The sequence below is a fragment of the Acomys russatus genome, chromosome 31 (genome assembly GCF_903995435.1).
Source record: "Acomys russatus chromosome 31, mAcoRus1.1, whole genome shotgun sequence".
In the NCBI taxonomy this organism is placed as follows: domain Eukaryota; kingdom Metazoa; phylum Chordata; class Mammalia; order Rodentia; family Muridae; genus Acomys; species Acomys russatus.
The window spans coordinates 24,533,198-24,605,286 of NC_067167.1; the positions used below are offsets into that span (position 1 = coordinate 24,533,198).

Below are 72,089 nucleotides of genomic sequence, written 5' to 3' on the forward strand. Positions count from 1 at the left end.
TCATAGAAAATGCCAAATGTGGAGGCTATTCATACGACCCATACCATATCTTACAACACTACAAAACACTCTACATGTGATATGATTTTATTCATTCCAATTACACTGAGCACATCATGCTCAAGACCTACATTTATTTGAAAACATTTAGGCAAATACTCATGAATGCAGGGAAATCACATCCAGCAAACCGTGACTGTGGAAGAGATGAAATAATCAGGTTCCTTCACATTCACACACATAATTATATATCTAGATAAACAGATGATTATATATGTAGATAAAGGGCGATCAATCACAATCACATATCAAGAATTAGCTTCTCAGTAGTAGTAGGAGCCCCGCTTGAGGATGTAGGGCCTTCTAGGTTTACTCTCATACAGCTGCCTTTTCAGAATGTAAGGGATTTTTCTCTTGATCACTTCTTCCTTCTCATTTTTGTCACTGCCATTATCAAGAATACCTTCCTGAATGACCTAAAACAAGGAAAACACAAAGGGAAGTTATATGCAGTCTACATTTCACTTTACGTATTTTGAGCACAATGTGCTTGTTGGATCCGAGAAGCTATTTTATCAGATGACAGAGAATTATCAACGACTGAGATGGAGTCATTATGATTATGTCCTTTCTCTGTTCTTCAGCCTACCTCTTTTCAAAAATCGATTTTACATACTCTAACTAAAGAACTGCACAAGAGATATATTCAAGTTAGTTTTGAGGCTTTGTATATATAATGGCAGCCTAGAAGGATGTGAAATGTATCACAATAAATGCACTTCTGAATCTGACATGCCATTTGAATAAGAGGGTATAACAGACTTTTACTTTGACTCAAGTCAGTTAGTAACATATCTTGAAAGCCATTGCAATGACCAGTTTCCTAAACAAAGAAAGAGTTGCCTACTCCAAGTATCTTAGATGTAGAATTCAACAAATTTGGAAACTTTGTTTAAATAGCTAAAATTTCCTAAGGTTACTGCTGTCTCCTAAACCTTGGGGTCACAATAACAAATACTGATGTTTCAACTCTAACACACATGCATGGCATCCTATCACCATGCACTTCTGTCAGGCAATGCAGGTTTTTAATCTTTGGTTTGTATAAAGTATGTAGTCTGTAATTACTTGCACTATGCTCAGAATGATATTATCATTTGATTTTTAAATGACTCAACAGTTAAAATAACAAGAGTTCCAGTGTTATGTTCAGTTGACTTATATGCTAATTAGTTTATTGAGAGTCTTTCTTGTCTGGATAAATAAGGTGTAATTGGCATTTCCCTCAGCTAAGATATGAATTTCAAGTTTTATTTGGCTAACTAGGGTTTTAAAGACTGTACCATTTAGCTGGAATTAAAATTAAAGGATAAAGAGCACAACAAGTAAATTTGAACTAGCCTTTTTGTTTTTTTCATCTGGAAAGCATTGTTTTTGTTTACCAGTCTGCATAAACCAGCAGTTCTGGTGGCATTTTCTCCTGCCACAAGTTATCCCTCTGGCAGCCACTCACAGGCTTGTTACACTAACAGGGAGGGCAGCCTCAGACCTGCAACACTAGTATAATCCCACAATGTTAAACATCGTCAAAGCTCTCACAGCTTGATCTGAAAAATAACAGTTTAACAACTGGAAAAGTATAATATAACTCCATGTTCCTTTTCAGGAACATTCTGTTATCTTCTTTTCATTCAATTTTTGATACTTCTTCCCAAACTCTAATTTATTGTCTAGTGAAATGTATGTCAGGGAAATACAAACTCATATGTTTGTTGAGAATGCTATTTTGATAATTAGTAGATTACTAAAAATTTCAGCTCCCCCTCCCCTTTAAAGATAGGTCAACCAGACATGGCAGGGCACACATGTGATACTAGCTCTTGTGAGGCAGGCACAGGAGGATTGCTACGAGTCTGAGACCACTCTGAGTATATAGTATGTCTTAGGCAGCCAGGGATACATATCAACAAGCCCTTGTCTCAAAGCCAGGAAACAAGCAAAAAGCATAAATAAATACTCTAAGTCTACATCCACATGCATCTATAAAGCCATTCTTTCTTTAATGACATCTTTCTTGCTTGTTCTAAGAGTAGATAAGTGGTTTTTGTTTTTTGTTTTTTTTTTGTTTTGTTTTGTTTTTTTTTTTGAGACAGGATCTCTCTGTGTAGCCTGGCTTTCCTAGACTCACTTTGTAGACCAGGTTGGCCTCGAACTCACATCAATCCTTTGTGTCCCTGACTGCTGGGATTAAAGGCGTGTACCACCATGCCTGGCTGAAAAGTGATTTTTGAAGTTAGACTGATTGCTATTACACATGCACATGCTCCTATTACTCATTTTAAAAATTAAGAAATAGTTTACTTGCCTAGTAATCAATTTAAAAAGCTGAAAAACAATTCCTATGCATATGCTACTCTGTGAGTTGCAACTAGAACCCCTTTGTTCTTTGTCCTATTTTTCTTTGAAACTTTTGTATTGTTTGTTTATTGCTAAGTACACCTTATTTTTTTTATTTTAGCAAAATAATTGGAGTTACTTAAATTTCTTAATGCATGTCACTATTACCAATGTAGGGAAAAACTGCCTCAGCATTGCCACCCATTTACATATACGGTTTAAATGCACCTTAAGACATGTAACCATCCTTTTAAGAGTGAGGAGAACAGAGTTTGGAGTTAAGAAGTGTTGTTGACTTGACAATATGGCTTATCACTTTCTGTTATTTTTAAGTCTCCCTGCTATGATGTCATCAGGGTTTAGGATTGAGGACAAAAGGGAGCTCACTGGTACAATGACTCTTGGGCCCATCTGTGGGATCTGCTGTACCTCCCAGTGTTGAAAGGCCCTGCTGTGGCAGATTTTCTGGAGCTGCAATATTGTCAGCATCGCTTCCAAGCTAAAACCATCTAGGACAAGGGGAAGTTTCCTTTTTCCAACAAGATCGTCATCAGGCATTTCTCCTGCTTCCTCAGCTGGGCTGTTCAGGTTATTTATAAGGCTGCAAACATTTAGCAAGGTCATTTTCCAAGAGGGAGCAGTGGCTTTACTGATCTGAAACAATGAAAAAACATATTGAAATTAAAGTCTGTTAGAAGAGGATGGAGTCTGCTTTGATTGTGTTAAACCATCATAAGTTCTACTTGCAATAAATCTATGGCTGCATCAGCCTGTTTTATTGTTCTCTTAACACACAGTCGTTCAAGTCTATGAGCACAAGAACACTCACTCTGTTTTCAAAAAACCTGTAATCTTTTCTACTGCATGCCTTGAGCAACGCTACCCAGCCATTGCATGCAATGTTCTGAGTTTGTATATTATTTTAGAAAAAAAAATTCCCTTTTATTTCAGGACTATCTTGTTCGTTACCAGTCAATATGCAATTTAAAATTTACATTTGGAAGATTCTTTAGACATCACTTTTCCCCTTCCATTTCTCCCTCTGCCCTACCCAAGTATTCTCCTTCAAACCCCTCCCCTCTCTCCCCACACCGAATATAGCCTCTTTGTTTTGGTATTGTTCTTGTTAGTACACACATATGATTGTGTATATGTATGCACAAATGCATATAAATGCAGCCTGCTGAGTCTGGTTTTCTCGGTAGTGTGTATAGTGAAAACTATACACACACCTCAACTATTTTAAAAGAACATTCTATACTGTCAAGTATAGGATGGAAATGGTAAGACTTTTAAATGAAATATCCTGAGAACTTGCATGCTAATATCCAGTGGCATGTGTATGTGGGTTAGTAGAACATAGAATAGACTGGAATGGAATATTACAATGTGTTTCCTCGGCACATTTGAACACAGAAGGTATGTGGAAAAAAAAAGTTGAGGCAACAGACTGCATCGTATACTTTTTTTTTTTTTTTTCTGTCTAACAAACTGCCACTGTAGCTCCTGTCCTGCACAGAAATAAAGCTGGAGCAAAAGATAACTAAGGACACACACACACCTGATAATATATTTGAAGGAAATTTAATGTCTAAATAATAAACTCATGTATAGTCCTGGTCAAGTGTGTTCCATTATTAAATGTGACATAAGAGCTATGGTTAACAGTTAACGACCCATGATTCACTGATATAAGATCAGCTTAGCAGTTGATGAATTCAAGGATTTCAACAAGTTGAAAGTAACTGAATTCATCAGGTGTCATCTAGTTCTATAGCTTAATATCTGAATACAGAAAACGTGAGCATTTGCAACAGATCTTGAATTCCAGTGGCTTGTTCAAAAGTATGCACGGGCGCTCCCAGCATATATAAGAGTTTGAGTCTGATTACAAAATTTATTTAGCTTCCAATGAAAGCATGCTATACGAGTACCGTTTCCTAATGAAACTGTCCTCCAATGCCTGTAGTGATAAATGTTTAAAAAATATCGTGAGAATAACAAACAAATCCTTCTGACCGTGACTCTCTTTTCCATTTGAATTCAATGGAATTTCTCCCGCCTAGATATTTTAGCAATAGTGCTTCAATGTCTAAATAACTTTATCCTAAAGTAGTGATTGTTTGCATACTTAATTTAAACAGTGGAAAGAGGGAAGATGATCTCTAGAGTTTTTAATAATGGAACTGAAATAACAGAATCAAGTACTATTCTCATTAAAATTTTGAATGAAGTCATTTGGTTAGAGTGGTCTCTAGAGTTCTCACTTACATATTACTCCCAACAAACAAAAATTGCTGAATGACAAAAGTGAATGACAAATAATGTCATAGAAAGACATGAGATGTGTGTTTTATTTTTATCCTGCAGCAAATTGGAGTGGTTTTACATCTGGATAAATTCTCATCAAAGTTTGCATCGTACTGATCTCAGTTGAAGTGAAACAACATAATTTAAATATTTTCTCTTGAACTGTTTAGGCTGCTCAAGCAAACCTTTGCACGATCTTTTCTTCAGAGGAGAAAATGACACCATTTCAGATAGTGAATTTATTTTTCTTGTATTTGCTTGGTCAGAGAGCAGAACCCAAACTCTCACATGTGCTCAGAATGGTAGCACTTACAAACAGTTGTTACATTTTGGAGATTATTTAGAACATATATGTGTAAACAATGTATACATAGAATTTCAAAAATATAATCTATTCTAAGACACCAAGGACTTCATATGTAACCTAAGGGAGTATTAATTGACTCCATATATCCTCCTACCTTCGAAACAAAAAGAATGTAGCCATCTGTATCTGACTGAGCACTAAAAAAGCATTTATTAAAGTTATGTGAATAAATTTCTTATTGATATTAACTAAGTTTATAAAGCAGACTTGTAAAGAGGATGTTTCTGATATGCAATTAACAAAATAATGATTGGATTCTATTCAATAAATAAATACAATTTTGGTACATTTTGGTAAATCTTGGCCATCATTGAATTCTATATGGTCTTAGATTTTACCACATTGTCTCTTCAGGACCATAGCAGTGTTTAAGTGTTAAGTCCTAGCTTTGCCACAAACGTGTTTAATTCTGCATGTCCCAAGAGGTGTGTTCACCTAAAGAATGCCTCTGTCTTTTAATTGGTAACTGTATTCTAACCATCAATATTGATACACAATAATTTACTAAGTCTGAATCAATTAATTTCATATGATAGTATGTTAATGCAATATATTGTAACAGTTTTGTTCCCACACAAGGTTGGTAATCAGAAAAGGTGCTCTCAAGGTTGCAAAATTTTGCTCAGAATACAGAAATGTACTGGACTCATTCAATAAATATTAAATATATGTGACTATGACTTTTGAAAGAGTGAGAATGTAAACTCATAGTTAATGGAGTGTGTAATAACCTATCAGAAAATCTTAGTCTTGTTGACTGACTCAGTTACACAATATTGAATAACCAGAAGTCAAGGTTTTAGGATTTAAAGGTTGATGTTTGTCTCTCCATAGCTTTCTTTTGTACCATAGTTCCCTCCATGTTGCAATGAAGCCATGTTTTAGAAAAATCTATTTTATTTTCCACAACCAATAAAAATGTCAAACCTTCAACTAGGTTTAGTTTTTATTTAGCCTCCCACCAATATGCCTGTCATTGTGCCAATATAATAATGATAAAAACAAATAAATATTAAGTATGTTTGTATATCTCCATAACATCATCTATGGCTGCTTAATATATTGAAATATATCAGTTGTCAGTCCTATAGATATTTTCTCTTTCATATCAACACCTGTGACTCCTGAGAAGAAGAAAACATATTTCAAATACGAAATGTCTCCCAAAGACCTTTATAGCTTTGAGGTAGTTAACTATACATATATTGATTTGCAAACAAAATAATATGATGTTTAGAGTGGGTATTCATATGTTTTTGAACTGTTTGTTAAAGAAAAGAAAAAAGTTACCTTTGATGCATGTACATTTGTCAGTAAATCTGCCTCTACAGCTCTCATATCCTCTTCTGAATCTGAATAAAATCAAAACCACATGTTTATTATGTAATCACCTATCATGTAAGTGTATTGTAACAAACATATTCTAAATTAATAAGAATTAGGCTTTGAAGCTTACAGTCTTCTGCAGGTAATTCTTTCTATTCAGTATTCAGGAAGAAACATACCGCGTGTTAGTTTTATGCTGACAGCTACAAAAGTGCAATCACTTCTGAGAAAATAAGCACCTGGTAATTTGCTAAGCAAAGTATTCATGACTTAGAATTGTTTCATCATCGGATCTCAGTAAAACATTTAATTATACTGTATAATGTAGACATCATCAGTTATGCTGCACTAGGTCAGTCTTAGGAGCAACAGTTCACACATTCAGAAAATATGTATGTAATAAAGAGCACAAGATATGAATACAATTGCTTTTTATTTTATTTTATGGAAAGCAACGTGGAATTACTAGTGATTTTGAAATAAGAATGATACTGAGATTCATTTCATTACAAATGTCATTTTATAAAATACTCTTTGAAAGAATTGGTTTCTGCTTTACACAAGAAGTTTGAACTGTGTGCTTTCAATTTTACCATAAGCACATGAGGAAATGGCTTAAGCAAAAGCGGAGCTCTCCATCAACACATGCTAAGTAGGACTGAGAATGGATCCTTGATTCACTTTGGAACACATTTCCTGAGGTTCCATTTATGAGTATCAGATAGAGCAATATTTAGAAGCAAAATTTAGAAATACTAAACAGTAGTAGAGTGCTTTAATATCTGCTGGTCTCGTGTGATTAAAAAAAAAAAAAAAAAAAAAAAAAAAAAAAAGGCAGAGCTTAAAACTGCCCCGTCTTTTACTCTAGTTATTGAAACATGAGACCCACCTGGTGCAAACAACTGATAAAATGCATATAAGAACGAAGTTATTCCAGAGACACTTTTGGTGTTTTGCTACAGATATATGCTTGGTTGTTTGTTTTTCAAAACGAATGATAAAAGTAATTCTATTAATCACTGATGAAAATGTGCACTTGTCACAGAAAATGGTTTGAAATGCTAGTATTCGGAATTTAAACAAAAACCATTTTAGAACTTCTATGACTTAATAAAATCATAGTTATAGAAAACTCTAATGTCTGATAAAATATTTACAATGTCTTATGCTAACAAAATAACTAAATCATTCTAAACAAATCACATTCTATTCTGATAGCTATCTTTGTACTTAGAAATCTCAGCAGGAGTTCTAATCACACTTAAGAGTCCAGCTTATTCAGTACAACATCTACAAGTATCAGGTAAGTGATTTTGCTTCATTTATCTATAAGGTTTTCCACACTGATGTCTTTGTTCAAGTATTTTTCAAATTATAATCAAAACACATTGCAATCATCAAAATATTTCATATTACTCTTTTCAATCTATTTTATTTCCAAGGCAAGTTGATACATATCTGCTAACAATACATTCCTTCTCCTTAGCTACTATATACAAAATCCTCTAAAGCTAAATTTATCACAGATATAAGTATACCAATTTTATGGTTATAGTTTGTGCCAACTTAAATTACAGTCAGAGAAGCAACAGCTATATTCATATCGTGATTCTGTTATGATGAAAGACTATAAAATGTGCTTTCAGAAAAGACTTGGGCATTTTATGTAGCATTAGAAACAATATTCTGTAAATAATGTTTAATCATTTATTTATTGATATTTTTTCACATGTTCTAACACCCATATAGAGTTAATAATAATTTGAGACAATAACAACCTAAGAGAGTGAGTAAACATGAGAATAAAAGATTGTGAATGGGATCTTTTAATGTCTGCATGCTGACAAGCACTGCTTCTGTTCCCTTAATAATGGCCAGCCCAATTCAGCTTTTCATCCCTCTTTTAGTACTTTTATTTATTTTCTCTTTAGTGGTTACAAGCCAAAGGAGAATATGTTGCATTTCCTTGAAACCCCTATACTGCTTTGTAGATTTTTAAAAAGGAAAATGAACGTTTCAGTTCTTATAATCAGAATGTGAAAGATAAAAACAGAGGCAGAGAGACAGAGACAGAGAGAGACAGAGATAGAGACAGACAGAGACAGACAGATAAACAGACAGACAGACAGACAGACAGACAGACACACACACACACACACACACACACACACACAGAGAGAGAGAGAGAGAGAGAGAGAGAGAGAGAGAGAGAGAGAGAGAGAGAGAGAGAGAGAGAGAGAGAGAGTCTTCCTGAAATCATTAACCTGAGTAGCATCAGTCTGTAAAAGAAATCACTTCAGGGAGTTTGAGATGCAGTTGAGCTTACCTGAGCACAGACTCCAGGAGCTGAAAGCCAGGAGCGCCAGGCACACCAGCTGGAGGTTCATTCCTACCATCATCTCTCAGACTTCTGACAGGCAGGTCCACACAGCCAGAAAGACACTGAAGGAGCTTTCTCTCTCTTTCTCTCTCTCTCTCTCTCGGTGCTTTCTCTTGCCTTCAGCTGGCTTTGAATGTGAGTGAACTATGAAAGATGCTCTGGCCATTCCCTATATATATATGAGCTGCAGGGTGATGTCATGACTGCACAGGATGTACACTGCATCATCTTTATCCCTCCCCTTATCTCCCCACTCCCCCTCCTATTCCTTTGTCCCTCATCTCATGTAATACCCATGAACCTTGATTGAAAGTGACGATCTTCCCTAATTGCAGCTGTTGCTCAGGATCTCTGACTCACAGCAAGAGTTGTTCAAAAGCAGTGCCATATACAGCATAGTAAGGAGCAAGCCTGGTGCCATTCTTTCCTAATTTTCCCTCATGCCCCCACTCCAAGAATTTGTCATTTTGTTTTCTGGTAAAGTGATTTTTAAAAAATACTCCTAATATTTAAGTAAAAGCTCTAGGGGAAGTTACTGGCTCCTTATACTTGGAAGAGTGAATGGCTTGGGGTATATTTTCTGGTAACACAAAGTTCTGAGCACATGTTTTATTGTTTCAAAACTCATAAAGAGTTTTCATAGTGTGTACTAAAACAGGAAAAGAAATAGGCAAAAGCTGGAATTAATAGTGGGATCACAAAGCAATCTAAAGAAAAATTTAAAAATCAGTACAAAAGGAAGAAAATTAGTTCTAATGAATAGTATTATTTTCTACTCACTTGAAAGTTTATTATATATAACTGAGGAGAGACTAAATTACATATACTGTCTTCCAATTGGATGTCTTAAAGAGTGGTTATAGAATAAAGACCTAAATAGGTTGTTGTTAGAAGATAAACTATAAATTGTTGTGTTAACGATGCCTTTCAGATTCACTATATTTTTACTAAATTTTTTAAATCTTTCTTGATTTCTTACTGATGTTGTATCTCCCCCTCATCTTTATTCATAATCCCTTTTCACTGTTCTTTTGCATTATATCAACTGTCCCCCTCAGTTTATCCTCTTTTTGTAGTAAACAAATAAACAAACAAAAATGAGACTGCTTTCAGACAGAAAAAAAAAATCTATACACCTACCATCCACCAGAGTCACATTTCTAAGAGGGAAATATCAGGTAATTTGTTAGTTACACTGCTATTCTTTCCTTCTGTCAGCTCTTCAAAGTAAATTGCTCAGATGCCTTTTGGGGTGTCACTTTATTCCTCTATTAGGTATTTGATAACAAAAGAAATGGTCTGAACTGGTGTTAGGGATGAGAATAGTTGAAATCAAGGATTTCTGTGATTTGTTTAACTAAAAAAAGCACTAATCCTATAACAACAACTAAGAGAAAATCCACATTATATTGAATTATTAATTACAAATAGTTTATATAATAAAGATACAGTCATATAACTCAATGTCCAAAAGTTAAATAGAAGTTTTCTTTTATTATTAGTTTATTTATTTATTTATTTATTTATTTTTTGTTTCCGTGAAACAAATGTACCAAATCTGTTCACCTCAAATAGTTTTCTCTAAAAGATGATTAACTGGCAAACCTGAAGTATGCAGAAATGTTTTATTCCGCTAGGGGGAGCAGTGGAAGTTTAAAAGGCCTTTTCTCTGTGAGAAGGCTTGCTTTTCTATCATTAACCCAGCATCTGTGTGACAGAATCATTTTAGGTCTATTTTAATGAGAAAGTCCATAAATTATATATTTTGTATAATATTTAAATGAATTACTTTCTTTGCATTTTAAATTGTAAAACACAAAGAATAATCTTTGAAAAGGTGTTAAAATGTGTGCAAGCTGACTGATAGTAAAAGGCAAATGTGATGCTTATCACCCCGAAGTGATTTCCTAGCAAGTGAAACTTAAGGAACTGCTTATAAGTGTATTCCTAATTAATCATCTCATTTTTAGCATATCATATGAATATTCATTATTAACATGAGAATTATTGTAGGGATATAATAAATACTAAGGATAAATACAAGAACACATTATCAACCAATGTCAAATGACTGAAAGCCAAAAAGGTTCTCTTTGGTAATATTCCTTATTATCAAAAGAAATAGATATTTTTTCTGATGAGATTACAATGCTTATAAATGTGGCCTTTAATTGGTATTTCCCTTTTACCTTAGTTTATTTCAGCTATAGAAATAGTATTAAAGGATCTGTTTCAGCTAGAAGTCACAGGTGCCCAGTGGTCACTGCTCAGTGCCTGTGAATCTTCCCAAGAGAACAGCCGAAAGTGGCCTCACAGAGTCTCAGCTATTTTTATGCAAAATAACAGAGTCCTGGCAGAGAAACAAATAGCTCACCAAGTGCCTCGAGAAATATAACAAGGCCCATACTGTAAATGGCGCAGAGACCTTTCAGAATAAATGATTTCAGTATTTTAACATAATGAAAAGAACTAAAAGCCTATCAACTCAGACACCTAAAGCTCAAGGATCATCGCAGAAGATGAGGCAGAAGGTTTATAAGAGCTTTAGGAACTGGAAGTTTGCTGTAAGATTTTGTCTCTAAATGTCTAAAGCTGTCAGAAGATACATGCCAATGTTTCATCAACATGACTGCCTAAACATGACCTGAACCCACAGGCATCAGTGGACAAGCTCACATGAACAGGGGAGCAGGCAGGAAGAAGCTCAAGAGAGCTCAACTCTACACAAAAACTACAGGCAACTGAAGAGTGCTAAGAGTGGGAGAAATGATCTTCTCCAAGGGAAGAATATATCAAATGATTTAGCAATAACAAATGGTCAGTTTTGAAAGCATACATACAAGTCTCATTGAATAGACTTGTATGTCTATTCACACACTTACACACACTTACACACACACACACACACACAAACACACAATCACCAAGAATTAAAGAGAAAAAAAAAAAAACCAGACTTCATGTATTTGAAAGACAGAAATGGGAGGTGAGTTCATTGTAGCTTTTGGAAGAATGCAATGGAAGGAGAAAATGACGTAATTGTAATTTCAAAAAATATTTAGAAATAAGAATAAAACATGTAAATAAAACATCATCAGAAGCGATGTCTCTTTTCGTAAAGGGCTCGTAGTGCAAGCGTGAACCTTGAGTTTGGATATCTAGAAGCAATGTAAAATATTAGAAGTGCCACGTGCTCCTGTTAACTCTACACTGCAGGTGGACAGAGTGGGAGCAGAAGAAAACTTGAGTGCTTGTGTCCAGCAAACCTAAGCAAATCAATGAGTTTCAAGTTCAATGATAGACTCTGTCTGAAAGAACTATTAAATACCCACTTTCAAATCTCTGATCTCCATACACATTCATAGGTGCAGATCCATTCACCTGCATGCATATGTATACGTACAATGTCACACACAGACGCTGAAACCCGAATGATGCCTTTCACACGGTGTTTTAGGCATCTTTTGGGAGAGACACGTGAACAATTTTTATTCTTCAGACGTTTTGCCTGGGACAACTGCTTTATGGAGTAATAAGTGCTTGTGCTCATCTGTGACACTTCCTGCGTTAGCCATCTAGTCTCAGGTCACAGTCTCCATGACAGGGTCGCCAGTGATGGCACAGACTCCACAGTAGGTGGACCTCAACATTTGGAAAGTCTTCTGTTGCACACATTCATTAGGCAGTTTCTCTAATCAACAGAGACAGCGAAGTAATGGACAATTATAAAACAGCGATGTTTTAATTTGCTTATCTTGGAGACCGGAGAGCGAGAAACCACCTGATGGACAGTGGTCATGCAGGTCCACACCAGCTCCTCCTGAGCCTTGAGAGATTTCATCACATCACTGAACCCACCCTCGGCTTGCTGAGGCTTCTGAACTGACCTACGTCCTCACTTTATGACTAGTCTCCTTTTCCTAACAGCCACAGCCTGCTGCCTTCTTTTGACGGTCCTGGATATCCCTTGTGATAGTATTGCTTATTTAAAAAAAATACTTTCTTTTGTGATGTGAACCAATGAAACCTTCCCAAGTTATAAATCTAAAATATTCCCACTTCCTTTTGTTTTCCATAGATTTTTTTCAAATACTTGTGTTTTTCATGACAAACTGCAGATGGAAAGGACTCAGTATGTCTTCAGAAAGTTTACAACCTACAATTGCTTAAAATTTACATACCCAGGCCTAATGAAAATACTAATTTTTAGATGCTTTTCATGTAGTTTTCATGTCAAGCTTGTCACTCTTTTGAGACACAGTCTCTGAAATCTCCATAATTCTTTTTCAGTCTGATGTGAACATTTCAAGTCACGTAGCTTTCTCAGTTTTTGCAGGTCATCCTTTCCCTCCATGGCTAAGGAAATCAACCTCGAAAAATGGCATTGAGGGAGATCACCCTGGAGCCATGGGCCTTTATCAGCTCAATGCTCAGATAAATTGTGGCTTTAGTTTTATTCTCTAAATGCATCTCGGTCTTGAGCTGTGGCTGTGAGTCATCTGAACAAACAATATGTCAGACTCCTATAAGCCCAATTGATTTTTTTTCTGTTCAATTAAAGACCATTTTCAGGACATAATGATAGATATGTGTGTACACACACCCACACATATACACTATCTTATACACTAAATGTGTATTGCACAGGCATTAGAGATTTCGGTAAATGGAAACCAAATGGCCAATTTCCCACTGTAAGCCTAAGCATGCTTCACCCATAATCTCTACAAATTCCCAGCTCAATTTTGATGGTTCTTCCAGTTTCTGTTGCTATATCCTTATAGGTGATTAACTTGGAATAGTTCGTGATGGGTTTCTATAGTCAAGGCTAAATTTACATCTAAAACTCAAATTATAACCCCTGGCTTGTTTGTGATGTGCATGTTAATGGGTTAGCACATTTAATGAAGACTCTTCTACAGTGTCACACTGCTGACTTCAGTTACTATCTTCTGTCTCATGTTTAAGAAAACAGACACCTGTAGAGTCACTACCCCTGATAGTGATGAGTATGTAATGTAACAAAGGACAACAAAATGTCCTTGTATGGTGTCCTTCTAAGTAAAGACAAAAATAAAAATCTTTTGCCAGTCATCTTCACGGGTTTTCTTCTTTTTCCAAATTAGTGTAATTATCTGGCAACCTTCCTACTACTGCATCCCTTTCATACAGGTCCTCCGATTGTGGTGACCCCACCCCTACCAGTTATTTTACTGCAACTTTGTAGCTGAAGTTTTGCTACTGTTGTTAATCATAATGTAAATATCTGTGTGTTCTGATGGTCTTAGGTGACCATTGTGAAAGGATTCTTCCACCTACTGCCTGTGAGCCACTAATCCAGAGTAAGACAATTTTCGTCAAGGTAATAATGGTATCTTATGAAATTTGTGGGTGTTTCCACAACATCGGCAACATGTCAAGTTGAGATTCATTTTAGTTACTGTTTATCAATAGCAGATTTGCTTTTTTAAAAGTGTAACTTCTTTTTTCATTTCTTTTCATGTTTCTGTGGATCAAAGACAGTGAGTGACCTATGTACGGTGGAAAAACAATCTGGCTGTGAACTACAACACTATGGCTCAATAAAATACCTGTTTTTTTTCTTGGCCTTAAGACATTAATAGTGTATTTGACAAAGTGATAGTTTATATTACTTCATTCTTGTTCCTGTTATTTGTTTTCAACTTACATTACTTGCATATGCATATGAGCATAAAGCTCATGGTATGAGCTTGAAATCCGCTCTTGGCCCTTATAGCCTTAATACTAGAATCTCTGAGTGCTGTAATTGAATATATAATTATGCACATAGTGATTTTCCTGACTCTTTCATTGGAGGAACATCCTGTCCACAGTTTTAGCATTTTCTGAGCTACTTACTCACCATAGCCCCTTCCTCTTGTGTTTTGTTTCACTTTTTAGAATTATGATTTGCTGAGTTGCATATAATCAAATGTCTGGATGGCTTCATCTGTTTGTTCCTCTCTTCTATCTCCAAACAGTTTTGAGCTAGCAAAAGCCCATGGGAGTCCAGGTCTGCTACTAAATTGTGTCCCATACCCATGTGCTTTGTCTTCTTTTATTATCCCCACCCAGCTTCAGGTCAAAGCCCCTGTCCAGTCATGGCCCCTCATCTCTAAATCATTCTTGATCTCTCCCATTGCAGACATTGCCCAGCATGCAGAATTGGTTCCTGTAATTCGCTACTTAAACACTATGGAAGTTTCTGTTTGTACTTAGAACGTCTTGACCTCAACCTAGAGCGGCAGAGTGGGGCCCCATCTCTTTGTCACCATATTTTATCATTCTCCACTTTTTATTCTCCCTAAATTTCAGAACCTTTTTAATATTTTTTACAAACATGTCCACCTTTTTTCATAAAAAACTAAAATGAATATTATGATTAGATTAGTATTTAAGCAAAGACTCCCTGATGACTCTTACAGTAGAGGAAATCTATCCTTCACTGTTAGAAAATGGCCCCAGTTATGGGACTTACTTTGACTAAAGAGAAGTTAGAAAACAGAAAGGAAGTTGACTTGATATGCATTTGAAGCATAATGCTTGATTTCTTCTTTCCCTGCCATGCCTAAAGCATAACTTTCATTCAATAAGCCCAACACCAAAAGAAATATATGTCAAAAGCAATCCCACTCGACATAAACCTTGTCATATAAATCAGAGTTTTCTGCAATTAAGCTAGGTTTGCCTGAATTAGTAGTAGTGTGAGCAGGTTTAACTCACCAGTTTTAAATAATTTAGCTTTGGAGTGATTTGTCATGGAGTATCTTTATTATAATAGCTGATTGTTATTGCTCTGCTCATTGGTAACCGGTTCAGTCATTTTTCAGTTTTGTCTATTTATTTTTGCCATTTGTATATAAAAGACCTTCTTTGTCTTGTTCTCCTAAGCTACCAGAACACAAAATAGTGTTTCTGGGTAGTAAGCATTCTGTAAATATTGATAATAAAATGAGTAAATGAAATTTCAAACATCCTTACCAGTTACATAACCGGCATCTTTTCCTTACATCTCAAAAAGGACATTTTATGCTCTTGTCTATAAAGGGTAGCTATTATGAAAGAAATATTTTGAGATGAATCTTAGCCACGTGAAAAGGTAGGAGAGAACTTCCTTTCAGTGAATCTTGAGTATTTTTTTAAATTGCAGGTGACATTTTGCAAGTTGCCGTTGAGAGGTAAGTGGGTGTAAGTTGTACTAACATCACTTGTAAGGCTCCCCAGTTTAGTGAATCACTTTGAACAAAGTCACTATGCAGTTGTCAGAGATGAAGTCAAGAATGAACAGTGTCACCTAGAAACAGCCATTGCAAGGAATATCATAGAACTACAAGTAATCTAAATCTGAATCTCAAATCGGTTTATAGAAATTGTCTATGAGAGATATGTTGCCAGGTTAATTTGTTTTCACACAAAACAAAAGCATAAAAAATAACAAGATTATACTATACACAATGTGAAGACTTCTAAAAATAAAAGGATAATAGATGGTTTAAGTGTAGGTACGTACTCTTGTTGGGGTATTGGTAAAAGAAAAATTATTCCATTGCCAATGCAGTTGATTTTTTGTTTGTTTGTTTTTTTAAATTTTATTTTATTAATTTATTCATATTACATCTCAATGTTTATCCCATCCCTTGTATCCCCCCATTCCTCCCTCCCTCCCATTTTCCCCTTACTCCCCTCCCCTATGACTGTGACTAAGGGAACCTCCTCCCCCTGTATATGCTCATAGGGTATCAAGTCTTTTCTTGGTAGCCTGCTATCCTTCCTCTGAGTGCCACCAGGTCTCCCCCTCCAGGGGATGTGGTCATCTTTGTTAAACTGATAGTACAATATTCAATTCAGACAGGCCAGAAAGATTTTGTTTGAATATGCTGCAGAAAATGTTATTTCAATAAAGGATAAGCTAATGCTTTTAACTTGAGAGTACACCAAGTAAAATAATAACATGCTTAGGCTTTAGATTCCTTGTCATTATATTAGCCTGGCTTTCTTCCCTTTGTACATGGCACAGATCTTAAACACATCGACCCTTTACCTCAGAATTTTTTTTTTTTTTTTACTGTGAAAACTTAAGTGGACTCTGAAGGCACTGGATTGCTTTAAGTGGGCACAACGAGGAATTAAAGTGAGCTTCCAGTCTGACCAGAGGGCTAGCAGTAGGAAAAGAGAACATTTCCCACTCTGCACTCTAGGTGGAGGCACTTGTATGTAAGAGTAGCCGCGACAGCTGGCATCTCTCGTTGATACTAGACAATATTTTGAGTATCATCATGAGTCACTGACTCAGTGTACACTAGACCTGGAAAAAGTTATGTAGAACTAGTCCTGGACTTTTACTTTTCACAGAGGGAAATGAAGGTTAGATATTGTTAAGCAGATTAAAAATTGCCATTGCTACTTTTACAATGTTTGTTCTCATGGCCCAAATCTAGCCTCACACCATGCCCTGAGGGTAGGTATTCATGGAATATCAGTCTAACTATTTGGAGCAACCGACTTACTCTGAGAGTTTCTCTTCTTGTTAGTCCTGCATCCCCCTAAGGTGGACAACTGTGATGTTAGACATTGTTGTTATTAGTCTCTTGCCTTTGGTGTATTCGATTCTGCTGCTATATTTTCATGTATATCTAGATCACAGACTGTCTACTCAAATTATCTCTTCATACATTATTTAATGTCATTATCTTTTTTTGGTTGTTGTTGTTCTTTGTCATGGCTAGATTTGACGTCAGGTGGAAATGTTCATGAGGTTTGATACATATTCAAGTGCTTAAGAGACTCAAGCAAGTAGCCTGTGTCATTTAAGACTTATGAGAAGTGTCTGTGCTTGCTTGGATATTTTTCTGCTTGAATGGGAAAAACATATCTGAGGGACTATTGATGTTAAACTTCATAGATCTTAATAATCATCTTTCATTGTCATCAAGGAAGTTCCCTGCTATTCTGATAATAATAGCATTTCAGAATACTGCTTCAATAAGGAAGCTCTCGCTTTTAGATTCATTACTATGCATGGAGTATTCTTTGGTTATTTGTATTGTTTTCAATAATCTCCCTCTCGTATAGTTTATTAAACTTAATTTAAATGTGATTTCATAAAGAATTGAGGGATATAGCACTTTATAATTTATCTTGTCATATCTACACTAATAATCCTTTCAATGGCTGGTATTATTGAATTTCCTCTTTTTATTGTCTGCTTAAATTTGTTAAATATTTATTGGTTTTATTCACCCTTTCACAAGATGACCTAAGCATTTGTACATTTTCCCACTACTTATTTTCTGTTGCACTAGCTGTCATTCTTAACACTTTTATTTATTTACTTTTTTGTTATTTTGTATTAAACTGATGTAGCTTCTCTATTTTCTGTGGATAAGCTTTAGAACATTAGTTTCAATAGTGTTCTTTTCCTAAAATATACATTAAATCAATGAGTTTTATCAGACCATGATTATAATAACTTCAACTATTTTTTATTGTCTTTATCATTCATCAATACCAAATCACATCAAAGATCTTTTCCACTTACTGTAATATTAAATTAAAATTTTTATTAGAATTAATTTTATAAAGTTAAAAATATATGTGTAGATTAAGCAAGCATGTCGTTAAAATCAATGGACAAAAAAAAAAAAAAAAAAAAAAAAAGAAATTGAAAGAAAGACATGGAAAGGCATGAAGTTAAAAATTTTTTAAATAGTACAGAGAAACTTAGGCATAGAGTACAATCTTAAGAAGAAAAAAATAATATACTAACTTGGAGGTGTACTAGATTCCTGAAAGGATCTAAAATGATCGACTTGACATATCAAAAAGTTATAAAAACAAAAGAGAGCAAAGTAAATTAATAGAATGAAGAAAAACCAGAACAGAAACAAATAGAGACTAGAAAAAACAACTAAGATAGAAGAAAATAATTCCACAGATAATAAGAAAATAGTCTGTAGAATTATGTATTGGCAAATTGGATGACCTAGAAGAATTAAGCAAATTCTTACATATATAGAACCTATGAGGTAGAAGATGTGCTCAGACCCATAATAAATAGGAAGAATGAATCAATCATAAAAAGGTCTCACATTAAAGAAAATCTCAGAGCTTGGTGTCTTCATGGATAAATTCTAAAATACTTAGGAAGAAATACAGGTTAAAGAAAGAGAAACCTGAGTGAAAATGGATGGGTCATATGAGTAAGTCCCTTAAAAAGGACACTTAGTGTCTCCTTATGTTCTCAACCCCGTCCCCGGAAATGACATACTGTGTCTAAAGCAACCATGGGTTAAATATTTTGAAGCCAGAAACCAAAATAAAGCTTTCTGCTTTATTAAACTAAGTTTCTTGGGCATTTTGTGACATAGTAATAAGGTAAAAAGTTATTATGAGCTCCTCAAGTAGACATTGTGACAAGCTTAATTTTTATAGCATCTTCACTTCTACAAGAGGTCATTTACAATATGACTTCTAGAGAAAAATAGAAGCCTCAGTCATTTACTAGCCTAATATTGAAAATTTATATATATTTATAAATTTATTTATATAAATTTAAATTTTATAAATTTATTTATTTATATACAAATAAATACATATATATTTTATTTGTCTATACTCATGAACAAGAACACACCAAAATTAACCTATTTTGATTGATTAGAATGTCTTTGGGAACTATTCTGCACTCAAGAACATAACACTCAACTTCACCTATTGGACGAACGAACATGAAAGAATCAATATTTTCTCTTAATAACTAAACATTAATCACCTTTATTCCTTACAGTAATCTTGTTTTCACATGTGTGACCATTATTTTAGATTCTAATTTTTTTTATTCTGATGTTTCTATACTAATGTCTAGACCACTGGTTTCTTTGGGCAATATAGTCTCCTTGCTTTAAATAGAAACCTATCAATTACCTGATTAAATAATTCTAATATTGAGAAGCCTAGTATGTCCCCTTTACTCTCCTCATCATCTACAGAGGATAAAGCAGTCCAGCTTACAAGCAGCACTTAGGATAAATGACATAAGAAATGTGAATCATTGCCTTTAGTTCTTTGTTTGGGAGTAGGATCCTTTAAATTTTTCCTCCTTCCACATGAACATGTTTATTGATATTGCTAATTTTCTGGTCTTGCTTATGCAGCCATTTCTAAGGTAGTCTGTTTCATGGTGGACTTCTTGGTATTCTGGCTTACACAAGCTTTCCATGCCTTCTTTCCCAAAGCCATCAATTTAAAGACTATGATGTAGATGTATCCACTGAGGATGAGGTGACCATGACGGCTCTTGACCTCTACATTGTATCCACATGTGGTTTTCTGTGGTGATCGCCATTTACTGTAAAGAGAGGCTTCTTTGATGAGAATTGATAGCTACACTTTTCTGTACGTAGGAGGGGAATATTAAGAACGTAATAAGGATTATTCTGGTCTAGTCAAATGACAGTAGTACATTATTTTCTAAGGTCCATGACCTCACTAGCGCCAGGAAGCTGGCTAGTATTCAATATCAGGCATAATTTCCCGCCTGCTGAGTGGGCCCTGAATCCAATTAGATAGCTGGTGCCTGTCAAGAACATGTGAGTGCCCCATTTTGCACCTTTAATGTATATCTTGACAAGCTGGTGCCTGTCAAGAACATGTGAGTGCCCCATTTTGCACCTTTAATGTATATCTTGACAAGCTGGTGACTGTCATGGATCACAGACATCACAGCTGTTTAATTGCTTCCCTCCCTTAGCAGCTTGCATAGGATTTTCTGAAGCTCTGGAAACTAGACCCACATGGGAGAGGCTTTCAGCTAAGATCCAATTCAAATCACCTGAGTTGTGTGTCTTAAATGCGTGGTGTCTTCTTCAAAATGGGCCCACCCTCCACCTCTGAGCTGTAATCCTGTGTGACACTGGACATCTAGATTGTTTGGGGAATCATTTGGATTACTCTGTCCAGTTCTTTCAAAGGATGTTCCTTTTTTTCTGGTACAGTGCTTTTAATAGTCTATAGATCTTATGGGCGGACACTATCAGCTCATGTGACTCAACTTAACTTCCTTTATGACATATAGAGAAAAAGATAGAGATAGAGATAGAGATTGATGTGTGTGTGTGTGTGTGTGTGTGTGTGTGTGTGTGCACGCACATACAAAACTTTTTAAAAGAGGGGGAAAATGGTAATGGTAGACCCGTAGTTAGTTATAGATCTTCTAACCTGCCCTGGTTTCATTGTTTTCATAGGTTTAGTCTCAAAGAAGAAGTATTCAAATTTACATCTGTAATCACTGATGTCCCGAGCTCAGACATCTACAACCACACACTGCTTAATGCTGCTGCCATAAGATCACATATTCTATCATTGAACTGCACTTACAAAGATGCATACTTAAACTATTCAGATCTATACCACAAGGTCTCAAGGCTTATCCTTGCTCACATGCCTACGGTTTCTGTTGAGCTATAGTGATAAGAGCATGATATTTGCTTTTCCTTGTGGATTTAAATAATGTTAACAACTCTGGCAACCCTTTGACCTGGTAGGGCAGCTTTACTCACTATAAAAATGATAATATTGAGGACCAAAAGGGATGGTATGGACACTGGACCTGCATTCTTAGGAATTTTAGATTTAAGTGCCAATTCATCCAGTCTTAATTACAGAACACATAGGAAAAGAAGATGACTTAAATTATTTTTTTCTTAGTGAACAAAGGAAATATAATGCTCTACTAGAAAATTAAGTCTAAGGCTGTCGGTGTTTGATGGGCTTATTCCTCCATGTGTCCCTTCATAAGACTGGGTGGCTAAACCATACAAACTTTGCATTCCTACCATTTTGGAAGCTAGGATAGTATAATCACATTACCCAAACATCTACTTTTTCATTATGAATCTCTTCCCAGGTTATAGGCATATGACTGTTGTGTACCCATACCTGCATAAACTTTCCAGTAAGTGGTGACAGAAATTGACATCTCTTTTTCTTACTGTAGGGACAAGGAAACCTTTCTGCTCAAAGGTCTATTCTTGTGACTCATTTAAGCTTCACTATTTAATTAAAGGCCATGTTCTCAAAGTCATATTGGGGATTGAATTTTCACCATGTGATTCCAGACTGAAGTACAACCCAGTCCATCCATAACAATTATCATTATGCCTTTGTTACACACAAGATTAGAATGATTCCAAGACACCAGAAAGGAAAGCGGCACAGTGCTGAATTCACACAGCATTCACAAAGCCTGGAATGTATTTTCTAAAAGCAACACTTTCTAACCTACTCTACAGGAGGGAAATAGCAATTAATGAACAAAAATCTGTATGGGTGATTTATTATATGGCTGATCACGTTTAAATGATAGTAACACTTATATAATGGCACCTCTCAATTATGTGACATTCCTCCATCCGTAAAAGATTTATTTCCTCCATTCTTCCACATCACAAATATACTTTACTGAGAATTAAATTCATCTGAAAACACACAAAACCTTATTTCTTTCCATATCCATCCCTTATTCATTTCAAAATGGCTATTTACCTTAAAGTGAGCCTAACACTTTAGAATGTGAATATTTTTCTATTAATATGTATGCCATAGTGTTTTGTAGAGACAAAACATTGGTTATTTTGCAAAGATAGCTCTGGCACCTCATAATTTTATGATGTTTTGCTCTTAAATGAATATTGCAAGAGAGTAGTGCCCCAACTCTAAAAATGATGAGAAGTTTATAAATTAATTTATTTCCTTCTGGATTCAGAATTCATAGCCAAACATGAATCTTTACGTGAATACAATCAATCTCCTTTCCAGTCTGCAGGGTTCTTCTCCCTCCCTCCCTCCCTCCTTCCCTCCCTCCCTCCCTCCCTCCCTCCCTCCCCTTCTCTCTCTCTCTCTCTCTCTCTCTCTCTCTCTCTCTCTCTCTCTCTCTCTCTCTCTCTCTCTCTCTCTCTGTCGACAGCAACCTATAAGCAGCACACTGGCATAACCTACTTAATCTGTTTTTCTTCTGCTCGGTGCAAGCCTCTCTGATTCTTAGACCAATTCTAAAATCACCTTGGGTTCTAATTTTATTTAGGTTTTGAGTCATTATCCAGTTAATCAATAACTCACTTTCAAGTCAAACCATATGATACTATCAGGACAGCTTTGTCTTCTTCTATCACCAATGTGGGAGAAAATAAGATGTCAAATACACGGGTACCTTGTATCAAACACAGAATTATACGATAATATTATTTACTATGGAGAAATGTATTTTTGTGGTGTTGACATATACACATACTTTTTAGACATTTCATTAAAGTACCAGGGTTGCTAGCTTTCTGCACTTTCCCTGAGGTTGAGCAATGTCCTGTAGTAACCAGCCTTACAGAGATTTGTCACTTTATCTCATTAAAGTTAATAACAGCCATGGCTACTTAGTGAAAACATTTGGCCTTTTATTTAGGTCACAAGTATCTGGCCAACACCCAGCCAGTCAGCTATTCAAACACTGGGTTTAATTAATTGAAAGCTATTTTTAATGGAAACACCCATTGAAGCTGGATGACTAATTATATACCCTGACTATATAAGTCCGACAAAGCTAAGGAGTGTCTTTCTAGCCTTTTATGGGGAATCATCAGAACATGGCCGCCACAGGTCTTATAGCTGAGATGGACTCTCAGCTCCTACTCTTTGCTCACAGCATTCAGGATTTTTTTTCTCTCCCTTGCTGAAAACCTCTTAGGGAACTTCACAAGCCTTGATACTTACATCTAGGACCTAAGTGGTTTTTTGTGGGCAAAGTGACATCCATCCCTGGGTTCCCAGCATACTTTCTATAACCCCTAGCAGAATTAAAGCAGGAAAGAACTGCAAAAGATAGATATTCACTGGGTAACAGCCACTGAGAGCCATCACATTTTGTCAGGCACATCCTGATTGTCTAAAGTTCCATACACTGGTTTCCGTGCCGCCCATCTGACAGGCTCTCACTATTTCTGATCTTTTCTACTTAGTCCAAACAATAGGTCACACATTTTATTTTTTTCTCAGCTCAGAGTAGTGTTTTCAGAAAAATCAGATGAACTGATTGATTTTTAACAAGTTATCTAGTGTAATATTTCTTCGAAGATTACCATGCAAGTGGTGACAAATTGGCTCACAGGCGCTTGTGTGTAATCCCAGACTTAGAACTTCAGGTCTGCTGTTCTTTTTAACACCGGCCCCAGGGAAAACTGGCTCATACCAACACAGATGCTTCTGATAAAAATACAAGTATGCCAATTTAATTGTTGAAATGTGAAGAGGAAATGACTAGTACAAAGATTAAAAAACGTTTCTATAAAAATTTTTTTAAAGAAAAACTTCCTCCTTAAAATTGCATTTTATAACAAAGTTAGAAAGCACCTTTATCTCTTCATTTTCCAGAGCAGAAAACCAACTTGAGACAAGTAACCATTACTTACAGTCCCTGGAAGGAAACCTCAGAGTCATGACACAGGGTTCAGTGTAGTTAGAACACTGAAGCTGTAACTTCTTTGCCATTTATTGAAGTTGCACATATATAGTTAGGGAAACTCAACAGTAAAATTCACAGAACCGGGGGCCTGCCGAGCTGATTCTGTAAGAGCTTTAAAATATATAATCTGGGAAAAGGGTTGTATTTATGCTTATTTTAGTTGCTATTATGTATTTAAGATAGATAACAGATGAGGAACATTTACGTAACATATTTGCTCTAGTGGAACAAATTAGCGAATATACCATTTTTACATGGTAAGAAAATCATGACATCCTTTTTACTAGTGGAAAGTTTTGAAGCAACTGTATTTTTTTCCTATGGCAAGAGCAGTTACAGTCGACTCGTTAGACAGAAGCCCTGAGTTTCCTGCTTGTTTTACATGTCCTCCACGTTGTACATTAGCCGTCTGCGACCATTCACCTTAGATATTTGCTGTTTTGGATTCTTTATCGTCTATCTCTCCAAGCTCTCTTTTTCTCCTGATACTGCTAACGAGTGGAGTATTTTCAAAGATTAGCTTTCTAATGTACTGCAGGAGGGAGATAATTGAGGTGTTGATGTAAATGGCTCAGTGTATGCGCCAAGGCTCTACACTTCATTGTTTGCATGCAAAGAGCAGCTCAAACTGTCTTGAAATTTACTTGTCAACAAGAGAACAGGACTTCATAATATCAATAGAGCTTAGTTCTACCCTTCTACACTTTAAAAATTAACTGTACATTCTGTTTTTTTGTTTATAACCTACACAAGTAGAGTTCTTCTGGCAGAGTGTTTTAACACTTTTCACCCGTTGGTACCAATTGAATCACCGATTAAAATAATATTCATTTATTGGCAGAGATATTCTTTTTGTCATTATTAAACTTAATGCCAATATAACTATGACAGGTAAGACATTTGTTACTTCTGGGCACTTGTGAGCAAGTACCTGACATGCCAACTGAAGAGAGTGAAGATTCACTTTGCGTCGTGGTTCAGAGAGAGTTCAGTGCACCATGTTGTGGAAAGGCACAGAGTCAGGAGCAGAGTGGGTGCCATGGCCCCAGGCACAGAACAAAACATTGCATTCTTGGGAAAAAAATTCTGATAATAAATTCAACTTCAATGTTGAATATTTTGAAGGTTGTTGCTGCACATGCCTCTATTCCCTCACAGGTGGAACATGATTCTCCAACCATTGTATTAACAGAGAAGAGCATGAGAATTTTTTTAAAATTCAGACAAATATATAAGATTTTTAAAAACCCACCTTTCCAATTATCATTTTCTCTTTTAATAATTTATTCAGATTACATCCCTATTGTTATCCCCTCACCTGTATCTTCCTGTCCCCCACCCCACCCCTTTCCAATTACTTACTTATACAATATCTTCTTATCAGTAAATCGAACTTTAAAAAGCACAGTTGTGCTATTGTCTCTTAGGGTTGCTGTTTCACTTTATTTTCTATTTAAGTACTAGGGTGTATTTCTTTCTACTTTTAATAACTAAGGGGTGGTAACATTTTGTGCTATTCCCATCATTATAGATTTATAATTAGCAAATTAAAATGTATTTGTTTAATGTATACAAACCTCTCTGTCTTTAACTCTTACACATGAAAGAGCTTGTCATGAAGAATATTAATAGGATATTTTATGTGAGAAATGAAAACATGTTAAAGGCAAACTTGGAAGTATCATAAAGTTTATGATAATAAAGATGCACTGTTGTTTCCTCTTCATCCGTCCATACATATTAATACAAATAATGTCAATAAGGGCAGGAACCAAAATGGTAAAATACACAGACATTAGCAAATGCCAAATTTTCTACAAATTGACAAAATATTACATTAACATATAATAAGCACATTTGCAGAAAGCAATTTATAATAACTTAGAGAAGCTATTTAACTTTCCTAATGACTAAATAAATTTTATGTGTTAGCAAAGAAGTAAACAGAAGTATATCTCAGATTATGTGCTTTTTATTACATAGAAATTACATATATAAAAATCTCAAGCATGAAAAATGTACGTATGCTCATGTATTTATATACAGAGAGACACAAAACATACAATTGGTATGTTTATTATTTCTAGCATTTAAAGATGATTATATATTCTTAAACAGTTCTTCTAGGGCTATAAAATGTAATTAAATTATAGCAGTGTCTGTTGTAACTTTTAAATTTAAAATGGTCCAGGGGCATATGCATAACTTAAATTATGAAGAAAAAAATTTTTAATTAATATACAACACATATACATAATATATAGATGTAATGAAAAAATGTTTTTTTCTGAGCACTGTGAAATCATGTCTTGTTTGCTGCTGTTGAGGTCAGGGCAGGACTTCCACAGAAAACGGGGCCCATCTGTGTGCTGCACTGGGACTCAAGGCATCAGTCTGAAGATCCCACAGACCATTGCTTTCTTCTCTCTCCTTCCTCCTTCTTAGTCACCCCCCACCCCCACCTCACCCCAAGCCTCAATCTAGCGATTAGGAGCTGGGTTGTGCTTGGGGAGCGGGTGGAGGGTTTAGGATTGAATACTTAGAAGCAAGGCCAAGGGTAACTTCTTTAGTACCTTTCACCTGGACTCTTTTTTTCTACTGCTGATCTTACGCTTTCTCTCTCTAGCTTTCACTCTTGCTCTTTCTTCTCTTTCTTGCTATCTTATACGCCCAGGTCATGGGTTCGAGTTACACACACACACACACACACACAATTTTGACCTTATACCATTTTAGTTCCATAACACCCTTCTACTGTTCAATAGTTAAAGGCTGTGGCTGCGGCAGTGGCAAACAGTTCACTTTTCCTATGCTGCTCCCAGTTTCCAGGAGGCACAGTAGGTGATCTCACAAGGCAGATGGATGTCAGCTCCCTAGTGGTTGGCCATTCTACACAAGGCAATGATCTGTTAGCACTGCAGCTGCTTAGTCCTTCACCTTGTGGAAGACATCTTTGAGAGTTTTCAGGCTGGGTGGCGTGGGGTGGGGTGAGGGTAAGGGATGGGGGTGGAGTTGAGGGACATTTTAAAAAGGGAGTGCTAAGGAACCTGGTTTCTTAGTAGCTACACTCTCCTCAACTGGCCTTAACATACTTGGCAGTGGTTTAGCGCAGGAAAGGATATTTATTTTGTGTATGGAGTCAGTAGGGAAAACATTCTTCCTCCCCATTCCTCTTTGCCAAGATCAGATTACTTTTCACAGACTGGGGCTGGCTGGCAGGAGGCGACAGGGGGTGGGGGCTAGTTTTAAATCTTTTATGTGTGTACACCTTGTGTGGTTGGGTGTGGATAGCAGGAAAAGGGGGGGTTTCCAAGTTGAGTGAAATTCCTGTTCTATGGCTATTACCATGCCTGTAGGGTTGGCAGGTCTTAGAGTTTAGCTAGTTGGCAAATAACTACAGAACACAATAGAATCTCTCCCTCCCTCCCTCCCTCCCTCCCTCCCTCCCTCCCTCCTTCTCTCCCTTCCCTCCCTGTTTCTCCCCCTCCCTTCTTCTCCCACTATCCCTCTCCCTCTCTCTTCTCTGGGTTTTCTGCTTCCAAACAAACACCTTCTTCCAGGCTGAAGCTGGTCCAGTCTCCCTAGGCGCAGCAGCCACAACAATCCCGCAGTTCAAAGTTAGGCAGCAATTGCACAACTTCCAGCAACTCTCTCAGCCGGCTGCTAATGAGCTGAAAGCCAGGAACATCTGAGGAAGTGAAAAGGAAGCCTCCAGCCTCCCTCCTTTCACCGGAGAGACCCAGACACCCCTCCCAGGGCCCCAGATCACTTTGCGATAAGGACTGTGTTATTTGCTTGCCTTGCCCGGACAGACCATGGCTCCCTTTGGAAGAAACTTGCTGAAGACTCGACATAAAAACAGGTAAAAACAAACAAACAAACAAACAAAAACTGTGTGTGTGTGTGTGTGTGTGTGTGTGTGTGTGTGTGTGTGTGTGTGTGTTTTGTTTTGTTTTGTTTTCGATTAAATTCCCTAAGTGTGAAGGTATCTTTCTTTGCTTTTCGGATGAAACTTGTTTTGAAAGCGCAAAGCTCTTGAAAGTCAGGATCTCGAAAGAAGAGGCAGCTCTTCAGATTTTAGGTTCTATTCTGATGGTGCCAGTAACTCGTACAAGGATCATGGGAAATCATGACTGATTTTTAACTCTCCTTTCTCTTTATGGCAGTCTTTCTTTTTAGTTTGTCTTGAACTTTAGGGGACAGAAGAGTAACAAGGTATATTTTGTTTAAACACAGGTTTAAGACATTACTTTTTGAAAAAGTTTTAAAGTTTGGGAAAGATTTAACTTGAGTTTCTAGCCACTTGTTAGGGGAAAAAAAGTACAACTGCTGATATAATCTGGAAACAGTGCTTTGGTTTCCCCTGAGAGTGGAGCATTTTTAAAATCTGGACCGTTTCCTATGTGAAAACATTCCCATGAGGAACTTTTTATGGACTGTGTCTTTGAGAACTTTAGGTGGCTCAGGCACTCAAAGAAAAGTCAAGCAGCTGCGTGCCTCAGATCTTTATTATTGCCACTTTACTTTGAGTTAATACATCAAGCGTGCATAACTGTGGTTTAAATACATGTACTTAAACCATAGAGGTGAGAGAGAGAGAGAGAGAGAGAGAGAGAGAGAGAGAGAGAGAGAGAGAGAGAGAGAGAGAGAGAGATTGAATTTGGGTATTATCCATATAGTTTGGAATAATATCAATGTTTATATTTCAATACCATAGCTATTTTATCTATGCCTCAAATATTAAATATTTTATGGAAACAATACAAAGATAGTTTTAGACAGGCTTTATTTTTAAAAATATATTTGTCTTGGCATAGGGGCTTTCCAACCACTCTCCTCTTCATTATGCCTGTTTGCGCTTGCCATAATTTGCTTAGTGTAAATTTAAGCGCATACAATTACAAGGTAGGAAATGATATAATTATTTTAAAGTGTCTGTATGATAATATAGTGATACAACTTTAAAATAATTCTTCCTACTTCAGTTTTGTATGCAAATGTTTACTTTGAATATTCTTTTTAAACCCATTCCAAATATATCAATGGTTTAGTTGACTAAATTTATTTCTAAAACTAAAAATGCCATAATAAATGCTGTAAAGCCTTCTCAACCACTTTTATGTGCTAATAACTTGACAATATATGATAAACACGGTATTTTTGAAATGATTATGTTTTGTTACGTGTTAAAATAAAAATTTTCAGTATATTTTAAAAGCTAATGATTTCTATTACAACTAGACTCATGTATTAATGGTGGCAAGTATTTATAAATACTCTAGAAAACCCACCCCAGTTGACCAATCCCAGTCCTGCTGTGAATTTTAGTAGTGCCACTACTGTGCCGTTTTTACATCTCTTTAAACACTATGAAATTGTTGAAAGGGTATTTTGGAAAGGTTTATTGTTTTCGTAAACAAATTGTGCTTCTGGCAACCAAGTCTTGTCTTCAGAATTCTTTGTTGTGAAGCTTTTTTTAGGCCATGTCAAGAATTCCATCCCTGGTATGCCAAGTAACAATGCACTAAGCCCTTGATGCAGCCCTGAATTTCCTTTATCAAACTGTATAGTCCATATTCATTGTGTCATTTTGTTAGTGTGCCTTCTGGTCTACCGTAAGACTAGTGCCACCCAAGGTACGGAAACAAACATGTTTAGCATGATATTTTGAATGCAAAATTTTGGTGAAGAGATAAGAACAGAAAAACTGGCAGTTTAACAGCATTTTGGTTTTCTCTGAGAAAGTAGAAAGATATCACTAAGGGTCATGATTTATTACCACCTCAATTTGAGAGTGTGAGCAAAGGTAGTGATGAGGAGGATGTGTGTGTGTGTAAAGCTATTCCAGAGACTGATTATATCTTTTGCCAGATTGTTACTTTTTATCCTGGAGGGAGGGAGAGAAGGAAAGAGGGAGGGAGGGAGGGAGAGATAGAGGAAGGGAGGAGGGGAGAATGAGAGAAAGAGAGAGAGAGAGAGAAGCAGAAATCAATGTCATAAAAAACAAGCATTTGAAAATGATCAGGAGAGAAGTCATGCTGGGCCTTGAAATACATTTAATATAATTTGGCAATTTATGTGAGGTCTTGATGTTTGGGTTTGTCTGTTAGCTGTCTCAAGATAAAACAACAGATGAAAAGATAGCAGGCTACCAAAAAGAGACTTGATACCCTATGAGCATATAAAGAGGGAGGAGGTCCCCCTCAGTCACAGTCATAGGGGAGGGGAGTAAGGGGAAAATGGGAGGAAGGGAGGAATAGGAGGATACAAAGGATGGGATAACTATTGAGATATAATGAGAATAAATTAATAAGATAAAATTAAAAAATAAAGGGGAAAAAAGAAAAAGAAAAAGGAAAGAAAGAAAGAAAATGAGTAGCATGGTTAAGGTTATCCATTTCATTAACCAGAACCTATATGCTTTAAATAACCTCTCTCGAACACTTAAACAACAAATCATTTCACTAAATGATCAGTCAGTCGGATGTTTAATAGAGAATGTGATTAATAATAGTTATCTAATAAGAAGTATTGGATCAATTTATTTTTAATTGAAATGTATTCTATAAGATGCACACTTTGTGCATTTATGAATATATAGTCATATTTGTATGTCATATCTTCTATCACATAATGAACAGAATGACTTTACCATGGTTTGCATTTTTTCAGCAGGAAGAAACGTAGATTCCTGAAAAAATTTGGGGCTGGTTGCAATAACAAAATTTTGAAGAAGTTTGCATATTAATTTCAATTTTTGCCCATCTTTTTACTTTTCTTCTCTTGTGGAGCAGTGTTAAATGATCCAAAACTGACCGAAATGAGATATCCCTGTAAGTGTGCTCAGAATAAGTGCAAATTTAGGAGTTGCAAACGATGAGGCATAATAACTTTTAGCAAAGAAGCTCCAGCACTCACAGAGGGTGGAGTCATAGCCGTCTAGACATCATTATGTTTTCATGCCTAGGAGAGTGCCTGGGATGTTGTAGACGTGTAATACAGTTGTTTGTTTAATTTTGTGAACTAAGTTATAATTTCTCCTCAACCTAGAAAGACCATCATTATTTTAGTCCTTATTTGTCATGTGATGCAGGCTAGTGTTGCATGAAACTCAGTACTCAAGGGAATCAATTGAGGCTGCATATAATCAAACTCATGAGGAGATAGTTAGGTATCTTATAGATTCAGACACAAAACTATTCCTGTTCTACCAGATAATTTATCATGAATGGAACAAATCATTTCGTTAAAATGTTTGGCAAGTTTTTTTTAGAAAATTCAAGAATACTACATGGCCCCAATCATTTTGAGCTTTTAACTTTTAACTTTCATGTGAATGAAAGAGAGCCGAACTAAAAAATGTAATGATTATAATTAGCAATAATTTGTTTAAATGGTCTAATTGTATGTTTAATTAGAAGAATACTGTTTCCAAAAGGCTTCAAGTTTTGGGGAATGGATTGTTTATTTTAATTCAAGCGTAATAAAATAAACTGTGACAGAAGCCTCAGTATTGTTGCACATTTTGCTAATAAGACTTTTGTTCAATGTGTCTAAAAATGATAGAGAAATCTAGATTGATTTTCTCCAAAAAAATAGTCAATCTTTTAAAAATGTAAGCTATGGGGTCTAAGCAACTACCTTTTCCTCACATAAAAGCTAACAAAGTAAATAATAAAACACTGATACATTTGATATTCTTATGAGTTTTCAGTGATTGAATTTAGATTTTTATTCTATTTAGCTATTCATGGAGACTGCATTTTTTACTGTAATAGTCTCTGTACTAGATTATATTTTTCAACTCAATAAAATTGTTCCAGAAATTAGTGAGATTAACTAGAAATTAAAAACATTTATACAAAGTTTAAAGAACTACTGACACTTCAAGGTTATGCTGAAATGATTAGGAGACTAGACTCTTGTGCTTTGCTTGAATCAGCCTCCCTCTGTTTCAAAGCCACATTGGCCATGAGTTTATGATTCTCCTGCCTCTGCTTCCTGGGTGTTGAGATAACAGGCCTGTGCCTTCAAACCTATGCCTCTGACATAAAATCTGGTGCCTGTGATTTGATACTGCCCCTTGGCTGGGTGGCCTTGTGGGCACAGGGATGAAGAGGATGCAGGCTACCCTGATGGGACCTGATAGACTGATCAGATGGCTGGGGAAGGAGGCCCCTCCTCCTGTCAGAGGTCTACAGAAGGGGAATAGGTCAGAAGAGGGAGGGTGCGTGGGAACTGGAAGATAAGAGCAGGGGGATAACAATCAGAATGCAATGTGAATAAATTATAATAAATAAATTTAGAAAACAAAAGGAAAAACAAAATCCTTGTAAAAGACACGATTTATTATTGTCTTAATTGGTAACACTTAAAGAGATGGAATGGGTTGGAACTTTCACTAACTCTCACTAGAAACAGAAAATCATTATAGAGTGGAAGGGCCCCATATACTCCCTTATGTAAATATTTACAAATAGACAAAACACATTAAAATTGGTTTGCATCATTATTTTTGAGACCCATTTGAACTTTCCCAAACTTTCACTTGAGCCATTTCAGAATGTTTTTGTTTTAAAAAAAAGGAATTGTGTTAATCTGTTGCAAGCTATACATACAGACAGCCTTTTATATATATATGTGAATCCTAAATTAAAGGGTCCAAGAAAATGTACCCGTAATGGACATATTGAAGTAGTAGGGCTCCACACTTTTAAATAATTACTTAAAGCATTGTCACTCATAGTGCTATTTAGTGATTACAATATTACCTGGTTGTATTTTTTTTTTTTAACCAAGCACACATGTCATAAATAAATCCTTCTATTTCATCAAAGAAGCATTGCATTTTATGGTTAGAGTCAAAGATTTTGACAAGAAGACAGTCTCGGCTCTGTAATTAGAAGAGTAAAAGGATCAGCTACTACAATTGTATCTTCAAATGGAGACTTGAAATGTTCACAAACTTGGATAGAAAAATACCAGATTGCTGGGTCTGTAAGTCTTCTGCAGTCCCTGAGTTTCTCAGAAGGTTTCGCTGATGATACCTTGTACCTTAAGCAGTTGCTACTTGGCAGCAGACAGCCCATTAGGAACAATGACTGGAATGCTTCATCCCTGACAAAAATAGCCCAAGAGCATTCATTGGCAGGGGTGAAACTTATTCCAGGTTAAAACTTGAATTGCGTGGAAAAAAAAAAAAAAAAAAAAAAAACCTGAGCCAATTTAGCTAGCTTAACATTTACTGTGTAAGATGTTGCACTAGGCATCATACCAGCAAGTGGCACACGCCACTAAGAGCAGCTCTTGAGTGAAAGTTGTTTTGAAACAAGCTAAATAATTTATAGTTGGTTAATAATTTAATTGAGAAAATGTCTTGATTAGTTCGACTGCACAGCAGAATATTTGAGGGTGTATTTGATGTACAGGGAATAGAGGAGCTGACAACAGTTCTGAGTGCCCACAAAAGTTAAACTCTAAATCATGTGTGTGTGTGTATGTGTGTGTGTATGTGTATACATATATATGTGTATATATATATATACATATAGACACACATATATATTCATGCATATATACATATATAATACATTGCAAAAAAGAGCTGACATAGGGGCACAAGTTTGCTTTTTCCACGTACATGTGTATACATGAAGGCCTCAAAACGCAATATGTCTCTAGCATGTTTACGTTTTACAGCCTGGTAGTATACAGATATGCCAAAGGGAAAGTACAGTACATTCTGGCTTCCACTGTTCTTTCATGTATTTTCTACTTAAAGTGGGTTTAATTTGTTTGTTGGTTGGTGTTTTTATTTTGTTTGGTTGGTTTTTGTTTGTTAGTTTTGTCTCATTCTGTTTTCATTTGAATACTCCAGGCATTTTATTGTGTGTATGTGTAATTAATTTTCTTATGTTCTAATGTCATAATTATGTCATTTCCTCTTTCTCTTTTCTATCCCCAAACCCTTTGTATACACCTTATTGCTCTCTTTTAGTTACATGCCATTTAAAAAATAATTGTTACATACACACACACACACGCATGTATATACACATATATGTCCTTGAATACAATGTGCTCAATGTATATAACGCTACTTTTATGCATACTATTTTTTCTGACTCTCAAGCATTCCTTATTTGCCAGCAATAGGGTAGAGTTGAGGCCTTGTGGCCTTTCCGCTATGCACTTTGTCGTGTTTATTGTCTTCCCTGTTCAGCTCGCGTTTCAGGCACTCACACTGGTAAGACTATGCATGCACGTCCTAAAGTACCTAGGGCACACTGCCCCATACTCTGGCCCTTACAATCTTCATTCCTTCGTCATTAATCCTTAGGTTCTGGGGCTGTAACGGTGCATGTATCTTTTGGGATTGGGATCCACAACTGTGCCTTTTGATCTCCTGTGATTTTCTGTAATGGTCTCCATCTCTCGCAAAGAGAAATTTCCTGGATCAAGGACAGGGATTACCATTACCTGTGGGTATAAGGACAAATGTTTAGAGTGTAGTTAGGGATTGTTCTGGCTTAGGAAAGTGGTAGTTGCAGGTTCTCCTCCAAGATTGATGACTTCATTTGCCCTGGGTGGTTGGCTAGGTTTCCAGGCATGGTTTTAAGCCCATCTAAGAACAACAGTGAAAAACACAACATTTTTTAACTGTCATTATTCAGCATTTTTAATTGGTTGCAGTTTCTACCTCCTGTTGCATGTTATATTTTACCACACAGAGGAAATTGTTTAATAGTTCATACACTTAAAAGCAATTAATAATAATAAAGATAACCTAATACAAAATACTTTATTTGAATTGAAGAGGGTTTGTGGGAAGCATTATACATGTCTATAATACCAAAATTACTTCAAAAATAAGGAATATCAATGGGTCTTACTTAAGTTGACCAACTGGAAAAACTGTACTTTAGGTTTTATATTTATAGGCTGGAGTGCTCTCAATTTTTGTACAGAAAAATGTCAACATTTCTATAAAGAATTCTCATAAAAAATATTGCCTCAATAATGGTGGTTGCTGTGCCTTTCTTTTTCCTCATAAAATAACCAGAAAGAGTGCTCCATAAATATTTGCTGATTGCACAAAGAATCTGTCATATGCTCTTAAAATACAGCTGGTCTTTAGATAAAATCATGTCAGAAGAGTGTGCCAATGAATTTCTGTTGAATGAATGTTCCTGTAATTTAGAATGAATTTATAAATGCAGTGCTAACCTTTGACCATCTGTATGACCCCACCCTGCCTTCAGGTAGGGAATACCATAGTTGAAAGAGATTCCACGAGAGAACTTGTTGGCTTCTGGTAAAACAAACAACACCAAACAGAAAGAAACATTCTCCCTAGTTACTCTTTAGTGAGCCTCATGTCTTAACTTGCGCCTTTGCATGCAGCCATGTATATATATAAATGAGGTTTGGTAGCTCTCAGTGGATGGGTCCTCTAGATATTGATATTTTGTATGGACCATTCCTCATTCTCTTGAGATAGAGAAACGTGGCTGCGGACCATTTGTTCTCCAAAATGAAGGGAAGACCTATATGTTAGACTATCACAGTTTATAAGACAGAGCAAGAGCTAACAATGCACAAGAGAAATAGTTTGGCTAAAAGTGAGTTCTGTATTCACTAAGAATTTAGGACATAGCCCAACTATGTCACTCGTAGCCATGTGTGCCAGATGTAAATAGTTAAAATCTGTACACAAAGACAACAACAGTAATAGCATGTAGGAAGGATAGCAGGTTACCAAGAAGAGACTTGATACCCTACAAGCATATACAGGGGGAGGAAGTCCCCCTCAGTCACAGTCATAGGGGAGGGGAATAAGGGGAAAAAGGGAGGGAGGGAGGAATGGGAGGATACAAGGGGTGGGACAACAATTGAGATGTAATATGAATAAATTAATAAAATATATTTTAAAAAAGAACAAATCTAAACATTGTAATACTTGTGTGTGTGTGTGTGTGTGTGTGTGTGTGTGTGTGTTGTTCTTTATGTAAAATGATGTACAGCTATCAATTAATAAATTCCTAAGTGCATCATTGGGCGGGGAAAGTGATTAGTCTGTTTCATTCACTGTAAACTACTTCACCCCAAGAACGTTTCATATAACAACTCATGTTGAATACTTTTCTGACTGATTGAACAAATAAACTCACTTAATACTTAATACTGTGCAGTTAATACTTTAACATTGTTATTTCCCAAACTCTACACACGAAGCCTCTAAAACACTGGACCTTATAGCAGTCAGTAAGTGACAAAATTTTTCAAACTCATTCTCTAACATACAGGACTGCTGTGTGATGTATGTAGTCCTTGGGACATAATTTTATCATTTACAAAATAGAATTAATGCTAAATCAGCCTATGTATGGATTGTCTGTGACAGACGCGCCACTGTCCTAGATTACAAGAAAAGTTCAAGAAACAGCCATTCCCTCTTCAGCGCTATTAGATGAAATATACTATAAATTTAAAATACATGAATATAGTGTGATATTTGGGGCTTTGATAGTCTAGCCCTCACTTATTAGAATGTCTGCAACAGCACTAATCTCCTTATCACTGTGATAAAAAGAATTAGATTGTGAATTATTGACCACAATTAAAATCTCTATAAATATTGCACAAATATTTCTTTAGGTGATAATAAAAGTACTTGAATTCCAACAGTATTTTGGTTTTACTTTCATAACTCTTCTGAACCAATTTTGAGTAATAATGTTGCCAGATATATAACACAGCATGGTTGTTGTTATTTATTTTTCAATTATATGTATTGTGTATATCTATGTGTGGGTATGTGTACATATGTATTGGTACCCCCAGGGACAGAACAGGATGTTGGATTCACTGGAACTAGAGATTACAGTTGCTTTTGAGCAGCAGCAGCAGCAGCAGAAAAAAAAAATGGATGTTGGGAAATAAACTCAGGAAGCATTGATGATTGACTATATGATCATAAGAGAGAGGAGTGGATGGAAGTAAAGGCAAATGAAGGAACATCATTGTAATTAAGTAGCATTTATTAAACTCCCACTGTGACAGGCCTGAGCAAGAGAAGAGAACACAGTATGATGTGCAGAAAAGATGTGGGATGGGACTGAATCACAAAAGCAGGAGACTGAGTCAGTGTGATCAAAACAGAAGAACCTAAGAATTGGGCAGCAGTATGGTTAGTTTAGCAAGAATCCATAACTGTGTTGTTGGTGGTGAAAAAAACATTTTCAACTGGGTTTACATCAGAAATGTTTAGGAAACAACTATGGGTGTTTGTTTGACCTTGCTCCATTTAATCAATTGTAGTTGACCTGAAATCACACTAATGATGTTTATTAAATTCATCAGTTTACCAGATTGTGTGGGGTGAGCTGTTGTTCTCTCTCAAATTTTAGTTCAGTATTTGTGAATAGCTGCCCACATTTGGAAAGTTTTCATTGCCTCAGCTGTGCTGTGTGACTAATTGAAACTGCACCTGGTGCATGTTAATGTATACATGGTATATGTTTGCTGTTCTCAACCAGTGAGTAAGGCACTTTATAGACTCTTAAAGGCCTGTAGTTATCCTGGTGTTGCGTATTTGTTCTGATCTCTTTCAATCCGACTGGAATTTCCTGCAGCTGCGGTTAGCTGAGGGAAGATAGCAGTGGCTTTGAGAGATCATAATCGCCCATGGAAAAGCCTGTGGGTAACTATTTTTTAGCTCTGCCAATAAGACCTCAAATTTCCCTGGAAGCTAGAGCAGATGCCATAAAAAAAAAAAAAAACCACAGTAATTTCCATTGGGCAAACATACAAAAAATCCATTTCCATATGACGAAAAGGGTTGTGATCAGCAAGAAGTCCCTGTACATATTTCTTTACTTACTGTCCCCTTATTTTATTATTATTTAGTTATTAATTTATATCTGTACCACAGTTTTTCCTCCCTCCTCTTCTCCCAGTCCTTTTCCACCAACACCTCCCTCCTCCTCTCCTTGTCCCCAATCCACCCCTGTCTCATTTCCCTTCCAGGCCTCCCAGGGATATCAACAAAACATGGCACATCAAGTTACAATAAAATTAGCACCTCCCCTCATACTAAGCCTTCAGGAAGCAGCCCAGTGGAAGGAAAGGGGTATTAGAAGCAGGCAAAGAGTCAGAACCAGCGGCCCCACTCCCTCTGTTAGGAGTCCCACAAAAACACCAAGCTACACAAGGGTAGCATATATGCAGATGGCATATGTTAAACCCATTCAGGCTCCCAACTTTTCAGTTCAGTCTCCGTGAGCCTCGATGAGTCCAGGTTTGTTGATACTGCGGTCTTTCTGGAGGTGTTCTTGACCTCCCTGGTTCTTACACTTCTTCCTCTCCTTCTTACTCAGGATTCAGCAAGTTCCTCCTAATGTTTGGCCGTGGGTCTTTGCATCTGCTTTCATTAGTTGCTGGATAGAACCTTTCTGATGGTGATTATGCCAGGCTCCTGTCTACAAGGATAGAAGAATATCACTAGTAATCATTCCATTTGCCTTTTTTTTTTTTTAAGGCAGGTGTATTTGGTTCTATCATAGGTCCCTGGACTATTCCACTTCTGGTTTCTGGCCCTCCAGGCTGTGTCAAGGGTGGGCTCACCTCTCTTGGCATGGGTCTCAAGCTGAACCAGTTACTGGTTGGCCACTCCCACAATGTCTGGGCCACCTTTACCCCAGCACAACTTGCTGGCAGGACAAATTGTAGGTCAAAGGTTTTATGGCTGAGTTGGTGTTCCAATTCCTCTACTGTAAATCTTGCCTTTTTATAAAAATTGGACAGTCCAGACTCTGTGTCCACCATTACTAGGGGGCTTAGCTAGGGTCACCCTAATAGATTCCTGAGAATTTTCATTGCATTAGGTTTCTACCTTGCCCCTGAATTGCCCCTTAATTCCAGCTGTCTCTCGAAGTACCCTCTCTCTCCATGGTCCCCTCACCTGATGCCTCCTTATCCTGTCCCTACCCACCACTATCCACTTATAATAAAGGTTTTTTCTTGTAACTGTTAAAAATATCCGTAAGACTTAGCAAGATGACCAGGTTAGTATTTTGCTTTTATTTAAAAATTGATGAGGTCACAGGTTAGATAAGTAAATGAAGGAAGACTTCCAATATAATGATTTATATAGTCTTTCCTTATTGCACTATAATGTAAGGTTACTATAATGTATTTACCATCTCTCTCTTCTCACCCCATACACACACACACACACACACACACACACACACACACACACACACACACACACACACACACACACACACACACGAGAACTTAACTGCAATCATCTAGCCAAAAATTAGTACCAGTGTAATTACAGAAGAGCAAGAGAAGTGAAAAAATGAATGCATTTGGAAATAGAATTTGTGTTTAATCTGTGAAGGGATATGTATAAATGGATAATTAAAAATTTTTAAATTTATTAACTTTAAGTGATAGTGCCGATAGAAAACATATGTATAAAAGTACTTGTTGAGAACATGTGGCAGATTAATGATTCTATGTGGTTTTTTTTGTTATGTTTCAAAAACTCCCTGAGTATTCAAGTGAAAATGTTTATGAAGTATAAAGCTCAGGGCTAGATATGTAGAAAAATCTCTTCAATGACAAAGAGAGGGGATTACCTGGGTTTTCCAGAGGGTCCTAGAAAACTACAAGAACATCATGACATCATGATGGGCAGATCTGGGCCCAGGGGTTCTGCTCAAACTACTGCACCAGCAAAGGACAATACAAGCAGTAAATATTGAACCTCTAGTCAGATCTAGCCAATGGACAGGACATTCTCCACGGCTGAGTGGAGAGTGAGGACTGACTAACTCTGACATGAACTCTAGTGGCCCCTATTTGACCATTTCCCCGTGGAGGCAAGGTCTGGTGGCACTCAGAGAAAGAATAAACAGGCTACCAAGATGAGACCTGATAGCCTATGACCATATAGTGGGGAAGGAGGTCCCCCTCAGTCACAGACATAGGGCAGGGGAATAGGGTGAAAGCAGGAGGGAGGGAGGAATGAGAGGATGCAAGGGATGGGATAACAATTGAGATGTAACCTGAATAAATTAATTAAATAAAAACAAACAAAGAAAGAAAAGAATAGCAAAATTAAACTATAAGTGACTTAAAAAATAGAATGGAAAAAATCAAAAGTAAGAAAGACAGAGAGACAGCATTTCATCATGGTCATTTGCAGAAAATGAATGGTTTACTTCATTTAATTGTTTAAATCTGCCCAACAATCTGTGATTAATCTGGAAGACATAAGGTTGAAGAGAGTACAAAAAGAACATAAGTAGGCCAATGAGAGCAGAAATACTTAAAGAGATCTCTTAATACAAAAGTGTAGGAGAGAAGTAAGAGTCACCATTGGAGAGATAATATGTAAGGGTTCAAGTTCCATGAAGAGGGCAGTGTCAGGACGGAAGACAGAATCAATGAGGACAGCAGGTTTGGTTCTGAGTCACTGGGGATATAGGCATGCCATGGTAAAGAGCAGGAAGAAAGTAACAAGGGCAATTCAAGGGAGGGAAGATTAAGGCGAAGAGTGAAATTTCAAGATGTCATTTTGCTGTTTCCAAACATCCATCCTACATCCTGGTGTTAGGACATGCACACCTGAAAAGCAATGATGATGGTTGCCGTTCATCCTGCCTACACCACCCTGCCCTGGGTCCATGGAAGGGTGTTGTACATGGAGCATCAGGCTCTGGAGTAAGGCTTTATAGTCAAAGTGCGCTGGTTTCCATCCTGTGATTCTGGGGTGACTAATCCAGTGATAATCCTACTCAGTCCACATGGAACAACCATGTTAAAATTATCCTTTAGCTTTTGGTTAAAGCTGCTTTCAAACCTAGCATAACTTCTGCTTAGGACGTATATTTTCTTTGGTATAACGATTACATTGTTTTTACTTTATGTCTTCTAAAGAAGTATATGCAAAACACTTTTGTAAATTCTTAATTTAAAAGGATGCCTTATCTTGAAAACTGAGGTGCAGATTTTTAGTGTAGTTAAATTATAATTTTCAAAAAGGGCATTGTGTGTGTGTTTTATATAATGCAACCTGACAATTACTTTATATTTTTTCCAGACACTACTCACCTTTGCATCAAGTCACTCTCTCCTTGTAGTACAATACAGCCACAGATTATAAACATAATGAAAGAGACATAGTTTTATTTCAGTGAAACTTTATAAAAGTAATTGGCAAGAAAGGTTGTAACCATTGCCTTTTATGATTCAGACATCTTGATATTTATTGATCACAGAATATTTATTCCTTTGAGAAAAGACTTAGAGATGGGGTAGGAGGGAGACAGAGAGACAGTGACACAAGGAGAGACAGATTTAATTCCTATCATATAAGGTTTTCAAGTGTCAAAGGTGAAAGGTTGAGTACAAGACCATATGGTAAGGAAATTAGAATTAACCAAGATAGAATTTGCTGTTACAGAGTATCCACCAGATTCTGCAGAGACATGAAGAACAGGTGTTCATGCCTTTGTGGGTTGTGGGAGTGCGAAGTTAATGATAAAACAGAATTTTCCTAGAGGACAGTTTCAGGGGACTTCCCAGAGGAAATAACACTGGAAACAGAGTAAACGTGATTCAGATGGAAAAGTAAAAAGTGTAGTGTAACAGAACAAGAAGACCAGTCAAAAATATATGTATACTAGGTTCAGTTTGGTGTGTTTTTGCAGTTAATATGTAAGGACATACTAGGGCAGAGGTCAGCAAGAAATGAGGAACTGACGTATATTTAAGGAAGCGTTTGGCTATGATATGGGGACAAAGCATGAAAAAAAATTCTTAATAAGATTGAAACATCATTTATCTGTGCCTATGGTATTATGTGTTCATTTACTAATGCCAAGAATTTAAACTCGTAATATACTCTGATCATTTTTGTCTCTGCATTCCCTAGATCTTTGCTTCATGATTCATCTTTGCTTAAATTCTTTCTGTCTTCTGTCTTTTTTCTCCTACTTAGTTTATTATCTGTCACATTACCACTACTGCTGTTTAACAACATCTTTCCCTCAATGACCTTTCTTACACAAATAATTAATCTATCTATAAGCACTGTCTCTGGTTTATTATGTTCCACAAACCCTAACGCAACACAGAGTGGCTGTCACCCCCACACATTACAAAAGAGACAACTTTCTCCTAGTTATGAGGGGTGTTCTAACTGTCAAGGTCAATAACCATTTTCAGAACTAGTGAGACCTGACCTATCATAATGTGTTGTGACTTCTTCAAGCTGTTCTCCAAGCCCTCTCATGCTTGACTTCTAAGATGCCACTGTCATGTCTACCTTTTGCTGTCAAGTTTCCCATAGACCTTGTGTCTTCCACACATTGAACATGAACTCCACAGAGCCATCCACTCTTTGTAGTTCTTTTCAAAGTGAATAGGTTGATATTTCTTCACTCTCCTTTAGAAGGACTTGTGATTTAAAAAAAGAAAAAGAAGAAAAAGGAAGGGAGGGAGGAGAGAGAGAAAGGACAAATCTTATTAAAGACCTCCTATATATGGACATGGTTGTTATCTTCCTTTAGAATATTACCTGAGATTTTTGTTTGATGACAAACCTGCCATGAAGTAGCATTATGGAGAGAAAAAGGGGACAGACTCACAGAGAAGTTTCACTCTATGAGCCTTAAAAACGACCTTCTATTTTGAAGACATAACCAACTATTATTTGGGGCTGTCACAAAAAAAAAAAAAAAAAAAAGAGAGAGAGAGAGAAAGAAAGAAAGAAAAAAGAAAGAAAGAAAGACACTAATACTTAAGGTTCAAATACCTATAGCTCTCTCTCAGTCAAGGCAACATTCAGGTTAGGTAGCTTCCCTTGCAGTAAACATGCTCTATTGTTATGAAATATTTATCTATAAAATATATACATCAATAAGGAAACTTTACCTTCTAGGTACAGACAGAGTTAACAGTGGGAAGTAAACACTGAAATGGACAGAGAGATTTAATATTTTCTCCAGTAAATACTAATGTTAAATATTTACATTTTGATTATAATCAATTTCCGGAATCCAAACTATGAGCTCGGTTTACTTAACCTCCACTGGTCTTCAGTACAGGTTCTTCACACTCCCTTCCCTTTCACTGTTTATGGGAATCAGGTTCCATACCAACAGGGCAGCAGTGGAGTGCCAAGCGCTGCCCTCTGCATGGCTAACTTCTAGTCTCAGCTACAAAATCAAACTGACATTTCTAGAGCATAAAACCAGTAGGTGCACACACAGGCATATGTCAGATTGTGATGTTCAGGACACCGTTTTTAGCACTTGTTTGTACTACTATTACTCTCCCGTTTTGTTTTGTTTTGTTTTGTTTTTAATGGAAAACTAAGTTTTTCGACAGAATTCTCATTCTCAAAGCATTTTAATAAAAAATACTGATCATTTATGTTTGGAATCAAATGTTTTGTAGGTTTTATGCTTCATTTAGAAAAAACACCGATTCCCACTTTCCCCATGACCTTAAAGAAAGATCTGAGTTACTTACTGGGGGAGGGTCAGTGCTTCATCTTTTATGAGTGGCAGTGCTTCCCTCAGAACTGCGGTAGCCAGTGTTTGCTTCTCAGGCAGTCTAATTAACCTGAACGAGCTTGTGGGTGAGAGCTGCTTGTGCTTCATAAATTGCAGTTCTTAATCAGTTCCATTCTGTGAGTTTGTATAGGGGTGTGTACACTTTTAAATGGGCAAGAAAAGTCGTCATGTATCATAACTATTTCTAGTTGGTGTATAACATATTTGCTTAATTTAAAACTTCATTTTTCCAGAGATGTTGTAGAACATATCAACACAGCTGGTCCTGGTGGTGCATGCTTTCATCCTAGCTCTCTGGGCATAGGCAACAGGGACCAATCAGTGAATTTCAGGCCAGCCTTTTCTACATGTGAGTTAGACACCTGGGATTGCCCCAGGGAGACTGTGTGTCAGAGAAAAAAGTAAATTAAACAGAAAGGAAACAAGCAAGCAAGAAGGAAGGAGTAAAATTAACTGCCCAACATAGCTCTTAAATACTGGGAAGACTGGGGAAAGGTATCTGGTTCTACAACATAATAAAAATAAATTGAAAAGGTTTCAAAGACATAAGAAGACCTGCAGCTCCCTTCAAGAGTGTTAGCCAGTATGTTAATGTTCTAATATTAGGAATGCATCAGCATATTTTATATAAGTTTAAATCATGTTATTTTCACACACAACCTCAAGTAGTAACTTAATTTCTTACATAATATCCTGTGAGAAGGCAAATTTCATTTCTTTTGTTGTGGTAAAGATAGCTGAATTTGTGTGCAAAAATGTTTTTTGAAGAGTATAAATTTCCTGAGGTGTGGCAAGAATACCAAAGAGTTTAGCAAATGCTCTATTAAAAATCATGATTTTCTTTTCACACTACATGCTAGATGCTCTCAGAATTTCTAAAGCAACACATTTCCCTGTATTTATCGTGACAAGGCAAAAGCTCTGTGGGAACGGCTGGGTAATAAATGTTTGTGAGCCATCAGGTCTCTTTCAGATAAATTCCATGGCTTATAAAATTGTTTTTTTTTCCTTTTAAGAAATTGAAACATTTACAAATGTAATAAACACTCTTAGCTCCTAGAATTGTATCTTTTACTTTGTAGATCCCAATAATATCAGAGACAGTTGTTTAAGACAATTGTAATAATATAACAAAATACCATTTTAAAAAGGAGAGTTTATAGAAAAAAGATGGTCAGTATGAGGGGAGAATACTTAATGGTATAATTTTGAATAAAATTGTTATGTACAAAATAGCCTCTTTTTTTTTTTATCTGTTAAATGGGTATCACAGTAGTACAATTTTGTGTTGTGACGAGGATTAAATAAATAACATGAAAAGTATTTGGAATAGAGCCGACAGAGCTCATAGTAAGCATTCATTTAGTGTTATTATTATACTACTTTTTGCTCAGAAAACAATATATGTGTAGAAAGGCTAAGAAGAACTGAATATCTTTGCACACTGCTTTGCTATATGACAATTTTCTGAACAGGCAAATCAATGTGTCATCTTTATTTTTTGACTAGTCTCAAAGTTCTGATGTTTCTGCCTCTGCTGCCTGAGTTTTTGGTCTTCTCAGAATTCCAGAACATTGCTTAAAAATCTAGGCAATAAATAAATGTCAACCAAATTATAATAACCTGTGTGCTGTTTCTCAAATGCATAGACTATTCTGCGGTAACTAGTAGACTTAAATAGATTTATTTTTATTTACACATTTAATATCTTGTCCTTAGAAAGTTTTACCAGTAAATTTCTGTTTTTGTGTCATGCCTTCTATCACAAAGCTAACTGGTCTTACTGTGCAGAAACATATACATTTCTCTCATAAAATAATGATAAAACTGGTGCGATGCGTCAGACAGACTAATCAGAATTGCAGGCTGACATTCAGTAATGCTTGGGAAAAGTAAAGTGCCATTGAACTAGGAATTACAAACTTTTAGTCTTAAAGTTCCCGTGACATTTAATTACTGTTTAGCATCCAAGCTGATTATGTCATTCTCAATATTTTAAGCTTTATAATTAAAATATATCTGGGTTTACAGCTTCAACAAATGTATAACCCCTGGCATGTATCTTTTGTGAACTTGTTCCTTATCCAAAACAACAAAATAACATTAGTACAGCATAAAGTCACATCTCAATATTTGGGGAAATAAGATGTGAAGGGCCTGTTTGAAGGAATTTCATAACTGTCATGATCATTAGCTTTCTTTCATGAAGAATTGGATTATTATGAGTCACTAAAATCTGTGATTTGGGCTGGAAAAGTGGCTTGGTGGATAAAACATTTCTACCCAAGTGGGACAGGCCAAATCTAGAGCCACAGAACCCACATAAAAGACAGCACTCACGAACCAGAGCCTGGGATTCCCACAATAGGCTGTCTAGGTTATCCGGCTCATTGGAACCCTGCCTCAATAAATATCGTGGGGTACCAAGTGATACCAGCTTCTGGCTTCCACATATACATGTGTACAAGTGTGCACATACATCCACACACAGGTGCATGCATGCACGTGCAGAATGGAAACATACGCACACATACTCACAAAAAAAATTCCAAAAATGTTTCTTGTTGCATACTTCCTTGAAGTCAATTTATACTAAGACATTACTTGTTCTCTTTTCTTCAGGATACTGGTTGCCTAATGGTGAATAACATAATTCAGCTCTGCCTGGTAGAGGGTTCTGCATTCATGAATAAAACCAGCCACAAATCTGAAGTATCATAAAAAACAGTTCCATCTGTAATGGACTTTCTCAGACCAGTTTATCCCAATTGTCACTATTCTCCAAACAAGAGAGTTTACCAAAATGCTTACACTACATCTTTCAGTATAAGTATTTTGGGATGATTCAAAGACTATGATAGGAAGTGTGAGCATGATGTGCAAATTTTGTACTATTTAACAGAAGGAACTTAAGCATTTCTGCATTGTGTCATCGTGGAGATACGAGGTTGGCAAACCTGTGAATTTATGTTATACTAATCCTAATTTGTTGTCTTTGCTTGCATGCTATGTATTTAAAATTTCCTATTGTTTATATGGTGAAATAATCTAAGGAGATGCATATATGTCTTCTTCAAATACAACAAGGAAATTTATTATATTATAATCTTTACAAATCTAGGAAGGGAATTTTAAATTCCTCATGGAATGAGAATTTTGAATAAAAAGCATATATTTTCATTTTATTGATCCTTGCTTCACATGTAATAATTAAAAGCAAAAATATTTAGTTGCTATTTTTTTTTTGTTTGCTTGTTTATATAACAACTCATGTGAACAATTAATGTTCTTAGTGGTTTTAGGTCCCAGGTTGGGGAGAAGACTCATTGGGTAAAGGCATTTTTTTTTTTTTTTTTTTTTTTTTTTTTTTTTTGCTATACCTGATACTTGAATTTGATTTCTCAGACCTACATATTGGAAGAAGTGACCTGACTCTGGTACATTGTCCTCTGTCCTGGTCAAATGTGAGGTGTTACAAACACACACACACAGAGTTAAGTGAACAGATAACTAAAAATATTTCCCGTGATTATATTATATTCTATGGTGTTGTTAGAATAAGCAAAGTACACACATTCATTGTAGTTTAATTGCTGAGACATTCCATGAAGGCCATGGCTGATTGATTTAGCTGGCCTTATCCTATATCCTCACAAATCAATAGCAGCAAATGAAAAAAATTGTCATCATTTCCTGCAGTCATATCTGGATATTTCCATTTCATCCCAAAACACTGCAGGCATTTTGCATAAATGCCTTCTCATAAATTTTGAGAGATTAGAAGTTCCCTTACCTGTGATCTTGCCTGTTTATTCTAACACAAACCAGATTTCAGGGAGGGAGTCAGAGAGCAATGCAACAATAGCACATTCTACTGACTTCTTCTACCACAGCCAAGAATCACCCAGGTGTCCTTGTTTATTCCCAGAGCGCTGTGCCCACACATCTCCTTTTACCCTACAACCTATGCTCTATATTTACTAGCCTGATGTCCTTTCCTAATGAAGAAAGAAGCTTTGATAGGCCATAAAACTAATGCTTTCTTTCTACACACTAATACTAACCTTCTGACATCACCTGTGGAGTCTGGAGTCACAACTGAAGAAGCTGTGCTTTGAACCATGTCATGATTGGCATTTGAGATGAGCCAGTTTCTTGATGTAAACTGTAGGATATTTGTGTTACAAGCCTCTCCACATAGTAGATGTCATTAGTGGATGACAACTGATGTTTAAACTAGAAGTGTCTGCAAACATTGGCAGTGTGTCCTGGGATGTAAAGCGATCTTGGGTGGCTCATCAGAAGATTCTTTCATTTCAGAAGTAAGGAGTAACAAAAGAAAATAGAGACTGGCCTGTGGACAGCCAGTCAAGTCTAAGGCTCCCCTAATACTCCTCAGTTCATTATGTTTTATTAAGGTTACCACAGTTTCCAACACTAATGTCACTGGTACAAGGACATGAAATTTTATCTGACTTTCTTGACCAAAGGCTTGTTCTACAAAGATACAAGCAAAGTTAGTTGCCATCATTTTGTCTCAGGTTTTTTTCAGCTATAATCAGCACAATATTTATGTTCAACATACATGATTTCCTCTTTGTGATTACCCAAAACCATGGGATATCTGCAAGTTAAGTAACTCCATTGATTTGTAAATAGCAAATACTTACAAACATTTCCAACTTTTAGGATGAAGTTTAAGTAATTGAATAAGGTGGAATGAAGAAGCATATTGTATGCTGGAGCCCAAATATTAAAAAAAAAAAGGCATACAATTGTATTGAGAGTGGGTCTCTTTGTAAATACTGCTAAGCCACTGGGATACAAACACGAAGTAGAAGTGAATTATTAGACTATGAGGTATTTTAAATTAAAAACATTAAAAATCAGTTTTAATGTGCCTAAACACTGTAAGTTTGTGTATGACATGCATTACAAAATGTACTCATTGCTCCAGTCATTAAAAATTCATTGGCTCATGAGGGTTGTCATTTCTTCTACAATCTGTTCCACTTTGTGGCTTGATAGATACGGTGCTAGGGAGCAGATGAAGATGATGAAATTTCAGGCATACTCTTGATATGTTCACCATGTCCCTGGTTCTCTCCTGTTTCTCTCTGCTACTTGGCCACCATGTGTTTGGCATCTCTGCCCCACTGAGCCCTCCCCACCATAATAACTTATCTCATCAGGTCCAAGACAGGACGGAGCCACCTGACCATGAGCCAAAATAAGTTCTTTTCCCTCTTAAGTATTTTTTTTTTCAGGCACCCTGACACAGCAGTCATCTGATGAACACTCTCCCAAAACACATCAAAAAGCAAAGACAAAACAAACTATGCTCTCAGACATGCTATGTATCTAAACATTTTTATTTTCAGGTAACAATGCCCTGCTATCAGTGCTATTAGTCATGCATATCAACCACTACAATTGCATTCACTAGATAAGCACTAATTACTATATTGCATCACAAACCAAGTTATCACACTAAGTTTGTATTTTTTCAACCTTTAGTTATGTATATATTTGTAGATAGCATGGCTTTCACTACATAGCACATTTCCAAACATTGATATGCTAGGTCAGAACTCCAGTGCAAGGTAAAGATTAAGAAACGCCTTCTTCTTTCTAAAGTTTTAGTTTTATCCATATTAGATGACTAAGTTTTGTAATGATCAAATGATACAATTTTCTAAAAGAATTATTAAGAATTTTAAATTGTATAATGTTAATGGATGCTTCACTTGACTCTGTTCCCACAGTATGCCAGAGACAGTCTTGTAAAGCATGTGTCTCTTATATCATGTGCAGTTCCCATAGAAATGGTTAGGAAATATTTGTTAAGTGGGTGACTAGAAATGTAGTGAGAGAAATATCATAAAATAACTAGTTTTCAAGATTCTAAGCCAGCTACAAAATATCTTTTAGACATGACAAAACTCATGCAAATTGTGAAAGTTTTACTGCCTACATTCAGTATTGAGTGGCCATTATATTTAAATATATTCAGTCAAATAGCAGGAATTTTCTAGTATTATTTTGCTTTACTTTTGGCTGAAGAATGCCCCAAATATTTAATGATAGTCAGCCATAGAAAATACATAAATAGTGATTAGATCTTTTGAAAAAAAAAAAAAGCTACAAACAAGGGCTTGGAGACAGTGAGATTGCAAGATTATAATAAAGTCCCCAATTGGTTTGTATATGATATGAAATAAACACATTTTTTCCTTGATTGTTCATAATGAACATTATTGCAGCTTGATGGCAAAAGCTAAAAATTAGCAGCCTTTGGAGTAAGGAAAATCAAAGTAGGACACCTTCCAATTAGTGTAGGAGTTCCAGGATGTTGGTGACCATCATTATGACTCCTCATATAAAGGCTTCTTTGCTCCCTGTGTTCCAGTGTCATTTACACCTCCAATTTATGGCTGATGAATACATATGTCATGTGCAGCCACTGCTAAACACCAGAGCTGATGGTTTCCAGCCAGAGAAAAGAACAGGTCGAGTTATCGTTTGTTGGTTGGTTCCCCCCCACCCCCTGTTTCTGTTTTTCTTTTAGTATACATGTTTTGTAAGCTAATGGAGTTGCCCAATGCAGCCAGAACATCTTCACCACTGTATCATCTTAGAGACATGATGGGTCCTTTAAAAGTGTCACAAAAGCTAACACATTACTGGCTGCAAATGAGAAGTCCTTGTAGATGAGCTGAGTGGTTTGCGGTGGACACTATGAATCCATTTGCTCTCAGAAGACAGTATTTTTCATCCTAAGGTTTAATAGAAGTAGCTTGTTTTGTTTCTTATTTAACCCACATGTCTAAACATCTAATTCATAAACTTGAAAATATCTTCATGCTTGTTTGTTTATTTGTGAATAGAGATTAATAAAATTGCTGTCCTTATAGAATTGTGACAATTACATGAACAAATGCAAAGCAGATCTGAGGAGAATGCCTTGACTATTTCTATTGCTATTTCATGGTTATATTTTCCAGTGTTGTATTTTATTTATTTTTTTTTTATTTTATATATTTTAGTGTGTGTGTGTGTGTGTGTGTGTGTGTGTGTGTATGTGTGTGTGTGTTGGGGCACATGCATGTGTAGGCATGAGGAGCTCAAAGAACAATTTGTAAGTCATTTCTGTACTTCCGCCTTGTGGATCCTTGTGATCATTAGTCTCACATTGGCTAAAACACAATGGCTGATTTAAATATTGAACCATAGAGTCAACCACGTTTGACCCTTAAGACTCCAGCCGAAGTGGAAAGGGTTCACGGCGTATCGTGTTGGCCATCCTCTCTGTGATTCTCCACCTCACTGTACCGGTTCTGCGAACATACTAAGGCTAACCTGAAAATACTAAATGAAAACGATATCAAATATTTTACACTGACAATTTGCCCTTCCCATAAGCAGATAAAAAGAGAAAAGCTTTACGTTTCTATCCTGGAGCACATCTTGCTCTTCTTCTGCAGTCAGAACCTAAATCTATGTCTCTCATTCAGAGTAGAAGCAAGAAAAGGCATTGATGCTAAACCATCTTTCTGAGTTTACACAGGCGATGACAGAACTATAATGCCCTTTGTTTTCCTTTTAGATCTCCAACTAAAGACATGGATTCTGAGGAGAAGGAAATTGTGGTTTGGGTTTGCCAGGATGAGAAGATTGTCTGTGGCTTAACTAAACGCACCACCTCCACTGATGTCATTCAGGCTCTGTTGGAGGAGCACGAGGCTACATTTGGAGAGAAGCGATTTCTATTGGGCAAGGCCAGCGACTACTGCATCGTGGAGAAGTGGAGGGGTTCAGAGCGGGCCCTTCCTCCTCTGACGAGAATCCTGAAGCTGTGGAAGGCCTGGGGGGAGGAGCAGCCCAATATGCAGTTTGTTTTGGTTAAAACAGATGCCTTTCTCCCAGCCCCGCTGTGGCGGACAGCTGAAACCAAACTAGCGCCAAACAGTGAGAAGCCTTGGGATCTCAGCCCAGCGAATTACATGAAAACTTTACCACCGGATAAACAGAAACGAATTGTCAGGAAAACCTTCCGGAAACTGGCTAAAATTAAGCAGGACACGATCTCTCATGATCGAGACAATATGGAGAGTTTGGTTCACCTGATTATCTCTCAGGACCACACTATTCACCAGCAAGTACAAAGGATGAAAGAGTTGGATATGGAAATCGAACAGTGTGAAGCTAAGATCCACTTGGACCGGGTAGGGAATGATGGGGAGAATTACGTGCAGGAGGCATATTTAATGCCCAGGTTCAATGAGAATGAGGCAAAACTGGACTTTAACTCTGAGGACAACCAGACTCTAGAAGACCTGAACGACAGCGAGGGCATGGCACAGCTGGAAGAACAGCTGCAGTACTACAGAGTCCTCATCGACAAGCTGTCTGCGGAGATTGAGAGGGAGGTGAACAGCGCGGGCGTGGCCGGAAGTGAAGACGCGGAGGGGGCAGCTGCGTGGCAGCTGGAAAACACCAATTTAGAGAGCGTGATGTGCGATTTGGAGAAAAGTATGAAAGCTGGTTTGAAAATCCACTCTCACTTGAGTGGCGTCCAGAGAGAGATTAAATACAGTGACTCACTGCTTCAGATGAAAGCAAGAGAATACCAACTGCTAGCCAAGGAGTTCAATTCACTCCACATTAGCAACCAAGACGGATGCCAGTTAAAAGAAAACAGAGGACAGGACGCTGAAGCTCCCAGCAGCAGCAATGAGGAGATCCCTCCATTAACGCAAAGGGTTAACACATATACAAATGACACAGATTCAGACACTGGCATTAGTTCCAACCACAGTCAGGACTCTGAAACGGCTCTGGGTGATGTACTGCTGCTGTCAACTTAACACAGATGGCTTCTTTCTAAGCATCGATGATGTTTTCAGTGACTTATTCTGTACATAACTGTGAAAATGTAAAGCATGCTAAAGTATTGAGTAGTTAATAAAAACTAGTGAACACCATGAACGCCATTTGCCGTTTTTTTTTTTTACGTTCAAGCAAAAATCTGTATATCAGCAATGCAATAGGTCTAGCTTATGGCTACATGACACAGGAAAAAAATCTAATGGGAATCGATTAATAATTCCTCTTTAGCTTTTACAAGAGATATATGATATGAACTTAAAGATAGATCTTAACTTTGTTCATCAAACTAATCATACTGCAAGCATGAAAAAGCAAAGTAAGCATGTGATTCTCATTTTCGACAACATTGTATCATTAAAACGTTTGACTCTGTAAAGTGCAGATCTGCTCCTGTATCCTATATGTCATATATGGATTAACTCATATCTTGTTTTGTTTCTTTCGATAGTCAGACTGTAAAATGTACTACTGTCTGTGTCTCTTCCTGACTGTTCTCTGTTTACGTTAAGGGACAGGAAGCTGTTGGGACATGTACAGTTTCTGACAGTGGATCAGTTTGGGTGCAGATGAGGCAAAGAAAGCCAAGTGCAACGCACAATCAGCATGGTTCTTTTTGTTGTTGTTTGTTTGTTTTTAGCAAGCCTAACAAGCTATGCATTAGCTTTTAGATCCTCTGATCAGGCCAGTGCTGTGTACAGGTTCACTGTTTGGGGAGTTACAGTGTAGACCACAGGAAAAGTCACTCATAATTTTATTTATGCCGTAACTGCATAAGCTGAAGTGGAAGGTATGGTTTTCGGTGTGGATCTATCAGTGTTCTCTTCTCTGGGAATATACAGAGTAGAACTGAGTGGCTATTCCCATATACTGTAGCCCGTCTGGCAGGAGGATGCCTAGGTGCTTCACACACCTTACTACTGTTAAGCTGTTCTAACCACATTAAGGGAAATCAAGAAATTAAATGATTATTTGAAGTCTGTCTCCATTTTGATATATATTTCCTCTCTCATCTGCACTCTTTTGCTAACTTAATTTTTCTTCTCATCTGCCTTTTCTATCTCCTTTTCTCTCAGTGAAGGTGGGATGTCATCACATCCCCCCAAATTATTTTTTATCCCTTTTTATTAACTGAATATTGCTGTGCTTTAAATTTCTTTAGTTGACAAATTTTACACATATCAGGATACATAAAGCAGAAATGTTGTTTGTATATTTGTAATATGTAGACATGAGCTATTGTTCCCAGAAGGTTTCTCTTTGATACAAACTGGTTCAACTGTTTGTTTCACTGTTCTCTCTTTGAAAGTATGAATGTTCTTAAAGATTTTACCAGGTTTTTTGTGGATTCAATGTCTTGAATTGCTCTTCCCAGCTGTTCTTTCTCCCTTCCCCCTTTACCTGCTTCATCTGTCTTTGGGAAGATCCTTATCCTTTCACCAAGTTTCACATCTGGGAAAGACTCATGTTGCCATTCTTTTTAAACCAAAAATATTTTGGGGGCCATACAATAAGAAGTTCCATTTCATGGAAATACTACAATAGAGTGTAAGCAATCAGGGCCACACACATTACACTTTTAAAGAAAGAGTGGACGACTTATTGTGAAAGGAAAGTTCACCTACAACAGCCCATTAGCTCACTAAAGGGCATGCTAAATTGTTGACGTATTCATTGTTATTAATATAGATTGAAGTCAGAAGATTAGAAGAAATGATAAGCCATCTGTTACTCTCTTTTCCTAAAATGAAAGCTATCTCTTTGGAGTGTATGTTTACCAAGAAAACAAGTGCTCAGTATGTCACTATGCCACTGGACCACATTATCTAAGTTCGTAGACAGCAGTGATAAGATCTAGTCATAGCGGTTCACTTTAGGAACTTTGAATTGACTTCTGCTTTCGCACAGTTGCTTAGAATAATGGTGTCTAAGGTGCAGTTCTGAATTTTACTGTAAAGGTTGTTTAAAACTTCTCTTAGAATGAAGACTTTTAAAACTCATGGCAGAGTTTAAATTTTCTTTAATTATTAAAATATATCTGTGCCCTAGTTTCTTCCATTAAATCACATGGCAATTAGTTTCTATGGTGAAACTCTAATATAGTTATATATTAACATATTTATACAGATAGAAATCATGAGTGATCTCATAGATACTACATTATTTATTGTTAAATTGATAATTAAGCTTATAAATGCAGTACTTGAAGGTTTAATGCTTTAATTGTCTTTAGAAAGTTAGTGAATTACAAGGCCTTAAGTAGCCTGGCAGATTAAACATGAGGTGGCCATATGCAGCTAGAGGAAGCAAGCCACAGTACACAATGTGTATTTTTCCAAGCACTAGGTTCTCAGAGCACGCTTGGTGTTTGTGCATCCTTCTGCTGAAGAGGCTTGTTTCCCTCTTTTACAGTACAGTGAAATGCTACCTACTTTCCTTTCTTTCTTTTGTTTTTGTTTGTGTGTTTTGTGTGAGTTTTGGGGGGGCAGTGTTGCTTTGTTTTGTTGTTGGTGGTGGTTTTATTTGGCTTCGTTTTGTTTTAGATAGGGTTTCTCTGTGTAGCCCTGACTGCCCTGGAACTCCCTCCACAGTTAGAACTCTGCCTACAGAGTACTGGGATTAAAAACCCATGCTATCAAGCCCCAAACTTCCTACTTTGAGTGTGTTCAAAGTATTCTTTCCTTTCACACCGTTGTGTCCCATCTAGGTAGTTCTAATCTCATCTGTGAATTTACAAATATCCTAGACGGGCTTCTCTTGACCTCCTCTTATATATTAAGCTGTATATTTATGTAATCTTCTAACTTCCATCACCCAGCAGAGTGTTATTATCTGCCTTTTTAATGTGATTGGTCATTATCAACTTCTTAGCCTCTTGTTCTATTTGTGAACTGAACTGCTAAATTGCAAAGGGTTTTAATATTTTGTGATTTTTTTTCTTACATTATATTCACTTGTGCAATTTTTAGATAAGTATGCACATTAGCAGGCTTTAAAATAGTAACAAGAACTCTACCTAGAAATTTAGGGAGTAAATACTAGATCTTTACATTGTTATGACTTATATTAATATGACAACATTTCTAATTAACATGAAAAAGTGTACATAATTATGGTGCACTATGTGGTGTTTTAATATATACATATATATTGCATAAAATTCAAGTCTAGAAAATCATTCTTTTTTTAACTAACAGAGATTCTGACTTAAAACAACTCAAATCTCTTTTAATTTAATGACAATGTTATAACATCTAAGCATTGTGCATATGTAAGAAAAAGATGGCATAGTGTTGGGTTTGAACTGGTAGACACACAGGATCTTTTAATACCTAAATTAAATCTCTGCATCATTTTTCTTCATAATTGCAAAATTATAATGCTTTATGAGTACATAAGAAGTTTTCTAACCCATTAAATTCCTTTTATTTTTGTATTTATTTAAACCACCACTGTTTATGAAAAATATATTTCTGTGATGCATTTTATAATGCAGAGTAGAGTTATTGTTATATTTAAAAACTATTTTTCTAGTGACAAAAAATACCTTTTAATCCTGAGTTAGCTTATAAAATAACACTGGACTTCTTCTTTTCATGCTGCCTTACTGTTTTTATAAACTTCGTGTGACAAATATAAACTATTGTTTCTTCAAGTTATAACTGATCCAGTAGAAATAAAAGATTATTGTATCCCATCTGTGATATTTTCTTTATTTAAATAGTTCTGTTTAAAACAAATCACATGACATCTGGAATTATATACTAGCAAAGCTAGCTTATACAATTTATTTTAAGATTGATTAGTATGTCCTGACCAAAAAAAATGTGTACCAAATTGTATCTAAGAAAACTTTTTAACAGGTTTCATTTATATTTGTTTCAACTTGTTAGAGAACTCTGCCCTAACTTGTATGCGGATTATTATGCATGGCTTCTTTCTTTTTAAAGTGAAGCTATTTCATGTAAGAATGTTCAAGATCTTGTGGGTTCTTTCTATTGTATCTCATTCTGTTGCTGCTCACCCCAAATAAGCATTCAATTTATACTATTTCAAATAGTTCATCCCTGAATCATAAGAAGATTTGCTACCTCATTCTACAATTATCCAAAAAAACCTTATTAAAAGATTGTATATACTTTCCAGCCAAGCATATAGGATTAAGTTTATACTACTTTCTTTGCCTATGTTATAATAGTTAGAGAAGAGAGACAATCTTTAAATTTTTTTGGTAAGTCATGGTTTAATAACTGTTAGAATTGAGAACTGAAAAATTTAGTGCTATTATTAATAGATTGATATATGAAAATCTCAGTGATTATCTTCATAATTCATATAAGCAATTGACATGTTGTTTTTCTAAAGCATACATAGAGGGTGCTTTTATAGGTGGCTAATAAGATACTACACTTCATACACATGTAATATAATTGGATATTTACTTTTTGAAAACAGATACATTGTAGAAATGTCAATTTGTTCAGATAATGAGCATTATAAAATTTCACTTCTACTACTGTGACCCAGCTGCCCAAGTGGGTTTGTTCTGACACTTAAGTTATTAACTTTAATGTATAAATTGTTCTAAATAACATGAATAAATACATGTATAATTAGTTACATATTCAGACATATGTAATGTACCATATCCAGAACAGACAGATAATTTGTCATGTTGCCTTCATACATATTGTTCTCACTCAGAGAAGTGACTGCTCTGAAAAGGACCCCACATTGTTCATATGGAAATCTTTCCCCCGTCTAACCAGAGTAGGGTATTCTCATCAATTGCATGATCTTTTGGTGAGCATTTGGATTTTTCAAGTCATTTGCTATGTTATTATGATACCCTTCCAAAAATTCCTGTGAGGCAAGATGTAGAAACAATGACTTAAATAGCGGCAAAAGTGTTTTCAATTTTAATAACATCTATCATCCACATATGTGGAAATTAATCTTTTATGATCGTAATTGGAAACATACTCTTCACAGATAATCTTATTTTTTATTTATGAATTTAAAAATGAAAAAAATAAAGATATTTAGTTGATTTTATGGGTTAATATTTGACAATGGACTTTTTGTTATTCTTTAAAGGGCTGTACATTGGTTACCTCTCTATTGCTGTAATAACATTTCTTACAGAAGTAAGCCTTTACCTGAACTTACAATTACAGAGGATAAGTAATGTCAGGGAATTGTGGAAGCATGCAGCAGACCCAGCAACAGAAACACCTCAGAACTCAGATTTCTAGCAGCAAGGATGAAGCAGAGAAAGAAATCCTGGAACTGTAATGTCACTGGGATTTTTAACCTTAATGTCTAACCCCAGTGATGTACTTCTTCTTGCCATAACTCTAAACCTACTTAAAGTGACATCACCAACACCTGGCAGTAAAGGGTGCATTCTGATAACAATACCCTATAAGCTGTCATATTGCATAACCAACAATTTTTAAAATAGTTTCTACCTTCTTTTGATATACACATTTATGCTTTAGTTTTTAAACTTTGGAACAATCTAGAGTTGCAGGTATTTTTAAAAGTTTTTTTTAATATATTGAGATGACTTTTTTTAGATGATTAAAAGTGGTGGGGAGGCCTGGTGGAGTTCAAAGAAAGAATAAGCAAGCTACCAAGATGAGACTTGATAGATTAAGACCATAAAGTGGAGAAGGAGGTCCCCCTCAGTCATAGACATAGGGGAGGGGAATAGGGTGAAAGCAGGAGGGAGGGAAGAACTGGAGGATACAAGTGATGGGATAACAATTGAATTGTAATCTGTATAAATTAATTAAATAAAAATAAAAAATAAAAGAAGTCATTTCACAACATTTGTCACAGAACTTTTTCCCACTATTTTAGAGTTGCATCTATTATTGGTTGTGTGTGAACCAAATTATGGTCTATAACTTAGATCTATTGCTGCCTTTTCTATATGATCATCTTGGTGTGACTGAACAGTGTTTTTATGTTATATATCCTAAATTACAACACTAATTCATTTCCTGAGCTTAAAAAGTCATGCACACCTTATACACTTATAAAATTAGGATTGTATGATGCTTGTAAGAAATTATATGCTTTCAGAACAAAAGAACCACACACTGACATTGGATCAGACTGGACAGGATTCATTCCTCCCAGCATGCTGGACACTGATATCCTTCATGTTCCAGCACCAAATGCTTCAATTGCTGGTTCTCATTAGAACAAGACAGCTCCCAGGACATTTTCAAAGAAAGCTTCCAATCCCAATTGGTCAGGCATTTCAGACTGTCCCACACCGGATGTCAATTAAGCCTGAAGTTTCTCAACATTTAGAAACTGGACCACAAATCCAATTCCTAGCTTGTTTAACCATTTCCTCCCCAATTTTATTTCGGCCCCTACTAGGTAGTATTCATTCCAAATCAGGCAGAAGAAACCTGAAGAGAACGATGACTCATTCTTTTAAGGGGCATTAAGTAGGTGTTTGGTTGTTTCCTTGGGCTATAGAGGGCTATAATCAATGAGAGTTGGTTGTAAGTTATTATTGGTCTTATTTAGAAAGAAAACAACGTTAGATTCAGCAATGTCTCTCTTTTCCCTTATCTTATATTCTTAGATTTGGAGATAGGGGTTGAAAGGAAAGAAGGGGGGATATAGAAATATAGGAAAGATAGAACAAAATGTAGATTAGTGAATCTACTCCTCAACTTAATGTCTCAGTTGTCACTCACAAGGTTATTTTCAATTCACTGGAATAGAATTTTGTATATAAATACAAAATATGCTTAATTCTATATACACTGGTATAGAATTCAAATGTAAGTTTATTCTTTATACACTTTCTATCTTTATATCCATATCTATATCATATATATATACTCTATATGAGGTATTGTACCCATATAACTCAATTATAATACAGGGGTTACTTCCAATACGTTGAAAGTGCTATTGCAGGCTGTTTAGGATAAATAAGTTATACAAGTTAATTGTTAGTTGATCAAATCATGATCATGTCAATTGCTAGTCTACTTTTATCACAAGAATATACATCTTAGGTGCGGCAGATAAATGTGATAGGATAACATGTTCAAAAACTTCAGAAACATGAAGACTGTGGCATTTAAAAATGTTTTTATTATTATAAAGATTCACTGACAATGAGACAGGTTAACTCCTAACAACATCCATCCTACCTCAAAGAGGATGATGAGCATCAAAGAACCTCCTGAGAGAGATGGCTTCAAATGTGGCAAACAAACCATTTGGAAAAATGTCCTCATTTCTACCACAAACTGAATTCTGCCTAAAAAAGTACAAGCTTGGATTCAGGCAGAGTTAACAGCCAAACTCTGCCAAGACAGGGTAAGCAAGCCCTTAATAGTTCCTGCCTCATAAATATGTCTGTAATCTATATTGGGCCAGAAGGCTTAAGAAGATACTCCAACATTATAGAGAGTTTTGGGTGACTATTCAGGTAGCAAACTGTCTCTGTCATCTTTCTCAGTTGGAAAGCTACTAACCTGCACTCCCAACATACTCAGGTAATCAAGTTTATTCCTTCTCAAGTCTCTGAGGAAGTTGAAGACCAGGTAGCTTAGTTGTACAATGAAGCTTACTTGTTTAGGGGTTAAGATGCTTTTAGGTATAGATAGATGTTTTAAGTTGATAATGACAAAATATGATGAACATTGATGTACATTCAGAATTTTAGATGCACCAAGATAGGAAAGATGTTTTCTTCAAGGATGTCAAATACAAATAGCAAAAAAACTAAGAATGTAACATTTATATAATTCCTGATTATTTCATGGTTCTTCTTGCTATAGGTAGTTTATTGTATATATGTGGAATAATATAAATGTATATGTAAAAAATAAAAATTGTTTAATTAAAAAAGCACTGCACAGAAAAGTAACTTTTCAGGAAATCAGATAATGTACAAACAGATCATAAAAAAGAAAGAAATTTAAAAAACTAATGTTACAGTTACATGGTCTATGAATAGCTCAGTATTCAAGTCTCATACCCACAACGTTATATGAATGTATGCATTTTACTTGACATTCTTGTTATTGGAGAATAAACTGAATTTTATGGCCTTCTTTAATGAATATATTCCAATACGTTCTTACTTTTGTTATACCAATTCTTTTAACATATTAAAATAAGGTAACTCGGAAATAGTGGTACAGTTCAGAAAACTTCCCATCTTCAGATTTCAACCAGTACTCTTATAGTTTCATAAACACCAAGAAAATAATTACAAAATCTCTTAAAATACATGTAAATAATCCTTTTTGCTTTAAGCATAATGAAAAGTTACAAAGCCCAATATAAAGGAAAAGTTAAGCGAATTTGAGAATGCCATTAATGGTAGTTCCTATCAGTTAAAAGATCATACAAGAGTGAAATATATCTAGAGATAAGTGAATTTCAGTATACTCCAAATGTGTTACAAAACTTCGACGATGCATGCAAAGTAGCAAGTCTATGTAAAAATGAAAATGTGTAGATACTGCTAGTTTCATCACATACCCAATATACTTATGTTTTCTCTAAAAATGTACTTACAAATAAAGAGTCTTCATAATTAGGATTGGTTTCTATGTGAGATGCATTTCTGCCTCTTTGCTGTGCTCTTTGACACTTTCACAAATCGCAAACAGCTAGAAGTGGGTGGGTAATAACAAATCTACTGCCAGGAACTAGAAGAATGCATACTTAATTACTTTATATAAGAAAGTAAAGGTAGTTTTATACCTTTCAGAACTAAGAGATATTTTTAAACATTTATTAACATCATCTTGTACATATGTGAGATTGCTATGAGTTAGTTCCCTTTTTGGTACAGGTATAGAACATGGAATTGCTTTAAAAATAGACAGCACATTCTCCACAGTTGAGTGGAGAGTGGGTACTTACTTTGACATGAACTCTGGTGCCCCCTTTTAGACCATTTCCCCTTGGTGAGGAGGCCTGGTGACACTCAGAGGAAGGGTAAGCAGGCTACCAGGATGAGACCTGCTAGACTGTGATCATATGGTGGGTTAGGAGGTCCCTTCCGCCATAGACCTAGGGGAGGGGAATTGAGTGAAAGAGGGAAGGAGGGGGTAATGGGAAAATACAGGTGAGGGGATAACAATTGAGATTTAATCTGAATAAATTACTTAATAAAAATGTTAAAGTGTTCTGAGTATATATTTTTCATGAAAAAAATTAAATTCTCTTTAGTAGAAGCAATTCAGAGATGGCTAATGGAACTACACTATTCTTTTTAATAATAATAATAATAATAATAATAATAATAATAATAATAATAATAATAAACAACTGGAATTTGTAACTCAAAACTAGTGCAGACTCTGGAGAACAGTGCCCTATGGTTAAATTTCTAGGTCGCCATGAGTCCTGAGTCATTGTAAGATCATTTGCAAAGCTGTTTCCACAACAGATTGACAAAGAGCGCCTGTGAAAAGAATGGATGCTTTGACTTCACCTTGGAGAATCTGATGTGGGGGTCTGCAATGCAACTTTAACTATCCATGCTTGAATTGCTGCCCAAATGATTCTAAGCCCAAAGTATTAGAAGTGTGGTTTGTTAATTTTGGCAGAGGTTATAACTAAAGCCTTCAACAAGCTGAGATAAAGGAATGTGGAAAGTCACCATCGCCAGGGCAACTGAAAACTCACTAACTAGGAAAAACACAGTAGTCTTTAAATTTCTAAGCCAAAGGTGAGGTAGAAACAGAAACTTGGTATATCTGCTTCCAGTGGAGAAGGTTAGATGCTTTAATGTCACAGTTTAGACAGTGCTTAATCCAAAGTGGAAATACTGGAATGAACTAAGCCTTTGGAGGACTCCCTGCTGTCATATAAGTGCTGGGTATGTATTTTATATACTCTACACTACCATCAAACATGCCACTGGAGGTTCCATATGACACTTTCCAAAATATTAAACCTATGTAACCTTTCCAAAAGTGATGTTTTTCTTGGATAAAACTAAATTTAACTTATTTTACATAATGCTTGAAACAGGTCTTAAGAAGGCACACAGAGTCATGTTGAATATGGGCTAAGATTAACAAATAGCAAACATTTGCTATGTTGGTCATTTGAATGAGATGCCCTCTAGTGTCTCAGGAATTTAAGTAATTGGCCGCTGCTTGCTGGTACAGTAGGGGCAGTTTAGTAGGCAAGACTTTGCTAGCGGAAGAATGTTGCTGAGCTCCAACTTTGAGATTTAAAAGCCACATCTCCAGTTCAGTCTTTTTCTCTGATCTGTGTGGAGTTCAAGACAGGAGTTCCTAGTTCTGCTGTTATAGTTCCCATGCTGCCATGCTCCCTCTGCATAATGGTGATAGAATCTACGTTTCCTAGATATAAAAGCCTCCAAACGCTTCTATAAGTTGCCTAGATCATGATGTTTTGTCATGTAATAGTAACTAAGACAGAAGTTGGGACCTGGAAGTGTGGAATGTAAAAGCATGGAAGGCAGTAGTGCTGAGAGCTGTGCAGACTATGGAGGCCTCAAGAGGCTTCAGAAGGGAGCAATACTAACAGAGGGGAGAGACTTGTCTTGTGATAGTTTAACAGAGAATGTGTCTGCTTTCTGGCCTTATCCTAAGAACTTGCCTGTGGCAAAGTTTAAAAGCAATGGCCTAATATTTTTGGCAAAGCAGATTTCAAAGCAGCCCAATATTGACTCTTTGCCATGGCTATTAGTAATTGCTTTTATGCAGATCTGAAATGGAAAAGAGCAAATGAGGCAGAAAGAAATATAAAGTCTATAGTTTAAAGAGAAAGAGCACAGATTAAGAAGATTAAAGACATTAAGGAGAAGCCTGATGTTTAAATAAATGAAAAGGTGCCCTCAGGACAAGACTATCTAGCTAAGTTTTTCTCCTTTTGAAAGGAAAAGGGTCTAGGGAATTGCCAGCTGGAGGAAAGGAACAACAAACAAAAGCTGTAGAAAATGTGGTTTCAGGGAGCCAGAATCCACCTCATGCTGGCAGCCAAACTCAGAAGTGTTGTTCACATAGCACTGTCCTTAATGCCATGTGAGATAAACAAGGGATGGAGTTGTGGAATCTACCTTTATGGTTCCAGAGAGCTGCTGAGTTCAGGCATGCATTTGGCACGGGATTTCCTAGGGGAGATGCCCATAGAGGCCATCCTCTGAAGCTGTGAAAGTGAAGTCTGGCTTACCTTGAAGACCAGACTGTAGATGTTGGTGTCAGAATCTGGGATATCTGCCAAGGAGATCTGCACATAGGGAGTTGAGCTACTGTGTGTATGAGAGAAGTGTGCTGCAGGTAGCTAAGCTAGACAGGTTTCAGCCTTTTTTGGTCTACTATTTCCTCCCTATACCTCTATTACTCCCTTTTAGAATGCTAATGTATATTCTGTGCCATTGTATGTTGGAAGTATGCAATCTTCTTCTTCTCCTTCTCCTTCTCCTTCTCCTTCTCCTTCTCTCTCTTCTTCTTCTCTTCTTCTCCTTCTTCTTCTTCTTTTCTTCTTCTTCTCTTCTCTTCTTCTTCTTCTTCTTCTTCTTCTTCTTCTTCTTCTTCTTCTTCTTCTTCTTCTTCTTCTTCAACAGGGGTAACAGTTAAGATTGTCTTGAGTCTCAGTAGAGACTTTGGACTATCAAACAGTGTTAACACTAAGAAAGGCGACATGAATTTTTGAAATTGCACTGAATGGACTTGCTTTATGATATACCTACATGACTACGGTAAACACAGTGTGAGGTGCTCTGGTTTGAATGAGATATTACCCGTAGACTTGGGAATATGAACACCTAGCCTCCAGGATGTAGTACCTACTATGGTCATAGGGACAGTGTGGCCTTGCTGGAAGAAATGTCACTTGAAAGTCTCAAGCCTTTCCCACATTCTTTCCCTGATTCCTCCTCGTGTTTCAATATGTGACCTCTCAATTTGTTGCTCCAGCCATCACGCCTGTCCTACATCTCTGTAATAATGGTAGATTTGTATCTCTGTAAATTAAAGCACAAATAAAATATTTTGAGTAAAGCTGTTTTAATACTACTTAACACTATCAAGTTATATCCAAACAAAATCTCACTTTTTATTCTACATTTATTGAGAATTAAAAAAATCAAGTTCTTAAATACTATGAGACTTGCCTTTTACTAACACATAAACTAGTCATAAATGTCATTGATGAAAATACGAACTAAAGAAATGGGGTAATTTTTATTCTGTAACATATACTAGGAAAATTCTGTAATTATTTACTAAATATACACAATATTTATTACTTAGTTTATTATTTAAATCTGCTCAATAAAAGTATTCATCATTATCAGTTGTGTCAAGTTGATACAAGCTAGAGTTACCTGAAGGGAGGGAATCTAAATTGAAAAAATGTCTCCATAACATCCAGCAGTAAGACATTTTCTTAGTGACTGATGGGGGAGAGCCCAGATCATGGTGGGTGGTGCTATCCCTGAGGCTGCTGGTCCTGGGCTCTATAAGAGAGCAGGCTGAGAAAGTGCCAGATTGATTTCCACTCCTGGGTATATACTCAAAAGACGCTGCACCACACAACAGGGGCACTTGTTCAACTATGTTCATAGCAGCTTTATTTGTAATAGCTAGAAGCTGGAAACAATCTAGATGTCCATCAACCAAAGAATGGATTAAAAACTGTGATACAGTTACACAGTGGAATACTACTAGCTATTAAAAGCAAAGAAATCATGAAATTTGCAGGAAGATGGAAGGAACTAGAAAAAATCATCCTGAATTAGGTAACCCAGACCCAGAAAGATACACAGGGTATGCACTCATTTATAAGTGGACTTTAGCTTTATAATGCAGGATAAGTATACTCCAATGCAGCCCAAAGAAGATAAGCAAAAGGAGGCTCCAAGGGAGGATGCTAATACTTCACTTGGAAGGGGAAATAGAATACACAGAGGTAGCAGTTGAAAAGAGGAAACAAAGTAGGAAATGAAACACAGAGAGATACAAGGGAGGAGAACAGACCTTGGGGAAAATGGGGGCCTGAGAACAAAAGGCCAGTAGAGAAAAGAGAATTTGTGATCAGGGGCATCTCTGTGACAAGCTGAGACCTAAGTCAAGGTAAGCTTCCAAGGGGATATGAGAGGGACTCTAGCAGAGACTCCTCATAGTAAGGGCCATAGAGACTGAAGAGGAAAACCTCTAACTAGACAAGTCTCCCAGTGAAAGGAAGAAAACACCAACCCACCACAAAAACCTCAAACCAGGATTCACCCTGCTTACAAGATGTGCAGGGATAAATATAGAACAGATATAGCTGAGATTGACAGAAGTTCCAACCAGTGCCCAGCCCAACCCAAGACTCACCCCATGGGAGAGAAATGACCCCTCACACCATTAAGGATAGTTTGCTCTGCTTGCAGACAGGAGACAAGCAGAGTTGTCCTCTGAGAGGCTTCACCCATCAGCTCCTCAAAACATATGCTGAGACTCACAGCCAAACATTGGGCATTGGGAATCTTGTAAAAAAGTAGGGAAAGGAGAAAAGGATCTGGAGTTTCACCGGAAGACAACCAGAGCCAACTAACCAGGGCCCAGTGGGGTCTGCAGAAACTGTAGTACCAACCAAGGACATTTCATGGACTGGATTTAGGCTCCCTACAAAGAGTGCCTGCTTAGTATTCATATGGGTCCCCTAGAAAGAGGAGTGGGGGCTCTCTGACATGGTCTCTCTTGCTAGCTTCTCTCTCTCTCTCTCTCTCTCTCTCTCTCTCTCTCTCTCTCTCTCTCTCTCTCTCTCTCTCTAGGTTTTCAGTCATTTCCCCCTGGCAGGACTGCCTTGCCAGGCCATAGGGGAAGAAGACACACTCAGTCCTGATATGACTTGATGAGGGGGAGTAGAGAGAAGGGATGGGAAGGGGACTTCCCTCTTCTGAGGAATAGGGGAGGGAGATGTGGGAGAGATTGAGAGAGGGTGGGGCTGAGATGTGAGGAGGGGTGGTCTATAAGAGGATGTAAAGTGAATAAATAAATAGAAAATTTAAATGGAAAAAGTAAAGAAAGAAAGAAAGAAAGAAAGAAAGAAAGAAAGAAAGAAAGAAAAAAAGGCTGAGCAAAGCTATGGAAGCAAACCAGTAACAACACCCCTCACCCCTCCATGGCCTCTTTGTCAGCTCCTGTCTCCAGGACCCTACACTGTTTGAGATCCTGTCATAGCTTCTTACAACGATGAACAGATCTGTGGAAGTGTAAGCCAAATAAACCCTTTCTTACTTAAGCTTCTTTGGCCATGGTGTTTTCTCATAACAATTGTAACCCTAACTAAGACACAAGTTCAATACTGAACACTTTGTTTATAGATAGTTTATGACCTATAGTATTTTAGAAACTTGACGTAACAACATTTTTTCTTTGTATAAAACAGTGCTAAGGAATGTATAGTAGAGTACAGAATTAGAATTTTAACAAAAAGAAAGTGTGAAGTAAAGCCACCAAAAAATGAAAAAGTAATATTTTAATTTGGAATATTAGCCTTTTGAGGAAATGCCCAGCAGGTGATTCCCTCAGAATTATCAGTGAATTCTCAGGTAAAATATTTGAATTACATGTTTTTCTCTGAGTTTTATAAATCATGTTATTATTCCCAGGAATGTCATCTTTATCCCATGAATACAAATATGTTGTACTAATCATAATCTCCAAATGAAGAAGAGTCTGTTTACAACTGGACAAATAAAAGTTAAGAAGCTAAGGAGAATGAAATGATGATCAGAGACTCAAACACTCTGGAACAGAAACCAGATATGGCCTCATGTGTAGAATGTGCTACGGTCATATAAAGTACTATATGTAATATACATATATTCTTTTATTGTATGCAGGCTTAAAATTGCTTTTAAAAATACAAAAAAGTATACTATGACGTATTTAATCTGAAATTAATTCCCGTACTCAGAATGCTATTTGTGCTGAAAACAAACAGACAAACAAACCAAATCTTGCAAAAACTCATAATAGGAATTATCTAAAGGTTTCTTTTGGTGCATGAAAAATAAGCAAGAACAAAGCTTTAGTCTTTAGTATTGGCTATATCTAATAACTAGACCCCTGAGTTGAAGCATATTAATACATTGCTTTCTGAAAATATTTGTTGTGAAAATGATAAATAAACAAACCATAATACCACTATAAAATCTTTCAAAACTCAATTTTGGTAAGTGAATTGATGCTGTGAACATTGTCTTAGTTACTATAAAATACTGAAAACTACAGTTTTCCTGATTATTTGATGCTAATAAAGAGAATCTTCACTAAGGACTTGAAAAACAAAAATGTGACGAATATCTAAAGATATGGCAAAAATAAAGATAAAAATACAACTTTAACAGGAAACTAAATTTGAAGGAAAAACACAGAAATTAAATTTCTGGCCATTTGTTAACCCTGAGGAAATACTTATTGCCTTACAAAATTTGAATGCTTCAAGTCATTTTATTTGGATTTTAAAAAGGAATTTTATTCAAGAAACAAGCAGCCAAGCATGTAGCTTATACCTTTAATCCCAGCACTAACACTTGGAAAACAGACAGGCAAGTGAGACTAAGTCTAAACAAAGAAAGAAGAAAATAAAAGAAGGAAAAACAGAAGAAATAGGAAGGTAAGGAAAGAAAGAAGAAAGGAATGAAATGAAGGAAGGAAGGAAGGATGGAAGGAAGGAAGGAAGGAAGGAAGGAAAACAAGAATTGAATGAGATCCAATACCATACCAGCTGTATAGAAATATCAGCTTTGGGAACTGTAGCAGTAAGATTCAGAGGTCCAAACCATCAATACTGAGTTCAAGGCCAGCTTGAAGTACATAGTAATAATATAATTCAAATGAAAAAAAAAAAAAAAAAAGCAAGTGAAAGTTAAGGACATACTTAGAAGTTATGAAGGCTAACCATATATTAGAATCATGTATTGAAAAATTTCAGAGAATCTGCAAGTAGTTACCATAAACATTCGATCACCTTCCTAATGGCATTTGTGCAATTACACTTTGACACATAAGTGTTGACATTTTGGGTATGGTAGAGTTTTAAAGAAAACAGGTCTGACCTTTATCTTCCTGTTCCAATTGTCAAAGGATTAGTTTAGCAACCAACACGTGGGAGGTAGAGTAGGTAAAGATAACACTCATAAGAAAATACCACACTCAGAGTTGAAATAAGAATACAGAATTTATTTAGAAATTCGGAGACTAAGCATCAATACCCTGGACCTGTAAAGGTTGAGAATCTCTCTTCTCTCCAGCAACCTGAGTTGTTACATATATACAGACAAAGGAGGTAACAGAGAGAAATGCTCCTATTCTGGATAGCACAACATTTGCTTAACTGTAATAGCTTTTAGGAATTTGAAGCTGGTGATTGGCTATAAGCCTGACTCCTGAATGTCCAAATCTGAGGTACATGTTATAAGATTCTATTCTCCATTTAAATTTATTTATAAATAATTTCAGGTACATTTTTTGCTGTGCATAAATGGTCAGGCCAAATTTAGCAACAATGGAAAGAATATGGCATGCTTTTATTTACAGCATAATATAACTTATAATGGTTGAAAATGCTACAAAATGATAGTTTCTTTTCTTCCTTTTAATTTATTATAATTTATTCAGATTACATTGAGATTGTTATCTGCTCGCTTGGATCTTCCCCCCACCATCCCTGCCTCTTCCGCCCTATTCCCCTCCCCAGACCTCTGACAGAAGGAGCCCTCCTCCCCCACCATATGACCACAGCCTATCAGGTCGCATCTGGATAGCCTGCTTCCTTTTCCTCTCTGTGCCACTAGGCCTACCCCCAGAGTTCTTGTCAGAAGCAGTCCCTGTTCTCTCTTCAACAGTGGCGAATGAACTTTCTATGCCTACATCTGAACAGGGGGCCTAGGCTTACAAATGATAGTTTCTACATAGCTTCATGTCCCCCAAACACCTCAACCACCTTATACATACACAAATAAGAATTCAATTTATCACACATTATATTAGGACTAGAGTGTGTGGTATGAGTTGGGTACTCAAAGTTTGTTGCTGTGATGTGTCGTTTGAAAAGATTGCACTGCATTTTTTTTTTTTTTTTTTTTTTTTTTTGTAGGCCTCCGTCACCATGGAAGCAGAGCCGAAACTGGCTTTGTAAGTCTGTCTCCACCTTAGTGCACTTAACACAACCATTAGGTAGGCTCATGGGTGGTCACTGAGTTACGATTCATCCTGCGATGGTAAGTTCATAATTAGAGGCCCAGCTTAGTAGTCATCATTCCTTGTAGATACAAATTAAATGAGGCTTGAAGAGTACATGCTCTCCCCATGCTGAGTAATGAGATTTTAAACACAATGCCAGGGGATTTCCTTAATGGTTTGCACAAGAACGTACAAGTCAGAGAGAGAGAGAGAGAGAGAGAGAGAGCGAGAGAGAGAGAGAGAGAGAGAGAGAAGAGAGGGAGAAAATAAAGTCAGTTACAGTTACCCCAGACAACATACAGTTCACTTTCCTTTTACCATCGTTTTGGTTGAATTAGCAGTGAATTTTTTTCTGTAACTTTTAACCAGAAGTGAGTCATCTAAATTGGGCTCCTCAGATTCCCTTTGCCATCCTCGAGCTATAGAGACTACATTTGTTCACAGAGCCCACTAATCTTTGACATTTATGAATTTATCGCAGTATTCCCATCATTGATCATTTTCTCTTATGGTCAGGGAAATGTAAGAATTAGTGTACTGTAACATTCTTACGTGATATAAGAACAAAGGTTCCTACATAGTTTAAGATTTAGAAATAGATACTAAAATTATTATTGAAATTGAGACATCAGTATCCTAATAAAGTGCCCCCCCTTTTTTTTTGTACATGTCATTTCTGGAAAAGTAGATCCCTTAGAGTGTTTTATGTTACTGTATCTAGGATTCATATTGTCATAGAGGGCCGTGTAAGTTGTTGGGGAGAAGTGTAATCAATGACACTAAGTAGCTTTGGACCCCAAGAACTACAACACAGCGATCCTGGCAAGATATGCCCACTGGCACAACAGTGGCATGATGGTTATAAGTGTACTACCTGATTTCTGAGTGGATTTGAAGCCTACTCCACTTAAGAGAAATTAAGCATGGTGTCATAAATCTGGTCAAGAGTTAAGGAGATTATAGTATCTAGGATCAAGTCACTACTCTCGTTTTGTTAAAGGAACTTTATAAATGCTTGCCTTTTGATCCTTGCTATAGATTAGTAGTGGTCTCAGTACTCTTCTGTGGAGTACAGATAAAGGAGCACGTGCATGAAGCCACATAGCCCTGAAAAAACTTGAATTTGGTCGCATCTTCCATAACCCACACCACTATCCACAGAAATAATAAATGCGCATGTACAGTGTCTTGTTTAACTTTACATTTTTCATATTCAGCTGGAAAGATGCAAATAACTAAAAAATGTTTAATAAATTTTCATTAGGTGCAAATTAGTTCACACACTTGACAACCAGTTACACCATTAAAATGCACATAACTTCTCACTAAATAACTCATATCTAGTGAATATCTACTACATAAAAGTCATTAGTTATATCCAGGGAACTATAAAAGAATCTTTTCTGGACATTACACATATGAGCAAGCTTATAGAAGCATCATTTTCCTATAGAGTTGATTTAGAATGCATCTCAGTTGTCTTTTTATAGCATTTACACACTTGACTCAAATCTCTCTATTTTAAAAGTGTGGCTTCTTCATGAAGACTTGTCACTATAACTATTTATTGCCTTATTGATTTCAGACATCATGAAGAGACTAAAAGAAAATAGTTTACTTTTAGAAGCACATCAAGTAAATCATCTCTCATTCACTGAATCAACAAATATTTGTAGCCAGTGGTGCTCACATTTACAAATTCTTTTATGTTCAAGATGGTAGTGATACAGGGCATTGCAGAGGTACTCAGCAAAGCTGCCTCTGCAGTATGAGGCACTCTTTCCAGACACTCCGTTTGTTTCTAGCCTTCCCACCATTCCAAAATCATAGCACGGAATAGTTCATGCAAGGTGACAAATCTCTGAACAAATTTAGTTTTTCTAAGGTTTCCAATCTCATTGTCACAAGTAATTAAGAGTTGCTGAGCTATAATTACAACAAAGGTATGTCTGGTTTTAGTATGAATGTTAACATGTACAACTCCAGGGATGGGTGAGGAAGATGAACTGGGATAGGCCTGATTATCAGGCATCTCATTGCCAGCTGAGCAAGGCAAGGGAGTGCATATTAAATGATACCAGAAGAAAAG

The 72,089-nt window shown here is 36.4% G+C and overlaps 2 protein-coding genes across 3 annotated transcripts; one reads left to right on the forward strand and one right to left on the reverse strand.

Moving 5' to 3' along the window:
• Positions 1-69: 69 nt before the first annotated feature.
• On the reverse strand, positions 70-8,863 carry Nts (neurotensin). Of its 2 annotated transcripts, none has more exons than XM_051139629.1 (4): positions 8,727-8,863; positions 6,365-6,426; positions 2,827-3,051; positions 70-476 (listed from the first exon to the last, which is right to left on the reverse strand). In XM_051139629.1, the coding sequence occupies exons 1-4, from the start codon at positions 8,797-8,799 to the stop codon at positions 324-326; spliced, it is 513 nt and encodes a 170-aa protein (XP_050995586.1). In that variant the 5' UTR covers positions 8,800-8,863; the 3' UTR covers positions 70-323. The 2 variants fall into 2 exon arrangements, with proteins under 2 accessions (XP_050995586.1, XP_050995585.1); XM_051139628.1 differs by having other exon boundaries at positions 2,785-3,051.
• Positions 8,864-27,773: 18,910 nt separating this feature from the next.
• On the forward strand, positions 27,774-52,800 carry Rassf9 (Ras association domain family member 9). The gene is made up of 2 exons (XM_051139597.1): positions 27,774-28,171; positions 51,511-52,800. The coding sequence occupies exons 1-2, from the start codon at positions 28,125-28,127 to the stop codon at positions 52,769-52,771; spliced, it is 1,308 nt and encodes a 435-aa protein (XP_050995554.1). The 5' UTR covers positions 27,774-28,124; the 3' UTR covers positions 52,772-52,800.
• Positions 52,801-72,089: the final 19,289 nt, after the last annotated feature.

What these genes read in the sequence shown, in the direction of transcription:
- Rassf9 (XM_051139597.1), top strand. Translation starts at nt 28,125, where the DNA reads ATGGCTCCCTTTGGAAGAAACTTGCTGAAGACTCGACATAAAAACAG. An exon ending in AAGACTCGACATAAAAACAG is followed by an intron (nt 28,172 to 51,510) that starts GTAAAAACAAAC and finishes TTTTCCTTTTAG; the next exon opens with ATCTCCAACTAAAGACATGG.
- Nts (XM_051139628.1), bottom strand. Translation starts at nt 8,799, where the DNA reads ATGATGGTAGGAATGAACCTCCAGCTGGTGTGCCTGGCGCTCCTGGCT. An exon ending in CAAATGTACATGCATCAAAG is followed by an intron (nt 3,052 to 6,364) that starts GTAACTTTTTTC and finishes TCATTGTTTCAG; the next exon opens with ATCAGTAAAGCCACTGCTCC. An exon ending in GCCCAAGAGTCATTGTACCA is followed by an intron (nt 477 to 2,784) that starts GTGAGCTCCCTT and finishes TCCTTGTTTTAG; the next exon opens with GTCATTCAGGAAGGTATTCT.